This window comes from Bidens hawaiensis, unplaced genomic scaffold (assembly GCF_021521415.1).
Source record: "Bidens hawaiensis isolate Kalapana, Puna unplaced genomic scaffold, B.hawaiensis_p1.1 tig00009443_1, whole genome shotgun sequence".
In the NCBI taxonomy this organism is placed as follows: Eukaryota; Viridiplantae; Streptophyta; class Magnoliopsida; order Asterales; family Asteraceae; genus Bidens; species Bidens hawaiensis.
Window position 1 is genome coordinate 528,231 of NW_027491698.1, and position 60,948 is coordinate 589,178.

Here is a 60,948-nt window from a genome sequence, read left to right on the forward strand (position 1 = left end):
TATTATCTACGGTTGGTTGCATCAAAATGTAAAAAAAATATCTTATTTTCATATTCACACAAATATATATATATACACACACATGTTAAGGTACGTTATGGACTATTGTATTCTATCATACACACACACACACACACACACACATATATATATATAGGTATTGGATCATTTCAGAAGTTTTTTTTATAACGAGGAGTGCGAGAAGTGAAGGTTTGACTCCATTAATCCCTGACTTCACTCCCTTTCTTATGTGTAGGTGGGTTGTGTAGGTGCATATATATGTGTGTATGTACGTATGTTTGTATATGTGTATGTATGTTTGTATGTGTGTAGGTACATAGGTTTGAATGTGTAATTAAGACATAAATACAACCAACCTACATGTATGTATGTAACATCATATGAAATGGAGTGAAATTAGGGATTAATGGAGTTATACATTCACTTCTCACACTTCTCGCAAGATCCATCCCCTATATATATATATATATATATATATATATATATAGAGAGAGAGAGAGAGAGAGAGAAAATGGTTCAAATAAAAAAAATTGTTTTGTGAGAAGTGTGAGAAGGCTTTAAAATAAAACACATCAACTAAATAGGACACTATATCATGTAAATAGAAAACTATATGGTTTTTAGAAAAAACTAATCTCAACCACTAGATCCTAGATCTATTCTTATTCTTCTCACAAAACTATTGTTTTTTACATTAACCTTACCCTATATGTATGTATATATATATATATATATATATATATATATATATATATGATAGAATACAATAATCCATAACGTACTATATTCATGAAATATTGATCCATGAAATCACATCACAAGATCGCGAAATCATCAATACATACCAAATTAATCATCGATTCACCCAAAAAACAGATTTTGGTCGTTAATCGATCGATTTTTTTACTTTTATTCACGAAACCCGTTTTGAGCGTATTACGAATTCTTGATCGTTTTTTGTATTTTGGCTTTTGAGCATTTTTGTTTATTGGCCTTGACCGTTTTGTTTTTGCCTTAAGCGTAATTGGTGTACGTTTTTGTACGTTAAGGATTATTGTACGATAACCTAACTCTCTCTCTCTCTCTTTATATATATATATATATAGACAAAAGCTAGAATACAATAATTCTAATCGTACAATAATATTCGTGGCATATATACCCGTGTATTTCAAAAACACACAAACCCTAAATCAAACATTCCTCCATTACCATCGATATCCTCCCCAGTCAATCCATCTCCACCACCACCGTCCACCACTCGCCCACATCAACAGTCCTCTGTCACCATCACAAGCGCTGACGATGAGTGTTTGACAACTCGCCGGAAAAACACAAAAAAACGCTCTGGCCAAAAAACAAAACGTTCAGCCAAAAACACAAAAAAAAGGAGCTCAATTGAATTCCAAACCCTAATACGCTCAAAGAAAACCCAGTTACGCTCAAGTAAAAAAATATGATTCAATTGAAGATCTAGATGTTATTATTGGATGAATTCATAATTAATTTGATCAATTTCGAAGTTTAATTGATCAATTGCTAAAACAAACCTGTGAACAAAGAGGAATACTGTTGCGTTTTTTCGGCTAGTTGTTGGGTACTCGTTGTCGGCGCTGGTGATGGTGACGGGGGAGTGTTGATACCATCGAGTGGTGGACCGGTGGTATTGTTAGAGATGGCAACGGCAATAGAAGGGTGATTTTAGGGTTTAGTGTGTTTTGAAATCAAGGGGTAGAAGAGGCGCGTACGTTATTGTATGATAAGAATTATTGTATTCTATCTTTATATATATATACACACACACATTGGTGGCCCTAAGAGAATACAAATTCGAGGCCTTCTAAAAGTAACTAGATTCGTAATTTTCAATTTTTTGCTATTTTGCTACACGTCTAATTAAACAAGTTAAATATATAACCAAAATAGTTTCAATAACTCAATTTTACAACATAAGCTTGACAATATTTGACTTTTTTCTTAAAAAAACAACAAAAATGAAAATATGTAACGACATGAAAAATTTGATTGGAGATACTAAAAAAACATCGTGAACAAAACATAGACAATTTAAACATACGCATTTATAAATATAATGTTCATATAGCATCTAATGTTGATAAATAATGAGTGACTGCACTAATATGATAATTTTAATCTTGTAGGCTTCAATTTTTATTTTTATTTTTGTTGCAATTGGAAACAATATATTCAGGTGTTGATTTAATCTTTATTTTAAGATAAATGAAATGTGCTTGAAGTTCTACAAAATAACTAGTGAATTAATTTTGTTCCCTCCCTAAGACTGTGTAGTGTATGTTTACAAAATGAGGAAGATTTTTTGACACGTTGCAACACGTCATCAAATGAACTATATTTATTTTAAGGTTGTAGTGGTGTTATCGTCATTTTAATTTCAATCGGCGGTCCCACAACTTAATATTTATATATATGTCATATAATTTTTTTAAGATAATTGAGTCCAAAAGCCCTAGTAAAACTGAGTCAAAAAACCCTAGTTTTGGTTTGTTATACTACTGGGCCGGCCTGGTAATTAGAAATTGTAGGAGCTAAGTCGTTCCAAATTTTTATAAGCTTTTGTCTGTTAAAATTTTCAACCTAATTTAATCAATCAGTGTCACTGAAAATAGTCTTTTTATGCATCCATCAGTTTTAGAAGTCACATAAACCACAAACACAAAGTAGCTGAAAATTGTTATCATAAACTGACAAAGGAGATTCTATTACTTAAGTTGAGTTATTAAAAGAAATGTATAACAGCACATTAAAACAAAATGATATGACTTGCTAGAACTAAAGGTTTGACAACACAATAGTCTTGGTGTAGGCGTGTAGCTTAATTTATTACTTAAAAAGAGTAAATCTCCTATAAAATTAGATAACCATATGTATACTAACAAAAAAGAAAACCAATTTAAAAAAAATATCCCATGTCAACATTCTCTCGTTTAGTAATTTTTGTGTACCATCATAAACAAACACATGCATACGTCTCCCTCAAGCCCCAACCTCAATCCCTTTCATAAACTATGGAAACCATCAACATATCAGCGACTCCGACGAGGATCAACAACCCGAACATCTTCCCCCAAAAGAATCCTTGGCCAAAACGTAGTCGGTTTCATATCATATCAGTGTCGAAAATGCCCAACGAGTCGACTAATGTTCCAAAGAGGAAGGATGGAGCCATGCTTAATAGTAATGGTATCACCACAACAAGGACGGTTTATAAAGACAACTGGTTTGAACGTATTGCCATTAATTACCTTTCCCAAGCACTTCAAGATGCCTCGGGTTCGTTTGTTTTTGTTTTTTTCTCTCTTATGTATACGATTTTTCATATTAGTTCTTATCTTATAAAACTAGGGTCGAGATACTGTACAATAATGCTTTAACGTACGATAGGTACACGAGACGCTCAAAGGCAAAAAACAAAGGCAAAAATACTAAAACGCTCAACCAAAGACTAAAACGCTCAGCCAAAAACCTAAAACGCTCAAAAACAGTTTTCATGAAAAAAAAAGTATAAAATTGATCGATTAACGATCCAAAACTGTTTTTTTCGGTGAACCAATGATTAATTGGATATGTATTGACGATTCCAAGATGTTGGGATGTGATTTCATGGATCAATTTGTGGAAAAAAAAGGGTTCGCGTGCCTATTATACGTTAAGGTATTATTGTATTGGATCTTTTGCCTATAAAAGTAATATATAAAGACAATCCGAGAAACCATATTCAAGAACATGACTTATTAAATGGAAAAGAAAAAATTCAAGCCTCCGAGTATATCCGATACGTTGGGCATGTATACCTGACCTGACGGCTAAGGATCGTGTATGAGATTAATTTTAATATATATTGTGTGTATGAGACTGGTAGGATTAGGTAATACCCGATTTGATTACCCGAAACAACATGCATGTTTACCCGAACTTTACACCCGAAATTTTTTTAGTTTAGTTTCTAAAAACCCTTAGACTATATGTTGAACTTCAGTAGGTTTAGTATATGGAAATTTAAATTCTGTTTTGGGATATATATTTGATGAAATTATTTATATTTTTTATATTGTGAACGAAATGTATATATAAAGTAATATAAAATCATATTGTTATTTATTTTTTATTTCGCCTATATGTATACATTGCTGTCACATTTTAATTTGTAATAGTTCTATAAGTATAAATTTTACAACATTAGTCATTATGGTAAAAAAGAAAAAAGGAAAAGGATATGTACTTAGAAACTTTAACGAGTATTATTTAACAAATTATTGAGTATACCCGATACGTGATGGGTAGTTACACGACAAATAATTGACATATATTGGTCATGTACGAGACATGATTTTACAGCTAAGTATGAGATTGAGATATCAATGCCCAGAACTGAACCTAGTCCATTGTCATCTCTACTTATTTGATTCATCTTGAAACAATTAACTAACTCATGGAACTCGTGCACCATGTTGTGGGTGAAAACCACATGTATGAGAAACTCGGAGAGCGGGTACGAGAGCTGTTGGGGAATTTCTGCAAACGATTATCTTTGGATTTCTGAGAGTCATGTAAACACTATCAGATCAAAATTATTTGTGGTTCCCAAATATTTTGACCGGATGAAACTCAGAATTATCAGCAAGAATCAAGTATGGATTTGTGTATGTTATGATGAACCAGAAGAAACTTCGTATATTGATAATCAAGTTATATTAGGGTTTTCAGGGATAATGCAGTTATCATAAACTGCTTTGCAGTTATCATAACTGCAAATACCCTTTTGTTTTTTTATTAAACGTTGTAACCTAATTAATTAATTAATTAATTTTTTAATACGTTTTTAATAAAGAAACATATGTCCGAAATAAAAAATCATGTCAGGGGTTGCCGCCCCTCGCACCCCGCTACCAGGGGTGCTGCCCCCGGGCCCCCGCCAAGGGGGCGTTGCCCCCTTGGTACCCCCATGACTTAGGGGTTTCGCCCCTAAGCACCAATAGAATTATAAATTATAATAAGATCAAATAAGTGTGCACCCCGCACCCGACTTATTTAGATTCGTATTAAAATTAACTTGATCAACAAGGTAATCCTTAATTACACTAAAATCACTAACAATCCTCCCCCATTTTGGTGTAATCCCTGATTAACTTAAACAAACTCACACAAACAACAAACTTATGCATAAATGAAATATCGTGACGATTGAATTTCACATTAGTATATTACACATTCCAAATATTCGAATATAAGGGTATCGCTACGATTGAACCCTTTCTATTCATAATGAATAATCGAAGATAATATACACACAAGTTCACATACTCATATATTCTTACATGACATTATTTTTACTAGCCTATGTCCTATCCTTCAATGAACATATCAAAACCAAGTCCCAGCTTCTTGAAGCGGCTAAACTTCATGCTCATATAGGTAGTTCTTTTACTCTCGCACCTGCATATGCAATTTTTCAAAAGAACTATTAAGAAGTCTAACTTCAACCTCCTTAACTTGCAGGTCTAAACACATACCTTGGGATGTTGTAACTGATGTGTTCCAATTTCTAGATGTTAAGCTTTCCACATTGAATTCAGCACCTAATATCAAATTAGATGGGAATTGGGTATCTCAACATGAGAAATTTCAGGTGGACTTTAAACCCATCCCTACGGCCGATTTGTGCACAAGATCTTTACTTAACGCTTTTGTTAAATGACCGGCTAAATTATGTTGAGTTTTTACATACTCCACTGATATCACACCATTTACGATGAGCTCACGAATCATGCTATGTCTAACACCTAAGTGTCTAGACTTCCCATTATCCATTTGACTATAAGCTTTAGCCAAAGTAGCAGTACTATCACACCTGATAGATATGGGTGATATCGGTTTAGGCCACAATGGAATCTCATATATCAAGTTTCTTAGCCATTCAGCTTCTTTACCAGCTGCTGCTAATGCTACAAACTCAGATTCCATAGTCGAGTTAGTGATGCAAGTCTGTTTCTTAAATGCCCATGATACAGGACCTCCTCCAAGTAGAAAAGTCCATCCACTTGGGAAGAATGATCTTCCATATTATTAATCCAACTTGCATCTGAATAACCTTCTATAACCGAAGGAAATCCATTATAATTCAAACCATAATCCATGGTTCCTTTCAAGTATCTAAGTACTCGATTTATAGCTTGCCAATGATTTGAACTTGGATTGCTTGTATATCTACTAAGCTTTCCAACAGCTTAAGTTATATCCGGTCGAGTACTTATCATTGCATACATGAGAGATCCTATAGCTCTTGAATATTCAAGTTGATTCACTGCGTTACCTTTATTAGGTAAGAGCTTATAAGCAGGATCCATAGGAGAACTAACAGGAGAACAATTAAGAAAATTAAATTTCTTTAAAATCTTCTCAATATAGTGAGATTGAGATATTGAAATACCATTGTTCTCACGCTTGATCCTTATACCAAGGATCACTTCAGCCTCCCCCATATCTTTCATATCAAAACAAGATGACAAAATTTTCTTTGTTTTATCAACCTGGTCTTGGTTTGTACCAAAGATCAACATGTCATCTATGTATAAACAAATTATGACTCCTTTACCAGAAGCATCAAATTTGTTGTATACACACTTGTCTGATTGGTTTAATAGAAAACCATTAGATAATACCATATCATCAAATTTTTGATGCCATTGTTTTGGTGCTTGCTTTAAACCATAAAGTGATTTAACAAGTTTACACACCTTATGCTCATTACCGGGCATAACAAAACCTTCAGGTTGTTTCATGAATATCTCCTCATCCAATTCACCATTCAAGAATGCAGTTTTCACATCCGTTTGATGAATAACAAGATTATGTATTGCTGCTAAAGCAATTAACAATCTTATTGTGGATATTCTTGCTACAGGAGCATATGTGTCAAAGTAGTCTATTCCCTCCTTTTGTCTAAAACCTTGGATAACCAATCTGGCTTTAAACTTATCTATAGAACCATCTACTTTCATTTTCTTTTTGAAAATCCATTTACAACCAAGAGGTTTACAACCAAGAGGTAAATCAGTTAATTTCCAAGTGTTGTTTTGCATAATAGAGTCCACCTCATCATTAATAGCTTCTTTCCAAAAAGCAATATCCCGAGATGCCATGGCTTCACTATAGGTTTTAGGATCTTCCTCAATATTAAAACAATATTCATATCTCTTTTGAATCTCTTTTCTAGATCCTTCAACCAAATATAGTTGAAAATCAGAACCGTAGTTCTTAGCCTTTCTAGCTCTATTACTTCTTCTTGGCTCTGCTGAAGTTGAAGGAACATCATTATCATGATTAATTGATTGAGAATTACTTGAACTCACAATCAAGTCCTTTGGTCTAGGTATAGATGAGAACCTTTTCTCATCCCAAATTGCATCTCTTGACTCAATAACAGTATTTACTGATACAAAGTCATTAGGTTCTATAACATAAAACCTATATGCCTTGGAATGCTCAGCATATCCAATAAAAATGCAATCTATTCCTCTTTCACCCAAATTTTTTATTTTAGGTTCAGTAAGCTTTACTACTGCTCTACAACCCCATATTTTCAAGTAATGAAATTTTGGAAGTTTACCATGCCAAAGTTCATAAGGGGTAATTTTATTCCTTTTATTAGGAATCCTATTTAATAAATAGCAAGCTGTCAACATAGCTTCACCCCAAAACCCTTCACTTAGTCCCGAATAGGATAACATGGAATTAACCATTTCCTTTAATGTCCTATTCTTCCTTTCAGATCCACCATTTTGTTATGGTGTATAAGGAGCCGTTGTTTCATGTATAATCCCGACTGATTGAAAATAACTTGGATCAAAATATTCACCTTCCCGGTCTGTGCGTAATGTTTTAATTAAAGCATTTCTTTGCAACTCTACCTCGGTTTTGTATATTTTAAACTTATCTAAAGACTCATCTTTAGAATATAAAAGATACACATAACAAAACCTAGTGAAATCATCTATAAAAGTAACAATATACTTTTTATTTCCTATAGATGGAGTAGCATGAAAATCACATAAATCACTATGTATTAAATCAAGCACTTTTGTTTCTCTTTTAACAACAGGTTTAAAAGGTTTTCTAGTAATCTTAGTTAACTTGCAAGTGTTACATTTTTCACTATTTAAATCAAAAGCCGGAATCAAACTCATTTTAGACATATCTTTTAATCTTTTATAATGAACATGTCCTAATCTAGCATGCCACGTTTCAGATTCATTTAAAACAATATTAGAACTAGTGGAAGCCATGCAAACAGATTGATTAACAAACGAAACATCAACATTTAACTTAAACATACCATTACATAGATAACCGAAACCAACAAAAGTACCATGTCTTGACAAGATATACTTGTCACTTTCATACACTTGCTTATAACCGCAATTATTTAAAACAACACCAGCCAAGAGATTCTTTCGAATCCCAGGAACATATAAACATTGTCTAAACACAAACAATTTCCAGAAGTAAATACTAGCTTGACTTTGCCTAGTCCCTTGATCGGTTCGGTTGCAACATTCCCCATTTTTAAAATAGATCCTTCATCAACGTCTTGAATTTCTTCAAACCATTGAAAATTTTTGCATACATGGCTAGTTGCACCCGAATCAACCCACCAAGAAACATCATCATCCTGCACAAAACATGTTTCTGAAATTAGTGAAACATAATTCTCAACCGAATTAAAATTGTGTATGATATTCTGACCTTGTTGCTTTCCTTGGGCCTTAGACCCACTTAGACCCGCATCATGCTTGTTCTTTGGACCATTATTGTTCACTTTTCCAACCCGACAATCTCTCTTAAAGTGACCCGGTTTGCCACATTTCCAGCAGCCCTCTTTTGCCTACTTGTTTGGACCCGTGTTGTTGTTTCCTTGAAACTTCCGTTTCCCTTTAAACTTATTGCCTTTTGATGTTCCAACATTCTCAACCATATTCACAAATGATGGTCCAACATCTTTATTTTCATCAACAGAAACTTTTTCAAAGTTTCTCAAACCTTCTTCAACTCGTAAGTCACCCCCAAGTTCAACCAAACTTATTTCTTCTTTCTTATGTTTTAAGTTATGTTTAAAATCTTTCCATGAAGGGGGTAACTTATCAATAATTGATGAAACAGAAATGGATTCATCCATGTTCATGTTATGTTGGGAAAACTGCCCTAAAATTCGACACAATTCATGGTATTGTTCCACAACAGACCTTGAGTCAACCATCTTGTAATTGTTAAAATTACTCACAAGAAACTTCTTACTCGAAGAATCTTCTGCCATATACTTGGCTTCAAGTATATCCCACAGTTCCTTAGTGGTTTCAATGTTTTGGTACAAATCAAATAACGTATCACACATACCGTTCAAAATAAGGCCGAGACAGATGTAGTTGTCATTCTCCCATTTTGATTTCCTCCTAATCTGTTCCAGGTTTCCTTCTTCTTCAACCACCGGCATGGGCGTACTCAACATGTGCACCACTTTCATTGTTGTCAGAAGGAAGTGCATCTTCTTTTGCCATCTGCGAAAATCCTGGTCCTCGAATTTCTCCAGTTTGTCAAACTTGCCCGTCATCTCCTTCAACGATTGTCCGTTCGCCATCTTAACATAAAATAATTTTGATCTTTAGTTGGGGAATTTCTGCAAACGATTATCTTTGGATTTCTGAGAGTCGTGTAAACACTCACAGATCAAAATTATTTGTGATTCCCAAATATTTTGACCGGATGAAACTCAGAATTATGAGCAAGAATCAAGTATGGATTTGTGTATGTTATGATGAACCAGAAGAAACTTCGTATATTGATAATCAAGTTATATTAGGGTTTTCAGGGATAATGCAGTTATCATAAACTGCTTTGCAGTTATCATAACTGCAAATACGCTCTTGTTTTTTTATTAAACGTTGTAACCAAATTAATTAATTAATTAATTTTCTAATACGTTTTTAATAAAGAAACATATGTCCGAAATAAAAAATTTCCAAGTTCGACCCTAGCCAGGGGCGCTGCCCCTTGGACCCTGCCAGGGGCTGCCGCCCCTCGCACCCCGCTACCAGGAGCGCTGCCCCCGAACCCCCGTCAAGGGGGCGTTGCCCCCTTGGAACCCCTATGACTTAGGGGCTTCGCCCCTAAGTACCAATAGAATTATAAATTATAATAAGATCAAATAAGTGTGCACCCCGCACCCGACTTATTTAGATTCGTATTACAATTAACTTGATCAACAAGGTAATCCTTAATTACACTAAAATCACTAACAAGAGCTTGATAATGGCATCTAGAGCGGTGCTTCAAAGCTTCGACCCGATTGAACAACGCCAACTTGTTGGCAAGGTTCTTCTGAAAGCTACTCCTCCATCTTTCATCTCCATGGAAAGTTAATTCCTTTTTGTTGTTTTGATGCGTTTTATGGCATTTTTCTTTTACAAGTTAAGTTAATACAACAAAAGGTTAAAAATGAGTTTTTTTTTGTTAGGTTATGCAATTAAGAAAACTGTTGCCTTGTAAGTTTTCAAGAGAGATTAGTGTTGTGTTCATGACCATCTTCTTCGCTTGGCTTGTCGGCCCGTGCAAGGTATGTATGCGCCTATGTTTTTTTCTTTTGAACGTCGGAATTCTATAAAAAGCACATGCAAAAATGGGAAAATTACATGATTAATAGAGGGTTCTTTAACCACTATGTCCAAGATTTACACTTATATTTCATATTCGAATACCAATAAGATGAAATTAAACAGCTTCATTAAATAACAATTCTATCTTTAGGTGACTGTTCGAGAATGTAAATTCGAAGCTTCCAAATAGTCCACGCTACAAACATAATAGCTCCCACCATCTCTTTCTTGGCCAAACTTAACTCATCCGAATCATTAAGCTAAGCCATATGATTAGAAAGGAACCTCAAAACCAAACTTTAACGCCAAGTCATCAAGCCATATCTACGTGCCTAGGTACTTTAATTTAAGGCAAGCTCTTACTCAATATTAATACATATAACGTTTTAACAAGAAACTATATATTTGTTTGTTACAAAATAAGAATCAATTTATGCAAAACACGTTATAACTATGAATAGTGTTTTATGATTAAATTTCTTTTTGAAAAATAAAAACAAAATTTCAATGAGAAGACAAACTTGCATTGCCAAGACATAAGATCCGAAGGAAATCTCACAGCTAAACTTAACATCGAAACATCAAACCAAGTCATATCTACGTGTCTATATTACTTTAACTAGCTTTTGAACTCGTGTATTGCACGGCAGTTATCAAACAAAAAAATTAATAAAGTCCATTATTTGAAATAAAGACACAAAATTAAAGGTAAAAAGAATGAAATATATAGTGCAAACAATAAGAATGCTAGAATCTCAAATTTACATTCATACGGAAAACATAGAATTGGATTAAATATTGCTATTAGTTCACTACAACTATGAGTTTGAAAAAAACAGTAAAAGCATATCAAACGGATTCACAACAATAATAAAATCAAAAAAATTAGAAATACATAGAATGATTTGATACATGTCATATGAAAATAACTACCATGCATGAAATGTTTTTGTGTGATCCTATTTCTTCTGTTGAAATTGATTATCTGATAGGTGTTTATGAAGTCAGAAAAAAAATTACAATTTTTAAAAAAACGAAAAACTCATATTTATAACTTTTCAGCAAAAAAACATGAATTGTAGGACTCCTAGTTTTTTAAGTATAATTAATCATAGTTGTAATGTTTAAATTTTTTTTAAATGATTATGTATAGAATATTAAATAAAGATTCAAAATTAAATAATCACATAATTAAAAATTTAAATTATATAGCATAATTAAAACTTTATACATATATGAAGTGAGATATGAGAAGCTTTACATAATTTAAACTAAACTCATTAGTCCTTTTGACAACATTCAAAATGAAGATTTTATAACTATTTTCTATTAAATCAACTTTCACTTCGCATGTGGGGGTTGCCACGGTGGCGGTGGTACAGTGGTCGTGAGAAAGAGGGGGGATCGTTTTTGCCACCTATTTGCCACATAAGCACTTTTGGGACACACAAGCATTTCAAATCATCAACTTACTAACGTCTGTGTACTATGAGATTGTTGGGAGAAATTAGGTTAAAAAATAGGAATGTCACAAAACATTTCATTAGTTGAGATTATTGCTAACTAATAGATAAAAGTTAGAATTATTTAAATCCAATATTCTTTTAAGATTAAAAAAAGGCGTGTTCCTCTTATATACTTTCTAAAAATATAATAAAAGCTAATAATTAAACAAAAAAAACCTAGATATAATGAAATTAATTAAAATTGAGAAGTCAATTAATCTAAAAATATAACAAAAAAAACATAAACCTATGTATGATTTTTATATATATAATCCAAAAATATATACAACCTCAACTAATAATTCAATTAGAAAGATATAGGTTTTTAATTGTTCTTAATTAAATAAATAAAATTTAACCTAGCTATATACTTTCTTATCATGGTCAAAGTGTACTTTGATGGATGTACTAAAGGGAATTTTGCACTCCATGGTGAAGTACATATTTAATTTTTTTTTTATTTTTTTTTTGAAAAGCAAGCTTGGAATAAAAATCATACCCGGAAAGAAAAACCTAACCGGGCACAAAACAAAAATTACATGCTAAGTAACGGGATTTTGAGCCACGCTACCCATTTCAAATAAAACTTATAATTACGAGAAGATAACCGCAGATACGAAACTGAAACAATCGAATCAAACAAAGTGTCTTTGTTGTCACTGTGTTGGCCAAAATTAATCTCATTCTGAGCTGTCCAAATACTCCACCATGTCGTATAGATAATCACCTCAATAAAATATTTTTTCTTTTTCACCCATCATGACGAATCCAACCATTCTAAAATACTTTTAGGCTCTTTATCATCCGGAAGAGCTACCTCCAACCAACGACCAATAGCATTCCAAATCTTTGAAGCAAGGTGACACCCTCCAAAAATGTGATCTAAAACTGTCACCGAATTCATACAAATTGGGCATAATATAGAAGGAATATCAAAACCTTTACGACTTAAATTAAATATAGGCGAGAGACGATCTAGAAGCAGGCGCCAAATCATGATGTTAACCTTCCTAGGCACGAATTTATTCCATCTTGTAGGGATTGTACCCTCCGGCAGCTCCTGATGATCCAAGTAGGATCTAACTCCTTTAACCGAGAACGCGTCATCAGAATCCAAGTCCAAGATCCATTTATCATCCGAACTACTCAAAGATACTGAATCGAGCAGAGAGATCAACTCATTGAGCTGGGCGTCCTCCACCCCACCTCTAGGACGCCTTCTCCAGTTCCACACCCAAACTGAATTAACCAATTTCTCTTTTACTAAACAGTTGTTCATCTCCAAATTAAATAGTCTAGGAAATCGAGAGCATAAGCTATAATCTGCAAACCACACATCTTTCCAAAATAAAGTCTCACTTCCGTTTCCTACTTTTTTTCTTATAACCGAAGCAGGAATCAAGTCTTCATCATTAACTTTAATAATCGAATTCACTATACGAGACCAAATCCCATTCCCTTTGATTGCCCGTGACATGCCATCTTGGTTTAGTTTTGACCCATAAATAGCCTTAAGAACCTTCACCCACATAGAATTAGGATTGTTAACAAATCTCCACCTCCATTTATATAATAACGCCAAGTTAAAATTCTTCAAACTGCCTATACTTAATCCACCTTTAGCTTTGTCAGCCAAAACCAACTCCCATCTAACCCAAGGAATTTCCTATTCTCATCGGCCACCCCCCCCCCCCCCAAAAAAAAAGAATCTGGCACGTAAAGATTCAAGTTTCTTCCTCACTCCAGCCGGCATCAAAAAGAACGAAAAGTAGTATATCCCCATCAACCAAGAACAGAAGATATAAGGGTTGATCTTCCCCTATAGACAAAAGTTTTGCTTTCCACTTAGAAAGCTTTTTATTAAATTTGTCAACAATCCCATTCCAACTCTAAATATTTCCCATTTTCGCACGCACGGGGATTCCCAGATACATAAAAGGAATTTTTTCTGGTTTGCATCCAACAATATCCGCAAAATACCCAACCTCCCTTTGAACCACGCCCACTCCAAAAAGATTAGATTTATGGATATTTAGCTTCAATCCAGAAGCCACATAAAAGCAATTTAAAGCCATAACAATATTTTAACATTCCTCAAAGACCATTCTCCGAGCACAATAACATCAGCATAAAAAAGATGAGAAATATGTATATTACATCTCCCGATCTTAGCTCCTTTAAAGAAACCCGCTTGAACAATATCTTCAATCGCCACATGTAACCCTTCCATAGCGATGATAAATAAAAACGGGGAAAGAGGGTCTCCCTGTCGAAGCCCCCTCTCGATTTGAAATTCCTCAGTCGGGCTTCCGTTAATCAAAATAGAAGATCTAACATAATACAAACACGCTCTAATCCAAGACATCCACTTACCTCTAAATCCAAGAAAAGACATGATAGAAAATAAGTATTCCCAATTAATGGAATCATATGCCTTAGCGAAGTCAAGTTTCAACAAAAGTAACTTGCCGTTCCTTCGATTATAATCGTCCACAATCTCGTTAACCATAAGAGGACCATCCAGGATTTGTCTTCCTTTAATAAATGCATATTGTTCAGTGCTAACGACAGAATTGATCACCTTAGCCAGCCTATTTGCCAATAGTTTAGCAATAATTTTGTATTGTAAATTTATCAAACTAATTGGTCTGAAATCCTCCACAACCAAAGGACTTGCCAACTTGGGAATCAAGGTGATAAAAGAAGAGTTGCATCCGATAGGAATGTTACTTGTCAGAAAAAAATCTGAAACAAACTTGCAGACGTCATCTTTAATAAGTTCCCAGAACCGTTTAATAAATCGAAAGAAAAACCATCTGGACCCGAAGATTTTTGACTACCACACGACCACTTATTTCTTCAACTGTAAACTCTGTTTCCAAATATCTCGACTCTTCCTCCGATAAAGATTTAAAAAATTGACTTCTAGAATTAATGTTGACCACGTCCACACGTTTAAATTTTTTCATGTAATAATCTTTGAAAACTTCTTTTATATCTTCCGGTTTGTCAATCCACACCCATCTTTTTTTATACCACAAATCGATAGTTGTCTTCTCTTTTGATTTTTGATGCCGTGAAAAAACTTTGAATTTTCATCCGCCTCCACGCACCATTTTACCTTAGCCTTTTGACTCTCCTCTAACATTTTATCATGTTCTATTTTTCTTTTTTCTTTCAAAATACTTCGCCTTTCATTATTTAGCTCCTCCGAACTTGCCCCCATATCCACCAATTTATCTAAATCAGCAAGTCGATTAGACAGGTTCACTAAAATTGCCTCTTCTTTCTTCGCTTGATCAACATCCCATCCTCTAATAGCCACTTTCAATTTTTTTAGTTTCTCTTTAAAAAACATTAGAAGAACGCACCACAAGCTTAACTTTCCAATCTTCTATAACCAACTTTTAAAATCCATCCTTCTCCATCCTGGAATTAAAAAACTTAAAAGGAATCGGGCCAAAATTCAATTTACTTTGACGAAGAAGAATCGGACGATGATTTGCAATCGATAAATCAAGCGCAATTGCTTCCAAGTTTGAAGGCCTAGAAATTAAGTCAGCCGAAAGCAAAAAACGATCAAGTTTACTCAGTTTTTTTCCAGTAGTAGAAGGTCGCGGACTTTATAGTTTTACTTTACTCGTCTTCTTCAAGACCCATTATAGGGAGAGTAAACTTAGTTAGGTCTTTAAAGCCTCACTTAAATAAGACATCTAATTTAAATCAAAGTTAGACGGAAAAAAACATATCAAACGATGAAAATGGCACTTAAGTTATTTAAAATAACAAACATATTCGTCGGTTGAACCGGACACACCACCTATGTAGCTCACCTCTGTCACGCTTATCTTAGATCCGATGTTTACTAACTTTTTAGTTTCTAAGAAAAATTAGATTTAAATAATCTCAACTATGGACGATTGACAAATAACAATTCCAACAACAGGTTGACTGCTAACGGTCCCATTTTACACCACGTTCACGTGGTGGTTGTCGGCGATGGTGGAGCTGTTATGTGCCAATAGTCCATAGTTATGATTATTTAAATCTAATTTTCTTTTTTTAACTAAAGGTTAAAGAATCGGAGTTTGAAGGAGTTAAAGAGAAGAATGTTGTCTATATAAAGAAATGCAGGTAACGACTTTAGTTTTTAAAATCTTTCAATGTGATTTTATAAACTCTTGAATAATCAAAATTTGTAAAAAGCCATGGACTAATAGACATAACTTCAAACAACACTGAAAGTTCACACATAGTACTCTCGTGCAACTTGTTTTGACGTCTTTGTATCACATGTTTAAGGCCCTAGCATATACATGTTTAAGGCACTTAGAATACATGTTTAAGGCCCTAGCATACGCCATATAACATTTTACCGACATTCGTGTTTAAGTCAGGTTTCTAGAGATGAGTAATTGTGCGGGGATATGTATGAATCTCTGCAAGGCACCAATACAAGAGTTCATGAAGAACACATTTGGCATGCCAATGAACATGGTTCCAAGTAAGTCTACACAAAGATAATTATCATAGTACCAATTAAGACATCTTGAAATCATTTCATAATATGAACCCTTCACTCATAAGTCATAACAAATAAATGTAACCAAGTATACTCAAATTGAGTTGTAGATTTTGAGGATATGAGTTGTGAGTATATATTCGGTGAAGATCCTCCGCCGCTACAAGATGATCCTGCTTTTAAGCAACCATGTTACAAGCTATGTAAGTAATTTATGAATGCGTCACCTTATTTAAAAAAAACTTTGGAGAATTCACTTACATGTTTGTTTACATATATGTATTTATCTACATACACATGTATGTATCATGCAGGTAATGTGAAACGTAAGCATGATACAAGCTGCATCGACAAAGGCATGATATGATATGAAGTAACAAATCGGAACTTATTTATAAACTAAATAGTATAATTTGTCATAAATTGTTAACTACATTTCTATGGAAGATTTACAAATAAAACATGTTGGATTATTGTGATTATATGTAAAAACTAAGAAAACGATTTACAAGAATGTTTGCGATACATCTAAAATTAAAAAGTTAGTCGATTCAGAAATACCGGTAAAAATAGAAAGTTGTTGATCTTCGGAAATCAAAAGAAACAAGAGATTAGGTATATAGAAAACCCAGCATATTCATCAATTTTATCTTGTTTGCCTCATTTTGTAACCAGCATATCATGAAAATTTTGACTCGATCAACTAGTTCATAACTTCATATTATATATGCACAAGTCCTTAAAACAACTTTATATTCTAGCAACCACTACCTTTGAACTTTCATTATGATACATTATGATGTGTATACTTTATGGAACGCCTTAAACGCATCATAGTTCATACAACTTTGAACTTTCATTATGATACGTATACATTATTATTACAACAATATAGAGAAAAGTTACCGAAAATTACTTCCTTCCTTTACCGAAAACTCATCAAACCCGTGACCCGATTGAAGCTTCGACGTCTCGATAAGTTTCTCCCCATCACCCCACAATGCATATGCACTCTCCCCATGCACTTCTTCATCTCCAAATTGCAACACCTCTTCACTCAATCTAAGTGGGATCACAAGTCCAATTGCAACACAAATCACACTTGTAATCACAATGTTCCACACCACAACAAATAATATTCCTAGCAATTGGACGCCCATTTGGCGCAACCCAGCCTGAACACGACCTGTTTTTAAACCATATGCAAGACCTATGTAATGTTGCCACCCGTCCGTCAAGTCAAAGAAAATACGATTTAGCCTTGGCTCGGCGAATAAACCTGTTAGAACACCGCCTAGTGACCCTGCCACGGCGTGAGTGTGGAAGACCGCCATTGTGTCGTCGATTTTTTTTAGTAGTGTCACTTGCTTGTGTACCACCATCATTGTGAACCATGGTATGCTACCGGATAATATTCCCATTATCATTGCTGCCCAACTTTGCACAACTCCTGTTCAATTATATAAACTTTTGTTTTAAATAATTTAAATCCTTTATATTTATCTGTAGAGTGAGGTTATTGTACAATAATTGCTTAACGTATGATAGGTACGCGAAACGCTCAAAGACAAAAACAAAAGCGCTCAAAGGCAAAAATACTAAAACGTTCAACCAAAAACCAAAACGCTCAGCCAAAAAGCTAAAACGCTCAGCCAAAAACCTAAAACGCTCAAAAGCGGTTTTCGTGAAGAAAAGTAAAAGATTGATCGATTAACGATCCAAAACTGTTTATTTCGATGAACCAATGATTAACTAGATATGTATTAACGATTTCGAGATATTGTGATGTGATTTCATGGATCGATTTCATGAAATATAAGTATTTTTGTACATAATGTACGTTAAGCAATTATTGTATTATATCTTTTCTCTTTATCTGTATATGCAGAATTTATTTATTAATTTGTTCATTTATTTTAAAGTTAAAAGGTTTTTTGAAACCTTGGTAATAGTAGGTATTTATCTTGCATAGAGAGCGAATTCAGTGCATTGAATTCGCTCCTTGCATTAACAGAAAGCTTACGTTTTTTTCTCTTTCCTTTTCTCATAAAACCTGCAATAATACAAAAATTTTCATCGTAAAGGAAAGAAAAAAGTTTACCCGCGGCTGGGGTAATGCATACTAAACCGGTGATCATGCCTTGTGTAGCACCAATAACCGACGGTTTTACAAAGAACATGATATCAAGCATGAGCCATGTTAACAAGCTCATCGCCGCACACACATGTGTGTTAAGTACCGCAAGTGAAGCATCCCGGCTCGCCATATAAGGATCGCCCCCATTGAACCCGGTCCATCCCATCCACAATAAACCTGCCCCTAAAAGCATCAACAAGATGTTATTAGGTGGAAACCTCTCCCGGTCTTTTTCGTCCCTCGGTCCCACCTACATCACCAAAAATGGGTCGAAATTATCACCTCTAAGGCTCTAATCATAACCAAAACCGATAAATTAAAATTCAAAGACAAAATTAATTGAATCACCCAATAAGCCGCGGTTAGACCAGCAACTCCAGAAGATAGATGAATAACATAACCACCCGAATAATCGATTATACCCATTTTTGCTAACCAACCATCTGGACACCATATACTATACGCTCCAACCGTGTACGAACACGTTAACCAAATCGGCACAAACACCATCCACGCGTAGAAATTCATCCGCCCAAGCAACGCACCCGCAATCAAGATCAAAGTGATCGCGGCAAACACAAACTGAAAATATATCATAGTTGCATTAGGGAACTTTCCAGCAAATGCTTTTTCAACTAGATAACTAGCACGTAGCGATGCCAAACCCGGTCTTCCAACAAATGGTACAAGTTGTTCAGACCCGAAGGACATTTGATAGCCCCAACCAACCCAACACACCAGGACAGCAGCAAAGGCGAAAAGGGCCATGAAACACGAGTTCACGGCCCATTTCTTTTTAACAATGCTGCCGTATAATATGACTAGCCCTGGGACACTTTGAAGGCCCACCATTGTGCCCGCGGTCAGCTGCCATGCGTTATCGCCTTTGTTCATCCATTCTGGGGTTGCATTGTCTGGGAAGAGGTTTGCAGGAATGTCGAAGGACATGTTTTTTGAATGTTAGTAAATAATTGGAATGACATCATTGGCATTTTGAATATTGGCTTATATATGTATATAATGTAGTATGGGAAAGGTTGATTTACCAAAGTACTTCTTATGTTTTGTTTTTTATATGTTGATATGCCTGTAAACGGACCGAATGAACGTGAACGAATCATATTCATGTTTGTTTGTTTGTGTTTATTCGTGAAGAAAATGAATGTTCGTGTTCATTCGTTAATTGTATAAATTAACGAATGATTCATGAACTTAAACAAACATTACTAAGTGAATACCATTTAAAAGTAAACATGAACATTTTTCTCTTGGCTAGATATTGATAAAACTAGACCAAATTGTAATGGTGATATTTTAATTTTATAAAACTAGACTAAACTATAAAGAGCGTAAATAACTTGAATAAACGAAGTCAAATAAGAGTAAACCAATGAACATTCATGAACGTTAATGAACAAATGGATTTGAACGAACAAACATTTGGGAATATAATTAACGAAGGGAACATGTGTTCATGTTCGATCGTTTAACTAAATAAACCAAAATTTTGTTCAAGTTTGTTTGTTTATTACATAAACAAGCGTAAACGAACTTTTTAACAAACAGTTCACTAAAAGTTAGATTCCAAAAAAAAAAACATGTAAGGTTAAAGGTTGACTTTGGAATAGCATGAAAAGGCGATAGGAGATATGTTTATTGGGTTATGAGTTGTTCACTTGTTTGCATTTGATGAGAACGGAGAAACCAAAGCCTATAACATGTGGATGGATCCATGGCATGTTATAGGCTAAGAAATCAATGGAATCTTAGATATATTGCCATTTACTTGATATAAAGATTATTAAAATATTTATTTTTGTTATTCATTAAATAAAAAGTTGTTAAAATTCTAAATTAGTTGTTACGGTGCACAAAATGTAGGACAGTAGCTTTTAGCCCTCGTATTATGAGATTTTTTTATATATATTTGTCGTTTCTAATAATGTTAATATACTTTTTTTTATTTTAATTTAATTTATTGTAAGGAATCAAGTCCCAAATCGATAATCAAACACGAACTAAACGAATAACTATTGTTTATATTAATCAGAAAATCTAACTCAAAAAACCGATTACAACTCTCAAACCCTAACTCGATTTGGCTCTTGATGAACCCTAACTCGGTTGCACCAACTTCACAATCTCTAATGTCTAACCATAACTTGGTTTATATAGACTAACATAACTTGCTAGCCAAGACATTACCAATTATAATTACAATACAAGTAGGAAATCTAACGTAATTAGAAAACATAACCAACTATGACCCGCTTGTCAACATTGGTCCTTCAAGTTCACCAACTTGTGACTTGGAGTCTGGAATTACTTCCAACAAGGAAAATTGTATTATACTTGAACTTATTTTGATATATTTATGTTTGGTTATGTTTATTTTTAGATGAAACATTGAATGAATCATCTACTTAATGTTTTATATTGTATGTTTGTGTTTCTTTAAGTGTGTTCATTTATATTCGTTTTGTTTATTTGTGTTCGTTTACCTTTGTTCAGTTATATTCGTTTACGTTTGTTTATGTTCATGAACCGTTCATAATGGCGATTCAAGAGGAATCCAACAAACAAGAGGCAGTTGATGTAGGTGACGGTGGTGGTTGTTGCATTAGAAGGGAGGTTGACGATGGTGGATGGTAATGGAACTTAACCGGTGATTGAGAAGATAGACCAGCAACGGAGAATATGTAGAGGAGAGAAATTAAATTATGGTTTCATGATGAGTGGAGTTTCACAAATAAATGAGAAATTAAATTATGGTTTGGTAAGACCCATTATCTGCTTATATTCTTTAACTTAATTGAGATGTTATAATCCATTTAAGGGTTATCCGGGTTTGATGAAACTCATGACCCGAGAGATTTATAACTTAAACGAGTCTAAACCAGGTCAAATGAATGAGAGCTCACCATTTAGAATTGAACTAACATGGTGGCTTGATGGAGGAGGGAGCAACTAGAGCTTGATGGAGGGGGGAGCAACTAGAAAATGATATCTAAGATTTTTTGATAGACAATTATATAGAGTATAGTTATCACACTATTTTCACTTTAAGTTGCTTTTTATGTACAATAATTATTATTTAAAATAAAATTATTAGTTTTAAAAAATATTTAATTTACAAAAAAGTTATGAAAAAAAATTATAACTATTGTAACTAATGACTACCCATGATTTAATTATTACTAATTTCAAAATAATTATTTTATTTCAGTAAAACTATAACTCATACTAAATCCTGCATTTTAATAACAAAACCTATATTCTTATAGTCACACGTCAATTCAACAATAACTTATGAAGTTAATAGCTTTAACATACTATCGATACTATGTAGTCGGAATCGGGGTAGAGAACATCGACTGATGTGGTGGTCAAGAAAGAAGGCATCCATAGGCGATGGCAGTGCATGCCCACCTTGAAGCAGGAGATGAGGAGTTATCGTTGGATATTTTAGGGTACTATCAATTTAAAGATGGTAGACGGGGAATGCAAAGAAGAAAGGTGAAAGCGGTTGAGCTGTGGTCGTAACTGCGACGTTGAAATTTGTTTCTCCTTGTAACGTGTGAGAAGATAACTGGCTATTGTTACGAACAATATTTCTTTGTGAGATAATGGTGATTTCATATTTAGTACATGATTATATATATTTATTTACTTTAAGCTTAAAGTGTAATTGTAATATAGTACCCTGATTTCAAGATACTAAATATGTTGGTAACAATAATTTAGTGAAGTAATCAAGTTGAAGGTAACATGCTCCACATTTCATATTCAACGTAGTGTAAGAGCATCTATAACAAGAACTTTTGTGCACGGATGTAGAAGAGAGACAAAGTTAGCAAATGTGATCAGAAGAGAGACACTGAGAATTTGTCTATATTATAATATATTTTGTTTCATTGTTCTCCGGGTACAAAATGATTATAACCTCTCATTTCATGCTTGGTACTTGGATGATGGGACTATTATTGGTGGTGCCAACGAAGTCGCTAAAGCCCTAGACATTATCAGCTCGGAAGGGCCATCATTGGGGCTGCATCTTAATATTAAGAAAACCGAGGTTTTTTGCCAGCGTGTAATGGGGTGAAAGTCAAAGATGGGCTTTTCCCTAGTGGGATTGGTAGACCAGAGAGAGGGGTAAAGCTCCTAGGAGGGGCTGTTAGTCGAGATCCCTACTTTATTAAGGAGTTGGCGAGGCGGAGAGCATCTCGTGCGGTTGATCTTATGAAACTCTTACCTTGCCTTAGGGATCCCCAGATCGAACTCCTCCTGCTTAGGTCTTGCATGGGAGTTGCTAAGTTGCTTTTTGGGTTACGAACATGCCACCCCCATATGATGGATGATGCGGTATCCTGTTTTGATAAGGGGCTTTGAGAAGCCATCGAAGACATAGTTGTATGTGGAGACCCGTTCTTTGGTGATCTTCAGTGGCGACTTGCATCTTTACCGATGCGCTTGGGGGGTTTAGGCCTTCTTTCGGCTCATGATGTTGGGGTTTACGCCTTTGTAGCGTCGAGGGCTCAGTCTTGGAAGCTACAGAATCACATCTTAAGGAATAGCGGAGTTGTCGACCTGGACTCAGACTACGTGCAGGCCCTGGAACGCCTAAATGGCGCTATCCCAGACTTTGACATTGGCGGTTTCTCTAATAAGGACACCGCCCCACCAAAGCCTCAAAAAACTTTGGCGAATGCCCTTTTTGGCAAAATCACTCAGAGCCTGGGAGAAGTTTTTGGATTGCCAAAGGCGGTTATTGAATGCTTACAAGGTCCTCATGCCCAAGATTTTCTGACCGTTATCCCGATTGATGGCTTGGGCCAAAGCATGTCTGCGGTCGAGTATAGGGTCATTCTTAAGTACCATTTGACGGTCCCAATGTATCCAGAAGACGAAACATGTCCGATCTGCCGTAAGGCTTGCCTGGATAAATTCGGAGAGCATGCGGTACATTGCAAGGAGATGCCTGGGTTCAAATACCGACATGATTGGGTGCGGGACGTTCTTTGGGACATCTTAAGGCGAGCTGGAATATCAGCTAAAAAGGAAGCCCCCGTAAACTTCCTTACAGACCCCACGAAAGGGAGATCCACTCTACGACCGGCAGATTTGCTCGTCTTTGGTTGGGCCGAGGGAAAACACGCTTGTGTTGACCTCACAGGGGTATCTCCCTTAGCTGGTTTGAGGGATAATGGGTTTGTAGCTGGGCAAGCAATGAAAAGGGATGAAACGAAGAAGGTGAAGAAACATGCTAAAGCTTGCGAAGAGAACCAACATGTTTTTGTCCCTCTGGCTTTTGATACCTTTGGCTCCTTGGCATCGGAAGCTATCTGTTTCCTAACCAGGGTCCAACGGGTTGTGCATAGCAATGTGTCGACTCAAAAGGGGCAGGGGTATGTCTTTAGCAGGTTAGGGTTTGCAATTCAAAACGGGGTGGCGGCGCAGCTTGTTGCCCGCCTACTTGCTATGTTGATGTAATATCTATGTTTCTATTTAATGAAAGAAGTAAAAAAAATTCTAGTTTAAAAAAAACAAAACAAAAAATGTTATAATCTTTGAAAAGTAAGAGTTTTTATCTATTATACACCTATATCATTTTGATCACAATAGGTGAATTTTAGTTTTGATCATGCTTCAATAGAATTGGCCTAACATCACCCATGTCCATTGTTTGTAATCGCCAACACCACTACCACCAACGCCATCACCGCCACCACCTCCACATGACCACCGACTCCAACTTCACCACCACCACCATTGTATCCATCGCCTCAATCACCATCGCGACACTACCTACACCAATATTGCCAACGCCCTCACCACTGCACCATCATTATCACTACCAGTCTACCGCTGTGACACCACCTACAACTTTGTCGTCGTAACACCACCGCCACCTCCAACACCATCACCGCCACCACCGCCACAAGAAAAATATAGCAGGTGAACCATTTAATACTTGTGTTTTCTAAAACACTCTTTTCAAGTAAACTCCATTTTGACCAAAAACTAAATCAACACTTAATTAAAATGGCTTCTATTCCATTTTGCTCAGCATCAGTTTTGGCCCGTTACTTGACCAGACTCTTTTGCCAGGCTTATTTGCCTTCCATCGATGTAATGACGCATGCGTTCAACTCGTCATACAAGCTCCCACAACAAAAGGCATGGAACGAGCATGCAACAATTTTGCCCAACAAAACTAAGCATGTCCGATCAATCAAAGGGTGTGGATTCAAGCCTCATCAATACACATGTATGAGAGCTATTTGCCATATAAAAAAATTGCTCATGAACATAAAGTTTACGGTCAAATGTTGGAAAGAAAATAAAGAGCTAAAATCCTAACATGCATTCACACAACATTGAAACTGAACATCATCCGATACAAACAAGTAACTTGACCATCCCTCAGATGGGCTGACCTTTAGGAACAAATTGGTCCTTGAGCCACATGTAAACAGGGACCAGGACGTAGTAGACTCCAGCCAACGCACCCAAGAGAAAACGCGTAAGGAACACAAACGGGTTCACTGGTTTGGAAATGTCTTCTTCTTTGGGGCCCAGCTGATGATGAAACAGAATGTTAGTAAGAAAAGATTATTAAGTTTGCATATGCAAAGAGCTCAAGAAGCCCACAAAATGGATAGCATGTGAACCGAATTAAGGGCCAGATGGGTGTTTGATTGTGTTACTGTTTTGAAATAAATTATGTGATATTAAATCGTAAAATAAGATATTTACGCTGTAATATGACATGAGGTTAAAAATTGTGTTTCTTCGTGTTTAAAGTTATGATTATCGCATAACAAGATGTATTGTGTCTGATAAATTGTAAAAATATTTTAAAGAATTAACTGATAAAATGGCACTTTTGTGAAGAACTAACGTTTTGTGAGACGAGAATAAAAGTACCTTAAATTAGGTTTAACAAAGGGTACAGTTAAAAAGTTGGACAAAACATGTAAACGGGTCAACCCAAGTGGTCCGTTTTAGCCCGTTACTCGGTCTGCCCCACCCATCTATTTTGCCACCTCAACTAGTAAGAACCCGTTACCTGCAACGGCGAATCCCCTGATGCGGGTTTGACTCCAGTAACAGAGCACCCCATGATCAAACCATGGCGACGGACCCCACGATACCATTTCGGGCCAATTCTCTTAATCTTCACATCTTCAAATCCAGCCTTTGTAAACCACTCAATGTACTCTTCCTCTTTGGGAAAAAGCATCCACACGTCCGCAAAGAAACGAGACAACCAATATGTTGGATATACGGGCCCGATTATACATGCCTTCCCTCCTATCTTTAGAACCCTGTATGCTTCTCTGATGCCTCGTTGCGGGTCGGGCCAGTACTCAATGCTGCAATATTATATGCACATAACCCGTACGTCAAAGATTCTTAAAAAAGTAAACTTTTTTGGCAAGCGCAAATACATAATAAAATGATCCAAGAATAACTTTTTAATTCTTCAAGCCACTTAAATTCAAATAATCAAATACGGTTTTTATTTAATTGTGGCTCCCCTTTTATGTGACTTGTACCGGGTCCCATTAAATCAGACTGTATTTGTTTGGAATATAACTACCCTAATAAATAATATAGTCTAAAACAAAAAAAAATGAAGAAATGAGAAAGATAATCATGCATATGAATGGTGTCTAAATGTTAAGCATGTTATTTTATCCTTTAGTTTATTAGAAAAAAAAAACTAATAAACTAAAAAGATACAATATTGGCCACTTCCTTGACCATCTTAAAAATTTCAAAAATAACTAGTTTATTAAATACAACTAAACAAGTTACTAATACAAAAATGATCCATTTTTTTAATTGACCACTTCTTTATCCATCAAACATCTTCATACATAACTAATTTACCGAAACTTGTAAACCAATTATCACAATAACAAGTTAACCACATTTGAGTTTATATGAACGAAACAAATAAAATTAACACAAAATATCAATCTTGAGAAAATATATATATTTATATACCTTCCGGCAGATATATATCTATCTGCATAGTCAGTCCTAAAAGGAAGATCCTCAGCATCACCCTCAATGAACTTGCATTCTTTCAACGGTTCCTTTTTCTTCGCTTTCGCAAGCTGATGTGGCGACTGATCCAAAATCGTAACATTCTTAGCATCCACATGTTTCACAATACCCAAAGTTGTGAACCCGGTACCCCCACCAACATCCACCACTGTCATATGCCGGCTATAAAGATCAGCCGGCTCTAACGCCTCGTCTCTCATATCTTCGGTCCAATGGCCCGGGTTTATCACATGATCATACACAATTGATAAAAACCTATAGAACCAAAATGCCTCTTTTTTATGTTGTATGAACCTAGGCTGTGATGCTGGCCTAGGTAAAGAGACACTGCATTTTGGTACAATTAAGGTTTTACCTCTCGAAACCGAACTCCCGCAGGCCAAATTAACTTTGAGTGGAAACTTTCTTCCACTCAATTCTGACCCACTAAAGCCTAACCCATTTGCAGCAACTCTTCCTCTTATTATTGCAAGATTGTCAGCTCCATACATCATTGAAGATGTCATTATTGCTGATTATTCAAATCCCAAATTCAATTTCAAGATTCCAACATAACCCTAAATGTAAAACAGCAAAAAGATTATAAATTTGAGTTTATATTAACAAAATTTCACATTTTTAACAAAACCCAGATGGGAAAAGTAGTGATTTAGAGTTTAAATTCATAAATTTCACATTTTTAACAAAACCCAGATGGGAAAAGTGGTGATTTAGAGTTTAAATTCATAAATTTCACATTTTTAACAAAACCCAGATGGGAAAAGTGGTGATTTAGAGTTTAAATTCATAAATTTCACAATTTTAACAAAAACCCAGATGGGAAAAGTGATGATTTTGGGTTTAAATTCACAAATTTCAAGTTTTTAACAAGAACCCATGTGGAAATGAATCAAGAAAAGTAATCTTGGAAGGGTTTAGTTCAAGATTATTATTATTATTATTACATGCAATTGAAGAAACAGGGCTTACCAGTTATTAAGTCAATACAACATTGAAGATGAATGGAGTGGAAGCAGAAGAAAGAATTTGTGGTGTGAAGTTGGTGTTGAAGAAGAACACAAGCTGTAGAACTAGTGATAAGAGGACACTCACAGGCTAAGGCTGTTAACAGGATTACGGAAATCTAGTGGTGATGATTTTTTTGCAAATCTGACAAATGAATATATTACTTTTTTTCTTTTTAGTTTATTTATTATGGCTTTTTTAATACTTTAAAATACATAAATCCAATTTTAAAACTATAACACATGACTTAATGGTTCAAATTATGTAAATATAAGGTTAGAGGAATTATTATTACTATAGTATAAATAACAAGTTTGGTGTCACAAAATATTTTTTGATTATTTTATTCACTTTGTTATGTGTTTATATAAGTTATTTTGATAGTTAACCAATTATCATATCTTGGTGTGTTGATTATCTTGCTAAGTCTTTGAAAATTTGAAGTAACTATGCAAGTTCAAGCCCCACGTATTGACCTTTCTTTGAACAATTTTTTTGTTTCTTTTTTTGTTTTTAAAGTTATGTTATTTGTGTGTGCGTTTTTTTTTAATATATAACAAAAGAGTTATTGGTGCCTTACATACACCATTGGATCACTTGACGACACTTTATTAGGGTAAGATTTTTGTTTTGTTTTCGTGGTTTAGTTTCAACCTATAATGAACATAAAGTAAATCGACCGAATGTCAATTTTGTTGTTTTGTATTTTTTTTTTTTGGGTTTTAGTTCATATACCTTAATAAACATGTTGAAACTACCCGAATTCGCGTAGACTCGCCGTATTTTTTAGTTCTGGTACCGTAACAAAGGTAACAAAACTGACCGAATGTCGATTTTGTTTTTTTAAGGTTCGGTACTGTAACGAACGTGACAGAAACTGCCCGGCGCAACGCGCCGGGTAAAACTCTAGTTTTATATAAAAGCAAATTTGTTGTTCAAAAAAATTAATAACTTATTGGTCAATAATAAGTCGTGTCGGTAACATAACAAATGACACTATCAACTTTCACTCCGTTGCTAGTAGCAATCCAACTCAATGGCAAAAAGAACTTTGTCTGCCATTAACTTTTGTTTATTTTATTTTAAAACAATTTAGATTCATTGAGATACAAAAGCATGCATTTGTTAACTAGAGGCAGACAATTACTTTTCCGTTATAGTGAGATTATATTTACCATGTTAAGACCTAAGAGTCTCCGTGGTTACATTGCTAGTGTATTATTATACAACGGAGTGTTGTCTTTGTTAAATAATAATATTAATAATAAGATGTCAGAAGTTTCATTAGTAACATTGCTCGTAAATTTCTAAGTTTTGTCTTGTTCATGCGATAGATCATTTGACTACATGTTGAAAGACAAGAGAAAGAGTTCTAGTGGGTATTGTACTATTGCTAGGCACGAATTGTTTTACGCTCCATAATGGCATAATCATACATATAGTTTTATCTTAATAAATTACTACTCCCTCCGTCCCATTTTAAGAGTTATAATTTGAATTTTCAAGTCTTTTTTGTTTAACTTTGACAGACAATATTTTTGTTTGTGTTATATAGGACTTGATGAAAATTATATCAATGTAAAATACATTTAAAACCCAATCCATTCATATATTTTACATCAAGTATTATATAACACAAACAAAAATATTGTCGGTCAAAATTAAACAAGAAAGACTTGAAAAATCAAATTAGGACAGTTAAAATGGGACGGAGGGAGTACTTTACAACAAGGTATACCTTTTAGTTGTGTAAATATTTGTTTTAATTGGAGACTAGTACACGCTTACATGACAACAAAATTGTATATTAAATTGTCAGTATTGATTATTATAGACTAAAGAGTGTTGGATTTAATTAAAATCTTTTTCTTTTTTTATAGTACTCTACTAGTAGGTTTGATGATGATCTGTTAACAACCAAACAGGGGAGTTGTAGATTGTATAACCATAACAAATCACATATTTATTTACAAATCAACTGTACACCCGAGCCAAACAAGGGAGCAGCAGTCTTAACTGCACGAGCCAACCATCAGCCCAAACACCCCCGACCCGAAACTATACAAAACTAAAACTAGCCCTGCATATTCAATGTACAACAAATTGTCCACTTTACCATCCCAACAAATTCAAAAGTCGGAATATGTCCCAACCTGAGTCAAACCTCACCCAAACACGTCATTTGCAGCCAAGACCACGCTCACCCGAACCCATCTTGGCCCTTTCTTCCCCTTGGTCAGCCCTTGGACCTGTCACAAGCGCTCTCTTGTCCTCTCTTTAGAGAATGAACACAGGACTTTGACTTTAACTTTGACTTTGGCGTTCACATATTGATTTTACCTACAATCACCCCCGCTTAAGAGAAAGCCGAAAAGATTCATCAGGCAATTCCCATGAAAACAAATGCCCACCAGAATCACCATTCAACAATGACTTCAAATCACTTGATATGTGAAGTGCAGTCACTGGATGCTTATGACCCTTGAGCACCTTATGTAACACCAATGTGTAATCTGGTAATCTACCACCAAGCCCTAACCCACAATGCAAATGTGCAGAAGGATGCTTCTGAGTTTTAGCCATTTCGCTAGAATTATGAACCATTTGCCACACTTTTATAGCCCCGCTTTGGTGACCGGATACAAACCAATTCGTTTGCATCTAATCAGAAAACATACAAGTGGTCACTGATAATATTAGATCAGACGGAAGTTGAGAAGTGTTGACCACCGAGAGACAGTCACCGTTCACACTCCAAACCGCCAGCAAAACACCAGCAGCCGTCACAATATCGCCGGTCATATCATTGACCAAAATAGCCGAGATCGGAAACGGAAACTCGGGAAGCTGTCTGAGAAAAACCATAGAGCTAAGATCCCATATAATGACAGTGCAATCATCTGAACCGCTTACAATAATCATGTACCGCTGGCAAACGTAAAGGCGCGTGATTTTATCAGTGTGAGCACACAAAGTTTTCTTCAAGTGTAATTTACGCGGTGCACGGGGCCCACCGTAGCTACCTATACGCCAAACACAAACCAAACCGTCATCTGCACCGGTGACCAAAAGTTGACCATCATGGCTAGCACTTGCACACTGGATCTGGTGACCACCGTGAAGATTTTCATGGGTTGACAAGAGACGGTCTTGATCATAACTCATGAATCTCAAGCTACGGTCTGGGAAACCCCATGCAACATATTTGGTGTGGGTCATGGGTTTAATTATGTTATTTTGACCTAATATTAAAATCCTGTCATTAACTGTAACTATTTGTGCTACTGATGATGTGATCTTTCGGACTTCATGTGGGATAAGACGTGAAGATAATCTGAGTGGATTTAAGGGACGTTTTCTATCGGTTCTTCGTTTGGCGTGAGGTCGTAAAAAAAGTTGTCTCGGGGTTTGACCAAAATGGTTAATTTGAGCAAGAATTGCTGCTTTCATTCCAGGGTCATCAACCGCATCAATGTCAACACTTCCTTCATATGTATAGTAATAGAAAACATTCACAGCTTCCTCAGCCGCCTGTCAAAATTGGAAACTTTCAGTATATTACGAATTAGTGGTATGCAGTTTCAATATTACAATTAGATGATTTTAAATAAATGGATACAGCCTCCTAAACTGTTTCGCGTCATAGATTTGAAATTATTATTGTGTTAATCTTGTTTATGTAACCATAATTAAGACAAATTTCTAGAAGATCAGCACGCACCTTGCCTCGTTGTTTGTAACCAAAAATAAGATCTATCCAATGATGCAAATTTTCGGAAACATAATCAGACTCCAGAGCTTCTCTATGCTTCCTGATGAACTCCCTAGCACTACCTTTGGCCCAAGGAGGCAATCCAACATTTTCAACCTAGGAAAACAATCAATGATGTCAGTCTTATGTTGTTACATTTAGCAACATTAAAATATACCAGAGACAGCATACACAAACATTATTAGTTCCATTTTTCTTTAACTTTATAACTAATTAACGTATTACATACAATTAAAAAGTCTTATTATAAGATATTAATCTGAAACTTTTGACCCAATATACAACTAAATAGAACAAATTTTCTGCCTAAAAAATGAGTTGTGTATATCAAACAGCAAAAAAAATCCAAGATTGAACTAACAGACCTTCTCTCCTGATTGTTTCTCCCCAAGGTCAAGATCAAAACGGTTTTCCAAAAATTCTGGCATATAAAAGAATTCTGGGATGAGTTCTTTTACATCTGAGGTGTTGCTTCTTCCAGCAGCACTTGACCATGTATCCCGTAGGTTATTGAAAAGACGATCAGCATGGTCAAACTGCCCGCCCTGCAGCTTTTTATTTTCTGCACTAAATGGTGGCAAACGTATAAGATAAAAGAGAACGATTCCAGCACTTGAGTAGTGAGAACCATAATGAAATTTGGGAATCTCAGGATCATCCCAGCTGTCAAACCTGAATATAAAACCACAATAGATTAGAAAAATTGGCATGAACAAAGTAAAGGTGATGACCTTGACCTGTTTGCTTGTGAACAGATCGATTTAGGTGTTTATCTCAAACAGGTCAAATAAAATTTTAGCTAAAAGGAGAATGGTCAAATGGATCAGATGGGTCAAAAGTCACCCAAGGTCCAACTTATTAAATAAAGCTTCCTAAACCATTTTATTCGATGATTTAAACTAGTAATGCTATAATATTGTTTTTGTGCATTAAATCACCTTTTTACTTCGTACACAACTAAATTACTTATTTTGACAGTTTTCCCTTGCACAAAGTGAAGGTAAAGGAAAGAACTTGTATAAGGGTAATATGATCAAAATCAATAATTAGTGGTGTATGTAGTAAAAAATGTGTAACCTTCCTACTAAAAATGACCTCTTCAATACAATCCCAATTTCACCCGTAACACAGCCTGCCTGACGCACTCACCTTGACACCTCAGCCAGAAAACCCGAGAATAATGTAGAAATGAAACAAACCTTTTCCTGAACTCCACTTCTCCTTCTTTTGTTTGACAGCCCATTGACTTGTCAAGCTTCCGGAAGGTTTCGGGCTTGGTTAAATCCAAAGTTTCACTCTCATAATCTGATAATATCCAAGGGAAGACAGGATACTGAGTAAGATCACTGTAACCACGGCCGGCAAGCGTGTTGAGGTGCATCAAGTACTGGAAGTTGCTAATTTCACCATTTTGCCACCTTCTGGAAAAGGGTTTAGCTGTAAGCATAAAAGTGCTTTCTTGTTTCAGTGATCCAGAGATTGTAGGGTCCAAAAACCTGCTTATTTACATGCAGAAAGACAAGAATGTGAATAAAAAGCAACAAGATAAAAGTCAAAACAAATGTTGACCAGAAACATACGTGCTGTTTCTCGGAAGATTCAATGCCAGCATATTTCTGAAAACTTCCTCCCGTTCCTTTTTATGAAAGACCAAAAGATCATTACATCCATCCATACTGAATATTTCAATAGCAACAGGACGAAGCTGATAATCACGTTTCAAAAGTTCATGGACACTTTTAAGCTTCCACATTCGCCACAAATGAGGCACATTTCTACTATTAACTGCACTCTCATTACTCCATGCACCACTATTGTGGGCCCATGCCCTTCCCTCGTTATGTTTATTTACATCCACTTCCCAAGATGAGGAGTCGTTGCATATAGATGCATCTTTTGTTACACCTAAAACTTGATCAATAACCGAGAGATCGTCTTCACTTTTTTTCTCACATATGCACCCAGAATCGTCAACATAAAAATTCTCTATAACATATAGACAGAGTTCTCCAATTACAAAGATCCCATCATGTTTATCAAGACTAACAACTCTTTCACAATTATATTTAAACTTTATCTTCTCGTTACGTTCCATATAAGGTCTAATTAAATACTCCCCATTGTCACTCAACTCCTTATCAATTTTTTCATCTGCTACTCTAACATTATCAGATCTTACTGAAGCATATCTTCTCAATGAACCAACTTCAGAATTTTCAAATACACTTTCTGCTTTTGGTGCAACAGCTGAGCTGACATTAACACTAAATTCAGCAGCAGAATAAATACTTGCATCTAAAATACTACTATCCTTATCATCATTCCACCCAACCTGACTGGGCCCTCCATCTTTCACTCCATCTGTGTCATCATACAACTCATCAAAAGGTAAAATATTTGGCAAAGAAGCAGACCCACAATCAGAATTAACAAGGTCAGTTTCGTTTTTCTCCCGACCTCCAAACTCCACATTTAGAATGGATTCAATCATGTCGACTTTCAGTTTACGCCATTCAATCTTTTTCCGCATTCTAAACGGGCCTTCAATAGGGCAAAGCTGCCAAATGGGATCATTATTCGTGCCCAACTTGGGCAACGGGAATATGCCCCATTCATGTACAAGTTGCTGTAAATGTGTTTGCCATGCACTTTCAGCATGAAGTACCCAACCATACTTATCTTGACGAACAAGTCTCAGTTCAGTACACATATTATCTCGAACAGATTCCAATGCAATTCTTCTTTCTTTAATCTGCTCCCAATGTCTCTGGTCAAACTTTCTTCAGGAACTTAACCGAACTAGCAATATACTGAACCCACATAACCACAGCACCCTGTTCCAGTATTTTATTAACATGAACTTCAGATATTTGTAGCCATTTGAGAAAAGATTGCATACTTTCAGTAACAAGTCTATCAAAACCGCCATGAAAAGCATCTAAAACTGGCCCTTGATTCGGTTTAGAAACAAGCAGGTCTTCTAATGCGGTTTTCCGGTACAGTAACAGATGTTTTAGAATATCAACTGCCAAATTTTGTGCATTTTGCCTTTCATCATGCAAAAGAGAGATTAAATTTATACACATGCAGCAATTTAGGTCATTTTCAAGGTTACTTGGACAGAATATCACACGTTTATGAGCAACGAGCAGCTGTAGCACGGTGCAGATATCTATCGCATTGTCTTGTTCTAAGTCGTTAAGAACAGATCTTTTCTTGGGCTCAATTTGTTGCAACTTTAAATGTGAAACAAGTTCATCTTCTCCAATAGAAATCAAGAAAGATGGAAGAAAACAGTACATGATTGTACGGTTCAAATTTTTAAACATTGAAAGTATGTAAGCATCAAGCTGTTTTGATCTTCCAATAGACAGTAATCCTTTGCTAGGTGGTGGTGCTTGTTCGATTCTACCGAGTTTATTAGCCAACTGTAGCATAGATAACAAGAATTCGAGAGTTTTCAGTACAGCAATGGGCTCGGGAAATGCACCCATATATACACGGTCAATTATGAGATAACATAAAGCATCTAAATTTGTTGACCAACGGGTTTTATCAAGTTTCTTTTGATCTTCTTCATCGTCACGCAAGATACGTCGTTCTAGAAAGTTCATCAGTCTACCAAGGCACAAACCTTGAAAAACCAAGACAGATTCAGCATCAACATACAATGGAACACTTTCAAGAATGCTCTCGATAACTGGTACAGCTTTTATCTGGTCGGTTACAAAATCTGAAAGAACTTCAGCCATGAAATCTAAAATGGCGGTTGCTCCCGCTGAGCATGGACCACCTCCATAACCAGAATCATCTGCTTCAAGAAGGATTTGTGAGTTAATTGGGAAAATTGGGTCTGTGGTGTTTGGAATTATGGGAGGGCGTTTTGAGTCTGATGTGGCATCGAAATCAGACATGGAAACACAAGATGTCATTGATGGAGATAAACCTAGCTTGGGTTTTGATTCAGAGAGACTCCCTGCAAGATTTTGTGATGAAGCTGCTCGGTGGACCCCAGTGGATTTCTCTGGAAAATACGAGGAATCAAGTCTACTTAAAGATGATGAACTCAGTGTTCTTGTTTGATGAATGGGCTTAGGAGTGGTTAAATATTTACTGCTGGGCTTGTGTAATTCAAGTGTGGATGTGGTATGTTATCTTCTTTATATCCATCTGAATTGCTTGCGGCAACAGGAATATCATCAGAACTTGTAGCTGGTGGAAAGCTTCCCAGACTTGTGAAGGTTTTAGCACACTCTTCTTGCTCAAGTGGCAAGCTATTGTGAGAACTAGCAGTATCTTCACAATCATTGGGATTTGTGTCTTCTGGCTTCACAGACAGCCTCTTAGCCATCTTCACAGCATGAGCTGACCTACAAAGAGAAAATTAATAGATAAATGACCCGCGTGAGTACATAATCAAAAGGTCTCCACCGCAACCTTTCCCATTAATAACATGAGCTTTTTTGTGTTTATTTTTCTGATTTTGTATGGACAACAAATGAGTTGCTTATGATTACAAAAACAATGGTATTACAATGATAATGTCCTGTCTTTGTATAAAACGATTTATGATCCATTCCCTTTTCAGCTATTTTTTATGACCAGTTTTGAATAAATAGGTTTAAATTTCAACCTCTGAACATCACATATAAGCCAAGAAAAGTAAAGTAGAACCTGACACATGAAAAATAAAGATCCACGCAGTTTTCAAGAAATTCGGCTCGTCTGCACACAACAGAAAAGGGTGAACACATTTTGGCTAAATCAACCATGAACCTAAGAATGGAAGTTGCAGCAGCTGGAGCCGAAGCATCTCCGCCCATGAGTCTGGCGGCATATGTCTTATGCATCAGAGCTTCACCCTGAAGCTCACCAGTCATCTCTGTATTTCCATCTACAAGTTCTGACACAAGCCAATAACCAAGCAGATTTATATCACCACTTTTACAAACAATCATTGTCTGAATAGACAACCTGTCAAATGTGGATTTTGCCATTGCAATAACAGAATCCAAAAGTTCCAAAAACTTCAATTCGGTTTGACTTCCATCACTTGGCATAAGGGCATGAAAGTCCAGCAAACGAACTTGGTAATCTTGGATAAACGGGCTTCGCAAATAATAAACAGAAAAGAATATAATATATCTCAGGGGAGTCATAAAAACTAGGAAGCACTCTAACAAACCCTAAATATCCTCCACTTGTACGAAACTTAAGAGAAAATGTAGAAGGTGAGGTTAAACACACACCAAGAAGAGTCATAACCCATCTCATACTAGTGGGATGAACCACTTCATCAAAAAAGTAAGTGATTAATTTTGACGAAACAATTTTATGCCACTGTTCAAGCAATTCTTCTGATGTAATCGTCACTAAAATATCGATTAGCATCTCGAGCAATATATTTCTAACAATAATCTGCTTCCCGGTTGACTCTCTAATGATTTGACCTTTTGATGTCAATTCAGAAGGATCAAAAGTCGTGATTACAAACCTAACAACGTGTTCCAGTTCAGAAATAACAAATCTGTCTTTCAAAATTACCCCTAGCAGATCAACCAGTTTTTCTAGTACAGGAATTTCAACATCGCCTCTTTGTAGGGTTACTAAAAGATGCTGAATAAGGTTCATCTTACGTAAAACGATAAGATTGTGATTTCTGTACCAATGCATTGAAACTAGGTTTTCAAGAAACCCCAAAAGAGCAATTTGTATTGGAACTGATGCTGCTACCCAAACAGTCCAATCCAGTAATACGTGTTCAACCATATCTGAATTTGAAAGAACAACACAGTTTGATGTTTCAGCTGGTAAATCAGTGTTATCGAGTTCTGATATATTTTCAGAAAAATCATCCATATCTCCATGTGAGCCAACTGAGGAAACTTCATTTGGCAAATTAAGTTCTACAAAGGTGGATACCTGGACAGGTTCAACAGGTGACGGATCGTTATTGAATTTTTCCAACTTTTTTGGTCCAAGTAAAGAAGCTTCACATGCAGCAATTCGGAAAAAGATCTCGAGTGAATGTATGTCGAACAATGACATTTTGGGATGTAATAGTAGTGCTAGCAGGTGATATCCCTTAAGAGATTGCATGTCCCTAATATTTTGTGGATTTTGGTGAAGTGCACATTCAAGAAGTGTGAGTCCCATGTGCAACATATCTCTGGTTTCAGCTGCTTCAACTATGGCTAGAACCATGGCTAACCCACCAATGGATCTCATGGTTTCACCTATTATTGAATGCTTGCATACACATATATCCCCATGAAGACGTCCACAGCGTGGTATACCTGATGGAAGAAAACACTAATCAATATGTCAACCGTAATGTTCTCGTAAAGTAGAAAACTCAATGTTCATATAATCATGATTAATGCAGATCATTATTGGAATAATTTTGTTTTGTAATCATGATTAATGCATTAAATATGCAAACATGTATAAAAAATTGGGTTAAAATGTGTGGGCCAGCCCCACTCAACCAGGCCCGTATTGAACCCTACTAGAAAATGACAATTTCAACCAGAACCCATTCGACATGTAATAAGAAGCTAAGTAATCTTACGAAGTAGAAAGATCACGAAATTAGGCTAAACATAACAGATGAATGGTTTGTAACAAACCACCCAACAGAGAAGCAGCCGCCGACATTGGATCAACTAAATTAAGCATTGACAAAGTTCCAGATGTTCTAGAAGCTTCTGTAGATGTTCCATCAAATGCAAATATTAGTTTTCTTCCAGAAAGCTGAAATGAAAGGTTCGCTAATCTTTCAAGATCCCAAACAACACCACTACGATCTGTCTTAGAACTGCCTTGCTTATTACCACTATCAGGCTTCTGTGTGCTAGAAGCCATTGTGAAATCAACTTCAAGGGAATCTAAAATATCCATATTTCCACCACCACAAGCCTGATTTGGAACAAATTGCAAAAGATTTGTGTCTTGGAAAAGACCAGTATACCCTCTGCCCAGAATATACATAAAACAAATTGAACCAGGTGTCAATGCCTCTTCAAAAAGATAGCAAGACCTGATTTTCCGGGACAAGTCACTGACCCTTGCACAACTGACAGGTGTCCCAATAGTTATCTGCAGAGACTTGCCAGCTGGCGAAGGAGAGTACCCTAATCTGCCTGTGTGTCTAAGCTTCCCATTAAGATAAACATATGAAACACTAGATTGGAATAATCCAGCTAATGCATGTGGTTTGCTGTGCACCACAGCAAGATGATGCCACCTGTACTCGTCTATATCTAAACCTGAAAAAGATAGTGAAGAGGCGCTGCTGGTTGCTAGGGTTAATGTTCCATCCTCTTGAAGATAAATCTCAGCGTAAAAAGTATTGGTATTACTATTACCACCACCTGTAGCACCAACAGAGAATATACGCATGATTTGTGGACTTGTGCTTCTAGAAGGTTCCGTGTCTTTGCCATTTGATTTTAAAAGATTCTGATATTGGAACCAGCAAGCAAAAGAATAGCCAGCAGCAGGGGGGCATGATCTTTCACCCAATGGTACTTGGATAGAGGCATGCCCAGATTTGCTCATATTCAGTTCTACAAAAGGTGCAAGAGCAATATTCTCTGAAACTGTAGGCCTCTCCATCATAGTAACAAGAGTATGACCAGATTTCATATGTCTCACTTGCAATATGTATCTTATAATCACCTGCAGTTCTGCTGATGACAGCCTGCAACCAAAAGAAAAATAAATTATAAGTGTCAATTACTATTATAGTTCCATGATTAAGGTTAGATACAAGTCAAAACAAGTAACTTCTTGTATGAGTGAAAACAGGTCAGGCTGGGTTAACCATGTTAAATTCTGATTTTTTTTTGTGTAATATGACTTTGGAATGAATAGAGAATACTATTTCAACAATTATGTAATTTTTTGAATAAAAAACTCAAAAGATTTTTCACTTTTATGCATTAATAATATCCTCGGTGATCTTTGACCCTTTTCCTTTTAAATCGTTCTCTTTTATTTTACAAGTAAATGGATTAAAACTGTGACCTCCAAGTACAGTGAAAATATTCAAATAATATTTACACAAAATGATAGTTTTTATAAAGAATTTTACCTATAAGAACCAAGTACTTCAATGATCCTTAAAGCCTGAAAAAGTAAAGAGGATGAACCAGAAAGGAAGGGCTGTATTGTCTCAAGAAGAAGCTCCACACAACCTAACCAAATAATAAGTTAGCTGCACCAGCATGGGCTGTAATTTCTTTAGCAATAACATGTCACAAATTTGTAAAGCAACACCTGCAGATGTAAGGCTTTCCTGATTAAAAGCACCAGCACAAGCAAGTTCTTCAATAAGTTTTAGAAACTTGAGTTGAAGATTTGGAGTAAAATGCAACAGCAAATGGATGAGAACCCTAACTGTACCAGCATTATATATGTTCTGCTTATCAAGAACAATTGAGCCTGATGGAGTAATTATTTGGAAAGCAGAAACATCTCCAGTATCATCTAATGTTTCCGTCGTTTCTTGTGTAAAAGATGGTGGAATCAAAATCTCAAGAGCAAGTTCAAATAACAACTGCATGACTTGTTTTTCACACTCCACACAGATCAATCCAGAATCAGATAAAAGATCATAAAAAGTTTGTGAAGATATAATTGTGTGTAGCTTTACTCGGTTCACAGGATTGTTGCTAGTGCCAGCAGTAATCACATGCAACAGATATGTAAAAACTTTCATGCAAACTGTTATTGAGGATTGACTGATTAGTCCATTATCTCCCTGAAAACTATGGAGGGTTGTTAAGATAAGAGAAAACCCAGTGGCTTCACCAAACACTCTCTGAGCAGAAGCACTGGCTCCTAAAATTCGCCACATGGCGCCAAAAATATCACACTTTGCATCTTCTGGGAGTTTATATTGAGATCCCGAACTGCTTATCACCATCCCACTCTTTGAAATGTCAATCAGTACACCCAATTCATCTGCATGAGCCTAATAAAAGCTACAGATTAGGTTACTAAAGTTAAAATAAATTTAAGAAAAACATCTAAAAAGGTGTATTTCACCTACAAGTCTATAACTCGATTGGCAAATTTTAGGCCACAATTAAACCTGCCTACACTTTATTAGAAGGGGAAAAAACTATTTTTGCTTCGGTTGTAAAGCGGTCACCTTTTCACTTCTGAAATTTGCTAATTGCTATTTACATTGAAATTCATATTAAACATTATTTGTATTGAGAGGTACCGGGTTTTAATAGAAAAAAAGTGCAAAAACTTCTTTGGAACACAGAAAGTAGCACAATCCATTCAATGTAATCAATAAAATAAAAAAAGGACACGCACAGTGCACACACACAAACATATATACGGAGAGGGGGGAGCCAAAGATCAAATAAACTAAATATTCATGAGAACAATGAAAATAAAGCTGATAGAACTAACTTTGTAACCTCGACTCACAATTTTGTAAATGTGCTCACAATCACATGAATATTTAGTTACTCACTGACCCTAAGCCTTTCTATGTATATATGGGTGTGCATATAAAGGGCGGTATCAAAGAAAAAGCACAAATATCATGAGAAGACCCTTGTTTTTCAACCCGATGCACTACTGCACGTATGTCTAACGAATTTTTGACCGGCCATGTATCGTTTTAAAAAAGTTGTGTGTGTATGTGTTTGTTAACCCATGCATGGCAAAGAAACAGGAATCGCTACCAACATGTGCAGAATCCTCAATTATTAGGCAAGATAATACTCTAAGAACACCAGGGCGATGGACATCAGAGGCCAAAAATGGAAGAGAAGTAGTTACTCCATCAGCAGAACGAAATGTCACTTGATTAAATTCAGCTTTTCTCAATAATGAAACCAAGCAGTCCCAAGCAACTGAAATTGTGACTTCATCTTCAAAAAGACACAACTTTCCAGAACCAGAATCCAATAATCTAGGAGATGATAGAATCATATCTTTACTTTCTATATGCTTCTGGAAATCATCCGGGCTACCCTTCGTTTCCACCTTAGCGCTATCATCATTGTCCTTGTTCTGCTCCTGCTCTGGACCCACAAGAAACTTGTGCAGTTTGAGATCATCTAATAAAACCTCCAGCACACCAACTTCTCTCAGGAACTTTTTGTACTGTTGATCAAATGACACTAGCTTTACAAAGAATCCCAGAAGTGTGCGCTTCAGTTCAGATGTTATTGGTTGTTGCAACAAGCAGCAAACTGAAAGTAATTCTTGTTCAGGTATGCAATTCACAACAGTCACAGCATATTCGAGAATTGTAAGAATAACGTCTTGAAAAGATTGGGGAAAGCTGCCCATATTGAGGATGAACAATGGAACAGTTCGCAACTGCTGACATAAGGCGTAGTTTTCAAGATGACTTGAAAATATTTTGAATATTCTGTGTAGCACTTCAGCCTGAAGCTCCCTGCTATCGGATTTGAGAAAAATGTCTTGCAGCATTTGGACAGCTTCTAGGTCCTTAACTTTGTAACTATCTGTCTCCCGGGCATCATTATTAGATGCCCTGCCAGCTGGATTAAGATCTTTTGTACCCTTTGATCTAGGGGACACGGTTGTCTGTGTTGAGCCTGTTTGAGCTAGATTAACAAGAACATCAAGTAATCTAGAGAGTGTGGGTGAAACGGATGGTGATGAGGTGTCTTCTTCTCCTGTTTCATCATGCATGTCCATGTCATTAGTTGATTTTGACCCTTCTGGGTCAGAATTTTGACTAGTTTGAGAACTCTGATCTTTTGAAAGAATTAAAGCGAAGTGAATGAGATATTGGTATCCATTAGCATCACGAAGGTCTTCCCTGAGCTTGATACCACCAGCCTCTAAAAATCAACATTAAGTTCAGTCAGCGTCACTACGACTTTCAAAACTATGGAAAAAAAAATCCTAAGGTGCAAACTTAGCCCGTTTACTTGTTAATGGTCAATTTGGGTTATGGTTCCTCTCTTACACATTACACAAAAAAAAACAACAACAAAATGTCAAATACCACCCAAAGTGTATTTCTTTAAGAGAAATCACAAAGGTGCCCATTTTTTGGTGTGTTATACCTCTATGGCCATGCAAGAACAATTTGGCACATATAGTCATGAGATACACCGTTCGTGACACGCATATACTTTTACTCATGTACAAAAGACACTTACTTGAAGCTGATTCATGGATAACCTATTATTGATATACGAAAAGGCAACTTTTAGAGATAGGCAAACACAAAAGGCATATAACTGAATCACTCAGTAACATGTATTATGCCCATTATGGCACCTCTAGGAAAAACAGTGACATATAAACCACGTAACTGACCAGGTCTATATGACAATTCCACACATTCAAGCAACAAATCCACAATACGCACTGTATATGCAGAATCTCCAGATTCAGGATTAAAGTCTTTCACTGCCAATAACAGCACTTTTATCTGCACAAAAAGATATTAATAAACTGAACTGATACTCAAATATGTTGCATAGCCCAATTTAACTCAGCATAACAGAATGTGATAGTCACCAGCTGGTGTTTCCTTATGTACTCAGCAGTGCTCCCATTGTCATTAACCAGAAGAAGACCTAATATCTGGATAACAAATGAATGACTATAAATACATTAAGTTCTCAAATCAAGATTAACATGTGCATACAAGAAAGTGTAATCACCTGCATCGCATGCCTATGGAGCTGAATGGCGTGCAAGGGGACAAGCCCTTCCTCGTATCTTGAATATAAAACAAATGACCCATTGGCTACCATCTGAAAGAGTAGCTCAAGAGAATTATCATCAATCAAACTCTGTGCAGCTGCAGGATGGGTTGCCAATGCCTTCATTATATGTAGAATGCTGCCCTCTACCTTCAAAGGCAAATCACAATTACAAATATATCCACTCTCAGTTGTTGGTCTTACTTAGAGTCAGGTCTACATAATTAAAGCATGGGAATTAAATTGCTATCATCATATCACTAAATATTGTAGAAACCATGATCATACAAAATAATAGTAACCCCAATCAATGATTCATTATTTTGTTATTAAAATAATAGTAAAAGCAGATGGCCTACCTCAAGCTGCCGATCTGAAACTACATTCTCAGTTACCTCCGGTTCCCCTTCAACAGTAACCGTATTCTGCCTCACATTCCCTTCATCAGAAACTAGAAAAGAATCGAGTATATGAACAAGACAACATAATATCCCCGAATCAAGGAGAGATTGTTTATCAATAGCCTGAAAACAATTGATAAAAAATACATTATTCACTGTGAAAAACATTTATTTATAGCATGCAAAGATTAAATGCATACCCCACAAACAAGGAATGACACTGCATGCAGTAAATTTGAACCAACTTGAGCTCCATCCTGTAAAAGCATGGGTATAAATGTATGCTTGTATGAATCACTTATAAACCAAACTCATAAAAACATGAGAGAAAGAAAAAAGACAGACCTCAGTAGCATCTGAGAAAAAACCTATCACACTTTCGATCTCCAAAGATCTTGTTTGGCTGCTAACTTTTAGCTTTTCAATATCTGTGACAAATGCTCTACCCACAACAAAACAAAATATCTGTGTCTCTACTAACCTGTGGAACAAAACTTTTAATGTTAACACGTATATGAAAGCAAAAAATCTCCAAAGAATCAAATATGACATATCTCTTAGTAATGTGTTTGAAAACCTTATATAAACCAAAAGCTCTAGTTTAAAAGATACAATCAGCAGAAAGTATATTTGCTACACATGGAATTATATATATATATATACACACCAGTCTGTTGAGACTTGAGAAAGAGGTTTGTCTCCGTAAACCATCAAAAGTAGTAAGATACAATCAGCAGAAAGTATATCAGAATCTGACATACTATTGAATTTACTTCCAAATTAGGAACCTTTTGTCCCATTGTTTTGTCAAGTTAAGAGCTTAATATATATGAAATTTGACACATCAAATTACCAATTTCAAACGGTTTTACAAACAAATCCTCTAATTAAGGCTCTCCGGCAATACAAGTATACTTACAAAAGTTCTTTGTCATGCATTAAGATACTATCATTGTAAAATGAAGAAACTAAACAGAGAATTGTGTGAAAATTGAAATTTAAACAAGGGTAGTTGATTTCATACATGGAAATAAGCTGTGCTACATTAGAATGCTGCTTTACTAATCTACAGAAGACATCAATAGTAATATTCAGGGCTTTTTCCTTCTCCTGCATAGATATATTGAAACCATCAACTCTAATCAGCTGTTAATTTCAAACAAAAAAAAAAAGAAGGAAGCAACTCATGATCGTAAGATGTACCAACCTTCTCTGAAGTCGATGTCCGGAACTCTTCCCAAGACCTCTTGAAATCCAGTTCAAGTTCATATTTTTCTCTGTTTTTAAACATGTAAAGATACAAGGTGAAGCAAATACACCAAGTTTTTTACATGGATGATCATGTTGAGCAAACTAGAATTTCTCAAGTTCACATTAATAATGAATGCTTTAATGAGCAAGCACACACTATCATATGAAAAATTGTGCAAGAATCGCATCCACGGTGAAACTAATTAGAACTTGGCAGCTTGCATATTTGTTTAAAATATATAATTTCAAATTACTATAGCTCCTCTATCACATGCACAATTAAATATGTTTCGTGGTTTTTTGCAGCCTAGTCTACTTCATATCAAGTGAACCGCTTAAAAAAATGACCAGAATAAAATAAGCAACTTAGGCCGGGTTTTTATTGAGCATTTACTATTCTCCAAATATGTGGGGGGTGGGGGTGGGGGCGAAAATAAACACCCAAGCATTACATGTGTGTAGTAGACCTATTACATACAGCATTAATTAAACCCTTACAAATCAGTGCACAATTAATGATAACAGGAATTTAAGGAGTAGTTCATAAATGTGAAGATCTTTATCGGTTTGAGAAGCAAATCACCATCGGTCACAATTAATAGATCATCTATAAAGATCTAAATGCATGCCATAAGGACAACTTAATTCCACCTACTCTAACCCAATGCCACATTAAGTATAACTTGAACAACAAACCATAAGCACTTGAATCCGCTTTGAGTTGCGGTATCCTCCAATTTTTTCCAAATTAAGTTAAGCAAAGCAGTATTCAAGTATGAGCATTCAATAAGCATACTACATTGTGTCAACCCTTCCATAACTAATAGAAGACATAGGAGGTTTTGGACCGGCCCTAGATCTCTTCATTAGAGCCCATTTACGTCTTCTTGTTGGCTAAGTTTTGTAACCATAGACTAGTCTCTATATAAACACGTATTGTACTTATAATCTCTCATCACCATAGCATAGAGCAATAATACTATATCATATCCTGGTTACAACCTGTGGACGTAGGTCAGCTTTAGACCGAACCATGTAAATTCTCGTGTTCTTTACTTTTCTACAGTTTGTGTGTGTGTGTGTGTGTTTTCAACCCGTTCCTAGCAAAAAGTGCTTCGTAACCGTCAATAGTTTTGTATTACAAATAAAAACTAAATTCCAAAGGTACCTACTACTTTGAGTACTCGATAACCAATTACAAAACCTTATTGTATAAATATACATCTATATATCTAACACACAATTAACAAGCTTCGTTATGCATATTAATGTCTACAGTGATCCACAAATGATGTTATCTATATATATATCCTTGTAACTCATATTCAGATATACAATACGAGTCGGTCATATCGAAGTTTGTTAACATTCAGTCTAATTATGCAGAAATAAAAAGAACAGATAAGCTACCTCGACAACGGATCATCAGCATCATAGCTTGAAGAAGTGGCGTAATTACTGTTTGGATCAAACGAAAACGGTGAGGGGGATGACGTGGCAGGTGTAGGCGATGATAAGCCAACCTTATCTCTGAAGTCTTTAAGCAATGTCACCCATTTCATCCTTTATCATTCACCGGAGGCGATTAATTAATATTATCGTAGCTCAAAAACCCTCCGTCATGAAGTTTCATCAATTAGGGGAAAATAATAAACGCAATGCAGATCGAGGATGAGGATAATTATGAAATTGAAGCTGGAATGTGTGCTAATTTATCCTCTGAATCAGTGAATTACGATTGCTTGATTTTGTATTGAGATTTTGCGTGTGCCCTAATTAATAACTCTAAACTCGAATGAATGATTTTGGACACGCCTTGTTTCGCGCTCTGTTTATTTCTAATTTCCTTTTTCTAATCTTCGTTTGCAGATTTTGAAAATGAATGATATTTATGCTATTGACCCCTTTACTTCTCTAGAATTATCGTTGTGTTCCAAGTTTAGGGGGTGTTTGGGATTACTTATTTTCACCAACTTATAATTTATAAACTTTTTGAAAACTAATATGGTGTTTGGGATTACTTATATTGTGAGAGGAAAAGTTTCATAAGTTGATAAAGAGTTATAATGAAGTAAAATAAGGAATCTCAAACACTCCTTTAATAAATGAAAGAAAATAATAGAAAGAGAAAACAAATAGACTGAAAGATAAGATTAATTAACTATCGTGTTTTCAAGTTCGAAGTAATTGAGAAAATAATAATAATAATAATAATAATAATAATAAAATATTTATGTGTTAAAACTTTTAAGGATTATGAATGAAGAAAATAAGTATATATGTTTCTTCCATTTCTCTCAATTTCTCTTTTATTTCTTTTAAATTCTTTCTTTTCCATCGTTAAATTAGACTCCAATCCTGATGGTCTTTGTATATATAAAATGGTTGTGCTAAAGTAACCAATAGCGAAGCTTTGACGAAAACTCCGGGGAAGGGGGGCTTACTCGATACGTATAAATGTTTTCATAAATAAGGAGGCTAGACTTAATGCGTATAAAATTTTCCAGGCGAACATGTGTAAATTTACGCTACTTGGCAAAATAAACAAGGGAGAGGTCGCACAGGGCGACCATTGCACCTTTGAAAGTAACTCACTTGTGTGTCTTTATTTGGTTGGAAATTAATTAAACTTAATCGAAATCGATTATAAAATCAAACCAATTTAAAACTTTGGTTTTAAATTCAGTTTTTGATATAAACCAGACTAATAAGTTTTTTACACAATCTTAATTCATTTTAAAGTTGACTCGAACTCGCGTCTAAGGCCTAACCAAAGTTGCAACAAGCAAAGAAGAAACCACTCTAGCAAGTCACTTAGATACATCTAAACTAGTTCTGAATATGTTTATAGTACACCTTTTGAATGAACCCAATATCCTCATAAACCCTATAAATGAAATCCGCAAATTGATCGACAATTGTCATCTGTCAATGTGATATGAGGGCTTTTGTTCTCTGCATAAGGACGTGCGTGAAGCACGAATCAGTCACCTGACAAGTGGATGAATTGATGTCAGTTGACTAGTTCAAGTTATCGGCCGGTGGCGAGTTTCAAGATGTTCATAGAGTTGATGTTTGGGGAAATTGAGCGTATGAGTGTGTTCGCAATCATCGAATGAGTGAGTTTGGGTGTATTTATTTGGCTAAATCAACATTAATGTGTCTAATTTGATTTGGTTTTAATACCGGGTTCAAGTTAATAATACTGATTAACAATTATTAAAACTGAATTAAATCGAGCCAAAGATTAGGAGATAGTCGTGATGTGTTACTATTACGAAATAGAAAAGAATTAATGTTGTGGATTGGCCGGAAAAAACAACCAAGCTCGTCGGCGGCGAGATACTTTGATCGGAAAGACGGGAAGGGAACTGGGTTGGAATTTATTTTCTTTGAGAATTGCACAAAGGTCCCTTTACTTTCAAAGGTTTTTATATTTTAACTCATATTCTTCAACCTTATATTTTTTGTAAATAAAATAAATGAAAATTACTAATTACCCTTGACTTAACGAATAAAAATAGACGGGGTTAGAAAAATGTACTAAAATGGCAAGCTTTAGAAACCTGAAGTAGTCATTTGCAAAAAATTCAAAATCGTACCTAAAGTTACGTAACTGAACAAACCACGGGTACTAAAATGACACTTAATTCTTCATTTTATATGGAATAACCCGTAATTATTATTTAAATTTGTCATTTAGCTCAATTCAATATTAAGTTAACCCAATCTTATTTAGACGGTTTAATTACATTAAAAAAATTTATTCAATTACAAAACAAACTAAATTCTTGTTTGGTTTGATTTTAACCTTACTAAATTTGGTTCTATGTGACGACAATATAAAATCCCAAAACAAAAATAGATTGAATAACTAGATGAATCGATATTGAAGGTGGACAGAAAGAATCATATCCCTGATCATCCCAAGAGTCGTGGATAATACAAAAGTCCATCAGTAACTGCTAGCTCTGTTCTAGTAAATACAAATGCGACACATTTCAAACAAAAAAATGAAAAACACGAGTAAAACAAAAGTAGAATGACGAAGTGATCTCTTTAAGCATCCCACGAGATCTTGATAGTCCTTTATAAAAAAAATCTCAAAAAACCTTTCCTTTTTATTACAATTGTTAGTTCTTATACAAATGACTTTCACGTAAAGTATGAATTTTTGCAAATACGAATGTAAACTTTTGTTCAACATATTGAAGGCGGATAGAGGAAATTACCTCCATAATCATCCCATGAGTCATTCATAGCCCGTTTAGTAAAACAAAAGTATACCAGTCGTTGCTAGACATGTTCAATGAAAACAAATGTGACACGTTTCAATCAAGCAAATGGAGGCCCAAACGAATAAACAGAAACCACAACGAGTAAAATAAAATTTTAATGGCATGCTCATCTCATTATTCATCTCACGAGTCGTTGGCCCCTTTATAAAAAAACAATTCCAAAAAACATTTTTTTACAATCGTGGATTCTTATACAAATGACTTTCACATTAAACATGAATTTTCGCAAATGCGAAGTTTGAACTTTTGTTCAAAATATTGATGGTGGATAGACGGAATCACCTCCAGAATCATAGTACGAGTCGCGGATATCCAGTCATTTCACGAGTCCCTGCTAGCCCATTTGTCAAAAAAAAAAGTCTCAAGAACATTTTTTTACAATCGTGTGTTTTTATGCACGCGACTTTCAGATGAAAACATTAAGTATGAATTTCGTAAATGCAAAGGTTGAACTTTTCCTAAAGATATTAAGGGTGGATAGATGGAATCACCTCCATAATTGTTCCACGAGTCGCTGACAGCCCCACTCAGTGAAAACAAAAGTCCGTCAGTCGATGTTAGCCTCGTTTAATGAAAACAAAAGCGATACTTTTCAAATGAACAAATGGAAACCACAACAAGTAAAAGAAGCTAAAATGACGGAGTGACTTTTTTAATAATCCAACGAGTCCCTAATAGCCCTTTTACAAAAATAAAAATAAAAAGTCCCCAAAAAACAAAGAAAATATTATAATCGTGGGTTCTAATACACATGATATTCACATAAAGTATGAAATTTCACAAATGCGAAGGTTGAACTTAAAGTTCAATATATTGAGGGTTGATAAGGGGAGTTGCCTCTGTTTTTATCCTACAAGTTGCGGATAATCCCTTTCAGTGAAGCAAAAGCCCACCAGTCGCTTCTAGCCCTGTTCAGTGAATACAAATGCGACACATTTCAAACGAACAAATAGAAGGTTTTTTTTTAAATAATCGAAGTTTTATATAATTTACTATAAAACGATTAAAGTGGCAGGCAAACGGGCAACAAGCTGCGCCGCAACCCCCTTTTGAACAGCAAAGCCAATCCTGCTAAAAACAAAGCTTTGAGACCTAGAAGCTGAAGAGGTTCCGTGTACGACGCGCTGAACCCTACTCAAAAATTTCACAGCCTCTGGAGCCAGAAAACCAATGAAAAACACAACGAGTAAAACAAAACTTGAATGACGAAGTGACCTCTTTAAGCATCCCACGAGATCATGATAGTCCCTTTATAAAGAAAAGTCTCAAGAAACCTTTTTTTTATAACTGTTAGTTCTTATATATATATGACTTTCACATATAGTATGAATTTTTGCAAATGCGAATGTAAACTTTTGTTAAAATATTGAAGGCGGATATAGGGAATTACCTCATAATCATGCCATGAGTCATTCATAGCCCTGTTCGGTAAAAGAAAAGTATACCAATCGTTGCTAGCCATGCTCAGTGAAAACAATTGTGACACATTTCAATCAAGCAAATGGAGGCCCAAACGAATAAATGGAAACCACAACGAGTAAAATAAAACTACAATGACAGACTAATCTCTTTATTCATCTCACGAGTCCCTGACCCCTTTATAAAAAAAAGTATCGAAAAACATTTTTTTTACAATCGTGGGTTTTATACAAATGGCTTTTCACATTAAGTATGATTTTTCGTAAATGAGAAGTTTGAGTTTTGGTTCAAGATATTGATGGTGGATATACGAAATCACCTTTAGAATTATACTACGATTCGCGGATAGCCAGTCATTCCACGAGTCCCTGCTAGCCCATTTAGTCTCAGAAACATTTTTTTTACAATAGTGTGTTTTTATGCACACGACTTTCACATGAACACATGAAGTATGAATTTCGTAAATGCAAATGTTGAACTTTTGCTCAAGATATTAAATAGATGGAATCACCTCCATAATTATTCCACGAGTCGTGGATAGCCCCGCTCAGTAAAAACAAAAGCGATACTTTTCAACGACCAAATGGCAACCCAAACGAACAAATGGAAACCACAACAAGTAAACGAAAACTAGAATGACGGAGTGACTTCTTTAATAATCCCACTGTTAGCCGATAATATTCAAACAATATTATTGGCTTGATTTAGTAAATATTGTATTAGTTTTAGATATTGGTATTTTCATAAATAGCTCCTTAATTACCTCCTTGTACAGCTATTTATAGTCTTTGTATTTACCTTTCATAATCAAGGAATATCACAGCTTTAAACCCACGAGTCCCTAATAGCACTTTTAAAAAAAAAGTCCCAAAAAACATTTTTTTTAATAATCGTGGGTTCTTCTTATACACATGATTTTCACATAAAGCATGAATTTTCACAAATGCGAAGGTTGAACTTAAAGTTCAATATATTGAGGGTGGGTGTGGGGGGGGGGGGGGGGGGGTTTACCTTCAAAATTATCCTACAAGTTGCGAATAACCCCGTACAGTGAAGCAAAAGGCCACCGGTCCCTGCTAGCCCTGTTCAATGAATACAAATGCGACACATTTCAAATGAACAAATTGAAGCTCAAACGAACAAAAGAAAAACACGAGTAAAACAAAACTAGAATGACGAGGTGACCTCTTTAAGCATCCCACGAGATCTTGATAGCCCCTTTATAAAAAAAATAGTCTCAAAAAACATTTTTGTTTACACTTGTGAGTTCTTATACGAATGACATTCACATAAAGTATGGATTTTTGCAAATGCGAATGTGAACGTTTGTTCAACATATTGAGGGTGGATAGAGGGAATTATCTCCATAATCATCCCGTGAGTCGTTCATAGCCGCGTCTAGTAAAACAAAAATCCACAAGTCGTTGCTAGCTCTGTTTAGTGAAAACAAATGTGACACATTTCAATCAAGCAAATGGAGGCCCAAACGAATAAATGGAAACCACAACGGGTAAAATAAATTTCGAATGACATACTCATCTCTTTATTCATTTCATGAGTCCTTGACCCCTTTATAAAAAAAAGTACCTAAAAACATTTTTTACAACCGTGAGTTCTTATATAAATGACTTTCACATTAAGTATGAATTTTTGCAAATGCGAAGTTTGATTTTTTTGTTCAAGATATTGATGGTGGACATACGGAATCACCTCCATAATCATACTACGAATCATGGATAGCTAGTCATTCCACGAGTCTCTGCTAGCCCATTTGTCAAAAAAAAAAAAAACAAATGTCAGTCTCAAAAACATTTTTTTTTATTTACAGTCGTGTGTTTTTATACACACAACTTTTATATGAAGTGTGAATTTCGTAAATGCGAAGGTTGAACTTTTGTTCAAGATATTAGGGTGGATAGATAAAATCACCTCCATAATTATTCCACAAGTCGTGGATGGCCCCATTCAGTGAAAACAAAAGCTCACCAGACGCTGTTATCACCGTTCAGTGAAAACAACAGCGAGAATTTTCAAACGAACAAATGAAAACCACAACAAGTTAAATAAAGCTAAGAATGACGGGTGAGTTCTTTAATAATCCCACAAGTCTTTGATAGCCCCTTTATAAAAAAAGTATAAGAAAAACTTTTTTTTTTATATAATCGTGAGTTTTCATGCACATGATTTTCACATAAAGAATGAATTTTCACAAATGCGAAGGTTGAACTTAAGTTCAAGATATCGAGGGTGGATGGAGGGAACTTCCTCCATAATTATCCTACGAGTCGTGGTTAACCCTGTTAAGTGAAACAAAAACCCACCAGTCGTTGCTAACCCTATTAGGTGAATACAATATGTGATACATTTCAAACGAACAAATGGAAGCCAAAACGAACACATGAAAACCATAACGAGTAAAAGAAAACTAGAATAACGGACTGACCTATATAATCATCCCACGAGTCCATTCTAGTCCGTTTATTAAAAAAAGGGGTCCCCAAAACCTTTTTTTTTTACAATGGTGGGTTTTTATACATATGACTCTCACATAAAATAGGAATCTCGCAACTATAAAGGTTGAACATTTGCTCAAGATATTGATGGTTGATAGAGAGATTCACCTCCATAATCATCCCACTGTCGTCGCCACCATTATCATTGCCATCACCATCACTGTCGCCGTCACCGCCACACTAACCATTGTAACCGTTATCACCACATTTGCTATTGCCATTTTTTTCTCATATATTAACCAAACAAGACAAATGAACCATGATGATCAATTTTATTTTCTTGTCTAATCAACCAATCATTCCCATCCTCGGGGTTGGCCCGAGGATTTTATTGCCCGTCATCGGTCCCATTTTAAACCCATTCTCGGGTCGGTTCAGGTCGGGTCTGTTAGGAATTACGCACGCGGCACGCATAACCCCCGAATTTCCGTTTACATTCCCACTCGTGACAATGGCTGAAGAATATCTTCGAATCCCCAAAATTGATGCAATTCCATCAGCTCAACAATTCACTTCACTTATTGAACCTAAAAACGTTCCTGCTGTATGTAATTCACTACGCACTTTACTTGATTGAAACTATCTGCTGACTAATTTGATTCTGTTGAAGGTTTTTCATGGATGCATCAACCATTGGAAGGCTTTCAGTAACTGGAATCCATCCACTGGCGGCCTTGATTACTTAAAGGTTTGTTCGTCTTCAACAATCGATTTAATTGAATTAGTAAGCTAGTTTTATGTTATAAGATCTCACTGCTTGATAGTTAGTTTATTTAGTATATTACTTCTTTAAGCCATAAAATACGGTGAATTAGCTTTATGTTGTAAGTGTAAGGGTTAGGGTTTGAATGATTTTATAAGGTTGAGGGCACCGGGTGTTTGTAAGATAAGTGGTTGCGAAGTATTTAACGAATCATGAATGACCTATATGATGCACATCAACCGTACTTTAGAGCTTATCGCTTAACACATTTACAAATTTATTTGACAAGAGATAACATCCTCAACCATGTTTTGCCCCTTGCTAAAACCATCAATTTATGTAGACACGTGCCCATGGTTATGTTTTTTTACAATTTTGTATTTATGCAGTCAATATCGGTGCTATATCGGTTATCGGGCCCCATGAATATCGGTGCCAATAATATCAGCAATATTGATCGATATATCACTGATTTTTCAAATATCAGTACCTTTCTTAGTTTTTTCATTCGTCTTTCTTCCTTTTGCTGCTGTTAATGTTTTAAGTCTTAATCAGTTCCTACCTGCTACAATTGTTAATGTTTTGCAAGTTGCAAAAGGTTAATTTGTTAATGGGAGGAGGAGAGTATACTAAATTGTTAGCATTAAATTGCTATATATATAAATTATGCTTGATACTAAAATTACCGATATCCCACCGCGATAACCTATATCTCAAATGTCGGACCGATGAATAACTTTTTACCGCATTATAGTTTTGTATCCATTATACGTGTTTCAAAATCATGATTGGGCGTGCTTATTCAGCTTTGCACATTAAGACGGGTTTGTTAATAAGGTTTGAATGTACCATTAATTTTATATATGGTTGGATGTATAGGAACTGGCAGGGTCATCGACAGTGGAAGTTATGCTGTCCAGATCTGCTCCAGTTTTTTATGGTGATATTAGAAACCATGAGAGGGTATTTTTCTTAATCTGTTTTACATGATTCTGTTAATTATTAAGGTTTGGATGTCACTATGCAGTTATTTTGTTTATCTTATAGGTTCAGTTACCTTTTGCTACCTTTATTGGACACTGCAAGGATTATTCCTTGCAGAGCAAGGTAGGACACATTCCTTGCTCTAGTGAAGAGAAGCCTTTGCCAGAAACCTTTGAAACTGAAGAAGATAGTCTGTTAGTTGGGGATGCTTCGTGCCAAATTTATTTAGCACAGGTCAGTATTTGCTACACTCATAGAGGTCCATGATAAGTTATTCTGTACATTCAGCGTTAAAGCGGTGTTTGGAGGAGTCTTATAAACTTGATTATTCTGGATTGTGATTTGAAATTGAAATTATCACTTTTTCTGTTTAGATACTTGGATTATGACTGTTTGACTATTTAGGCGAATAGGTGCTGAAAATTAGTTTAGATTAATCAGTTTCATACATGATGACTGATTACTTTAAAAGAAACAGGATTAATTATTCACTCACATTTCATTGTTAACACACCATTAAAAGTTCAATTATAACAGTAGTTAAACAATATTAATATGATATATTAGCTCCCTAAATAATCAAAATTTGCCAAGCACTCAAATCACAACTTCAAACAGCAAAAGTACATCCAAATTCCCAACCCTATCTGCTGTAGCGGTGTAGCACATTTATTACAACATATTATCTGATTGTAATTTTACACTTCAGTTTTCTACTGCCTCAACAATGTTCTAGTATTCTACTACCATTTAAGCGAAGACATTGGATCTCCTCTTACCAGTTAACTTAGGGGCGATTATGCATGTACTTATGATTTTAAAATGTACGTATAATCGTACAGGTACCAATCATGAATATTGAGAAGGAAGAGAGGGTTCAATTAGGAGTTCTTATAGAAGATATACAGACGGTACACACACCATGGTTCAGTTATCATACTTTCTTATTTCCTCCAACAACACACGAGCGCATGTGTGTATTATATGCTGACGTTTTGCTATCCTTGTTTGATTTGTTAGCCTCAATTTCTAGAGACAAAGACATTGTCTTCTATCAATCTATGGATGAATAGTGCTCAAACAAGATCAAGTACTCATTATGATCCACATCATAATCTTTTATGTGTAGTTGCTGGAAGCAAACAAGGTGTGTGTTTTTTTTACTTACTAAGGCCAAAAACATTTTTTTATACAAATATGCATCAAACAAGAACATATTCTTGATAAAGCTTAGCTCTAATATCATTGTATCATTACAAAATATGGTACACCTTTTAATATGGACTAGGTGGTACTTGATACTTGCTACCACACTGCTCTATAATATTAATTGATTATCCATTAGAAAAACTTTAAATGGAGAAGTGAATTAACAAATAATTGTAACAAATACCAATCATACTTTTAACAATTTGTAACTACTTTTTGACTTGCCATCTGTAAGATTATAGATTGTGGGTGTAACACTTAATTCTCATATTTGATAAATCTCTTTTTGTCTAGTTGATCTGTGGCCCCCTTCATCCAGTCCTTTCTTGTATCCTATGCAATTGTATGGGGAGGCTTCAAATCACAGGTATTGACTTCTGTACATATCAGAGAAACTTATATTTATGTTTCTACTCTAACCTAAATTGCAAGTTAAAAGCAATTCTGTGTAGAATTAAATTATTGGTTGTGTTTTACCAGTGCTGTTCCCATAGACAAAGTTGACCTATCGGTTCATCCAAGAGCAGAACACTCAAAAAAGTATTCACAGAGGGTGATTCTTCACGCAGGCGATGCACTTTTCATTCCTGAAGGGTGGTAAGATTTGCAATTTCATGCGTTCTTAAATACTCTTCAACATCTATAGCAGTCCTTTATATTTGGTGATATTAAAACTAATAATATTAAGAATGATTTGTTCTACCTAGGTTTCACCAAGTTGACAGTGAAAATTTGACAGTTGCTGTTAACTTCTGGTGGCAATCTGAAATGATGTCTGGCATGTTGGAACACATGGATTCGTATTATTTGCGCAGGATATTGAAAAGGTATCTTCTTAACATTTTTGTTTCTGCGTGAATTAGAAGTTAGAACATCATACATAAACTGGTATTTAATCATTTATAATGCATTCCATGTTTCATGTATGTATCAAATGTATCTTCAAGACTGACCGACAAAGAAATGGTATACACTTCTTCCCAATTATTATATGTTTTGCATAACTTGGACGATGCTTGGCTTATCTACACTTTTTTAATGCTGTCTGTGACTTGAAATTTGAATCCTATTTGAGTATTTTATCTTTTTTAATGGTTGAACAGAATCAGATGCTGTGTAAGAGCTCCCCTTGTGTGAATAATAAGCTTTCTCATGAACCATCAGGTTAGAATCTAAATCCAAACCTATATATATATTATGTTCTGAACACGATTAAAGTTAAAATCAATTACCTAATGATTTTTTTATCAGGTGGGAATACCTTACACGATCTGGAGCCTTGTGTTCTCAGATCTCTTCATGAACTTGTTTCCATAGTTCATGAGCATGTCAACGCTGCTGATTTGAGGAGTGCAGTGGGTTCAAGTGCTGATGTGGAGAAAACCAGTCACAAGAAAACTGTGACCTCAGAATTGTATCAACTGGAGGATGACCCTGTTGCTAGTATTTTGTGGGCTCTTGAACCACTTAATCTTCAAAAAATGTTCCTTGCCATGGTGGTGAGTTTTCCAGGTTCTTATCTTCTTTGTTACAAGTGCCAATTTTGACCATTCAGCTATAATGGGTTGATTTGGGTTGTGTTTATGTTTAATCTTTAATGGGACAAACGGGTCGAATGGCATCGGTAAGTGTATTGAAATACACAAAATCTCCAAACTCAATTTATTAAGAACAATGTAATTTGTAATCATACTAAACACATTAACTATAATCAAGTAAAAAAAATTGGATAAAAGATTGGATCAACCCAACCTGACCTAATCCCTCTTTGTCCTGAACGTGAAGAGCATACATTCAGCTTTCATTCATGTTGATTTGGGTTATTATGTAGTAATATATTTCCTATAATCATACTTGACACATTAAATATCTATAAAAGAATTTAAAAAACTGGATATAATGGTGTTGCAGCCCCACCCTCTTGTCACTTGGAGGGTACACATTTCGACTCAAACCTGCCTTAGCCCAATATCCAACCCATATGTTTATACAGTCCTCTTTATATTGCTTGCACTATGTTAGGATCATTTTCCAAGAACTTTGGAGGCTTTAGTACTGCACTTAGTTTCACCAGTAGGAGCTGAAGTGCTAACTAGGAAATTTGAAGAGATGGATCAGCTAATCAACGAAGAAAACAGGTAAATATTCAAATCATCCAGAAGTTGTTGCTTTATTGCCCTCCCCAACAAAAGAAAAAAGAAAAAGAATAGTTACTGAGAAAGGTTGGACTATAGTTTGATTCTGCTGTTTCCAGGAATGAATTCTACAAGGCATTTTATGGTGTATTTGATGATCAATTTGCTGTAATGGATGTACTCCTTAACGGAAAGGAGTCATTTTCATGCCAGGTAAAACATTAAAATATATTATATGCAATATACTATCGACTCTAGTCACTCTACTATATGAATAACAGAGACTACATTCTACATTTCTGCCACAGGCATTTAAGAACGTTCTGGATAAATTTCTGGGAGTTAAAGTTCAATGATGGGATACAATTTCTGCCACTGATGTCAAGAATTCGGCCCTCTAATGATCTCAAAAGTGCGGATTGATACTTGAAACTGGAAAGTCCGAGTACCCTGCATGTGAGTATTTCTTGTTATCTTCACACTTTCTTGCATTTTGACATGATGCTTTATTTTTCTTCCATGCAACTAACTCATCATAACGTAGATTTTGTCCAGTTTCTATATCTGGGGTCTAAGGGGCTGTTTGGCAAATGCTGAACCATTAAGTGCTGAATGATTAAGAGGCTCTGAACGAGTAAGTGCTGAACCAGTAAGTATTGTTTGGTTCAACATCTGAATGACTATGCAGAATGACTATTTTACCCCTCTGAGTTGTTTCGTGCTAAATGAAATATATTCGTTTATTTTGATATAATATCCTTGTATAAAAAGATTATAACACCATCAACAAAACCATAGATGCATTTAAAAGTTTTACATTAAAATGTACCGGATAGTATTAAATAAAATCACAAAGAAAGTCAAAGTAAGAAGTTCAAAATGGGTGTCCTCTAATGCTCCTCATGCACCACCAGCAACTACTTTAGAGCTCCTCATGCACCACCACCAGCTACTTCAGATGCTACACGCTACACCGCTTGTATGATCTCATCATAATCTATTAGCTATTTCTTAAATACATGAACATGATCCCATTAGAATCCATCTACCTTGACATCAAAAGTTTGCCTGAATGACACAAACAAATACAACTCAACATAACATTATTACAATAAAACAAAGAGTAAGCGTTACATATACTCATAGCTGGTGGCACTATTAACAATTACAATTTATACTTTATACGCCCAAACATCCCCAAAATATATTATCCAAACATCCCCACAATTATATAAATGATAGTTTACATTGTTTTTAGTTTACATGTCATTCCTATAAAGAAAAGTAGTATAAATGATGTCAAATCATTATATTCAGCTTTGGGACCAAATATTTTTACAAACAAAATGGTTACTTTGAAGTTTGAATACGAGGAGATTTTTTTTTTAAAAACTGTTAAAAATGAAGCGAGCGATGATATGTACGATGTTTGATCTTCGACTTCCCTATTTCCACTCCTGTGTTTCACCCAAGGCATTACAATGCCACTGATCTTCGACAGCATACTGCAACAGCAAATTTAACACATTAATTTGACATTCTTAGTCATAAGTAATCATGATAGACCCACATTTGGACATCAAACTGCAGCAACAAGTTTGACAATAATTTAACATTTTTAATTACAAAACAAGCTAATAACCTTATAGTTTGAACAACAAACAGCTGCATCAATTTTAACACATTGGTTCTACATTTTTAGTTGTAAAACAACATAATAAACTTACATTTTGGACAGCAAACGCAGCAATAAGTTTAACACACTTGTTCATGATATTTATGATATTTTTAGTTGCAAACAACATAATAAACTTACATTTTAGGACAGCAAATTACAGACACAAATTTAACATACTAAATCACCATTAATGGCTAATATGAAACCATCATCCCATGTCTTGACTAACAACAAATTTGTCATATCCTTTCTTTACACTTTATATTATCCAAGTTCATATTGTTATGATACGTAGGGATGAGCGTTTCCGGTACGGGTACCGATTGGTACCGGTACCGAACCGAACATGTTCGGTACTAGTACCGGTACCAAATATTTCCGAATTTTGGGATCGGTACCGGTCCCATCCCGAGCTCATCCCTAATTGAGACGTTTGCTAATAGGTTAAAATAAAATCAACTTTCTTAATGTTTCCAAATCGTTTCAACAATGCTCTATGTTAATTCTCGAAGTTCATATCCTTGTGAACATAGTGATTATTTATGTAATAGCCCGTATATGAGTAACTCACTGCATATACTTCTAATTATTCAATAAGAAATCATGTACATTTTACCATATATAAAACTCTTTGATTTTGTTTGCTTTACATATTTATGTATAACCTGTATACGAGTAATTCAATGTATATACTCAAATCTTTAAAAGTTAAATTAGTCATTCATTCAATACATTTTATCAAATACTTTATGTGCATCATAATTATGTTTACAAAACCAATTGTCTGTAGGCTCTTTCAACTCAGTTTTTCTTCACAAACTTTATATAACCAATTTAAAACGAAAATAAGTTATTCGTGCACATTGTATTATGTTTCAAGCATACATAAACTACACATACATTCAGTTGTAGAA

The 60,948-nt window shown here is 35.4% G+C and overlaps 3 protein-coding genes and 1 pseudogene across 4 annotated transcripts; 1 reads left to right on the top strand and 3 right to left on the bottom strand.

The window, feature by feature from the left end:
* Positions 1-17,620: 17,620 nt before the first annotated feature.
* LOC143532316 (ammonium transporter 2 member 5-like) lies at positions 17,621-19,975 on the bottom strand. The gene is made up of 3 exons (XM_077027401.1): positions 19,222-19,975; positions 18,838-19,123; positions 17,621-18,186 (listed from the first exon to the last, which is right to left on the bottom strand). Exons 1-3 carry the CDS (start codon positions 19,819-19,821, stop codon positions 17,639-17,641), a joined length of 1,434 nt encoding a protein of 477 aa, XP_076883516.1. The 5' UTR covers positions 19,822-19,975; the 3' UTR covers positions 17,621-17,638.
* Positions 19,976-25,113: 5,138 nt separating this feature from the next.
* On the bottom strand, positions 25,114-28,086 carry LOC143532335 (2-methyl-6-phytyl-1,4-hydroquinone methyltransferase, chloroplastic-like). Its single transcript, XM_077027416.1, has 4 exons — positions 27,919-28,086; positions 26,887-27,506; positions 25,943-26,249; positions 25,114-25,452 (listed from the first exon to the last, which is right to left on the bottom strand). The coding sequence occupies exons 2-4, from the start codon at positions 27,453-27,455 to the stop codon at positions 25,297-25,299; spliced, it is 1,032 nt and encodes a 343-aa protein (XP_076883531.1). The 5' UTR covers positions 27,456-27,506; positions 27,919-28,086; the 3' UTR covers positions 25,114-25,296.
* A 1,854-nt stretch (positions 28,087-29,940) lies between these two features.
* Positions 29,941-46,657, bottom strand: LOC143532336 (protein SPIRRIG-like; annotated as a pseudogene). The gene is made up of 19 exons (XR_013135157.1): positions 46,506-46,657; positions 45,052-45,151; positions 44,869-44,954; positions 44,190-44,325; positions 44,045-44,101; positions 43,803-43,967; positions 43,402-43,593; positions 43,256-43,321; positions 43,052-43,166; positions 41,438-42,567; positions 40,007-40,703; positions 39,822-39,924; positions 38,356-39,428; positions 36,401-38,022; positions 33,307-36,096; positions 32,926-33,222; positions 32,092-32,398; positions 31,676-31,822; positions 29,941-31,485 (listed from the first exon to the last, which is right to left on the bottom strand). The product of XR_013135157.1 is annotated as a protein SPIRRIG-like (transcript).
* A 7,080-nt stretch (positions 46,658-53,737) lies between these two features.
* On the top strand, positions 53,738-58,906 carry LOC143532317 (lysine-specific demethylase JMJ31-like). The gene is made up of 15 exons (XM_077027402.1): positions 53,738-53,869; positions 53,936-54,013; positions 54,908-54,991; positions 55,076-55,246; positions 55,855-55,923; positions 56,033-56,159; positions 56,516-56,588; positions 56,702-56,818; positions 56,929-57,048; positions 57,169-57,187; positions 57,325-57,385; positions 57,473-57,720; positions 58,244-58,359; positions 58,476-58,569; positions 58,665-58,906. The coding sequence occupies exons 1-15, from the start codon at positions 53,777-53,779 to the stop codon at positions 58,710-58,712; spliced, it is 1,518 nt and encodes a 505-aa protein (XP_076883517.1). The 5' UTR covers positions 53,738-53,776; the 3' UTR covers positions 58,713-58,906.
* Positions 58,907-60,948: the final 2,042 nt, after the last annotated feature.

What these genes read in the sequence shown, in the direction of transcription:
- LOC143532317 (XM_077027402.1), top strand. Translation starts at nt 53,777, where the DNA reads ATGGCTGAAGAATATCTTCGAATCCCCAAAATTGATGCAATTCCATCA. An exon ending in GCCAAATTTATTTAGCACAG is followed by an intron (nt 55,247 to 55,854) that starts GTCAGTATTTGC and finishes ATAATCGTACAG; the next exon opens with GTACCAATCATGAATATTGA. An exon ending in AGGAGTCATTTTCATGCCAG is followed by an intron (nt 58,570 to 58,664) that starts GTAAAACATTAA and finishes TTTCTGCCACAG; the next exon opens with GCATTTAAGAACGTTCTGGA.
- LOC143532316 (XM_077027401.1), bottom strand. Translation starts at nt 19,821, where the DNA reads ATGTCCTTCGACATTCCTGCAAACCTCTTCCCAGACAATGCAACCCCA. An exon ending in GTCTAACCGCGGCTTATTGG is followed by an intron (nt 19,124 to 19,221) that starts GTGATTCAATTA and finishes TTGGTGATGTAG; the next exon opens with GTGGGACCGAGGGACGAAAA. An exon ending in ATGCATTACCCCAGCCGCGG is followed by an intron (nt 18,187 to 18,837) that starts GTAAACTTTTTT and finishes ATAATTGAACAG; the next exon opens with GAGTTGTGCAAAGTTGGGCA.
- LOC143532335 (XM_077027416.1), bottom strand. Translation starts at nt 27,455, where the DNA reads ATGACATCTTCAATGATGTATGGAGCTGACAATCTTGCAATAATAAGA. An exon ending in AGATATATATCTGCCGGAAG is followed by an intron (nt 26,250 to 26,886) that starts GTATATAAATAT and finishes ATAATATTGCAG; the next exon opens with CATTGAGTACTGGCCCGACC. An exon ending in CAGGGGATTCGCCGTTGCAG is followed by an intron (nt 25,453 to 25,942) that starts GTAACGGGTTCT and finishes TTTCATCATCAG; the next exon opens with CTGGGCCCCAAAGAAGAAGA.